The sequence below is a fragment of the Meriones unguiculatus genome, chromosome 10 (assembly GCF_030254825.1).
Source record: "Meriones unguiculatus strain TT.TT164.6M chromosome 10, Bangor_MerUng_6.1, whole genome shotgun sequence".
Classification (NCBI taxonomy): domain Eukaryota; kingdom Metazoa; phylum Chordata; class Mammalia; order Rodentia; family Muridae; genus Meriones; species Meriones unguiculatus.
In genome coordinates this window covers 89,994,571-90,066,659 of record NC_083358.1, presented here as the reverse complement: position 1 = coordinate 90,066,659, position 72,089 = coordinate 89,994,571, and the positions used below count along the sequence as shown (strand labels likewise).

Below are 72,089 nucleotides of genomic sequence, written 5' to 3'. Positions count from 1 at the left end.
GGGTTTGGGATCCCAAGAGGTTTTATTGTTGGAGTTTTAGGTGATATTTTTAAAATAAGGACATTAGACCTACCCCTGAGGGACATCCTCATGACTCAATATCATCCCAAAGACCTCAACATTTTAAAAGAATGTTTGACCCTAGTGTGCTCCCTACCTTGTTAGCATTCTCTCGGGGCTTAAATTCCAACATAAGCAGTTTAAACAGACATTCAAACCACAGCAGCGACATAGGCAAAGAACAGAAATGTCCAAGGGGTTGCAGATATTTCTGCCACAGCTGTCAAATCCCCAACTCATGGCACTATCTCAATGAAGCCTCAGTGGGAGACACTGAGTCAGAAACATGCATACAGTGGGACCACTTCCGGACTCCTCTCTCTTGGGATTGGTAGGAGATAAGTATGTGATTGTGCGTTACTAAATTTAGAAGCGGTTTGTTGTTAACCAGCCAAAAGAAACCATAATGTCACTTATCACCCTATCCCAGCTACTGCTGGCACTTTTAAGACCCTGTCTTTGTCTTAAATTTTCTGAAAGTTTACAAATATCTTTTTTTTTTTTCAGTACATTTTCCCAGGGCAGTTAGCGGACACTTCAGTTTAGAAATCCTGTTCTCTCAGGTAAGAAATAGTTATTTGGTTTGGGGGTGTGGCTGTGTACAATTGTGCCTCACTTCTGCAAATCTGGTTTGCAAAGCTTCAGTTATTAAAGGACTAAGGAATTCCCCATTCAAATGGCACGGATTTCTAGTAACTTAAATTAGCAGATAACGGAGTACTTCGCTGTGTACAGCGAATCCATAACTTTAACTCACCTGCCGTCATTCACACATTCAGTAAATGTTTACTTAAAATGTATTTTTGTTTAAATATGGAAAGAAAAACCAAGCAATCCATGTTTGTTTGTTTTTTGAAACTGAGTAGCTCTAGCTGGCCTTGAACGAACAGAAATCCCTTTAGCCTCCTGAGTTTTAGGAATAAAAGAGAAAAAAAATCTGTGTATTTTTACTTAAACAAATATTTAAATTCAACAATTCATTTTCATTTTTTTGTTGCTGTTGTCAGTATTCTATTTACAATGTTTATTTTTTTTATTTTCTTTTTCCCTGTTTGTAAAGTTTTCTTTATCCAATATTGTCTTGTTTTCTTTCAAAGTCTTTGTGTTTTTTTCAGTTTCTATCACATTAGTGGAGTTCGATGGTGGTACTTGTCTGCTGTCTGTTGAGCTTTTAGTCACACCCTAAACAAGACAGCTGTTTGCCTGAGCACGGAGTGAATACAGAGCAGTTACCACTGGAAGGTGACTGGGCTGGGCCTTTTTGTTGGAGACTCCTAGCCATAGCTATCTTTAGGCTATTTGTAGCCAGAGAAAACCCATCCATTCTTTCCAGAGAAACGAGGCTGCTTCAAGCGTTCTGGAAAGCGTGAGGCAGTGAACCTTCAGTGACCTTACCCGCTTCCACCTCAGCCTCCACCTCCACCTTGGCCTTCCGCCCTCAAGGTCATTAGCTAGTCCCTCTCCCCCAGCCTTCTGCAGTTCAGTAGACACACCTCCCATCAGGGCTGGGAGAAGGTCTTCACCTGTGGAAGATCCCAAGGAAGGATGCAAGGTTTTACTTTTGCTTTTGAGGCAAGGTTCACTGACAAGACTGTGGCTAATCTGGAACTCAGTATGCAGCCCAGGTCAGACTGGAACTCATGACACTCCTCTAACTTCACCCTCCTGAATGCTGGGTTACAGGAATATGCCACACGCCTGGCCCCACCTTAACTATCAAAGACTGTTAAGGCACCTCCATTACAATTTGGGCCTCTCTCGTGTTCTACTGAGCAAGGCCACATGCTTCCGTGTTCCTTTGCAGCCTCAGCTTTGGCATCCCTAGTTCCCCTGATTGGCATTCGTCTTTCTATTTCTCAGCTTCCAGAATTTTGTTGTTGTCATCTTTTATCTGCTACTCTTCTTTGTTTATGAAGAAAGAAATCCTATTACTATGATACCACCGAAAGTGTTAGTATGAAGGGAAGTGAAAGTGATTCAACCTTCTTTGAGCAGAGGTCATTCTGTCCTCTCTTCATCCTATGCCTTGCCCTCTCTGATGTCAAAGGGCCTCCTTAGCTAATTCAACACAGGCTGTACCCTGTGCTCCCGAGCTTCTGAGGGAGCTTCTGAGGGAGCTTCTGAGGGAGCTCGGGAGCACAGGGCATGGCTGACCACCCTCATTGAAAGCCTCCACATCACCATTCGGCAGCTGCACTCCCTCCTTTATTCTGACCCTTATCACTCTTTGCCAGTACTCCGATAAGGGTCCTTCTGTGTTACCCATGCTACCCTAACTCCAGTTACACATGGCAGTGGCACAGTTCTGTGTTAAGTGTTGTCTAAAAATGAAATTTTCAGGTAAAAATTCATCCTCCCAAAAACTCAGTGTGTGAGGTTTTACTGAGTGACACATTTTCCAGATAAAGAAGCCAGACAACGAGAGCTAAAGTAACTTGTTAAGGAGCTTTTGCTGCTGAAAATATTGCCTCAGTAAATGTTGTGTGCTTGGTTTCCCTCGTGCCCATTCATCTATCCCTAAACGTCGGCGGCACCACTGCACAGGCTGGGGTCCTACCCGGAACAAAGGACACAGGGAGGTGAGCGCCAACCTCTGTTACCCTCTGCTTCCTGTCTGTAGATGCTCCATGGCAGCTGTCACAGCCAGGAGGGCATTTTCTTGAATAATACAAGAGGCCTTAGCTTACTGGAGACAATGACAGCCCTTGTTTTTTGTATAAGAAGATGGCGGAACGAGCCATGTGAGTAGTGTATCTCCATGATTCCTGACTCCGTGTTCCAGACCTGACTTCCTGCCATGGGTTCCCTTCCCAATGAACTACAACTATAAGTGGAAACAAGATCTTTTTTCTCTCCAGATTGGCTTTGGTCATGGTCTTTGTCACAGCAATAGAAGGCAAATTAATGCATACGCCAATGTTTTGTTTATGCAGTGTGAGGAACTGATGGTCTGCTGGTATGTACGATACCAGCCTTGCTTAGGTTTTTTGAGGAAGGCTTCACTATGCAGCCTCAATATCCCGAGTGCTGGGATTATGGGTGTAAGCCTCCCCGGCCCCAAAGCACTAGTCTCCTATTCCTGTGTTTGTTTACACAGATGACAAGTTTTTATCTTGAGAAAGGAGGGAAGCTGGTGGTGGAGCAGAGGAGCAGAAGGGGAAACAGCTCAATTTTTATCTGTTCCCACACTTTAGCTAAGGATTAGCACGAAATGTGAACTGCTTTTAAACCAAAGAATTTAGTTGGTCATGTTAGCACAGGCCCATAAAATCAACACAGAGAGAGGAAGAGCACAAGTTTTAGGTCAACACGGATAACACGGTAAGTTCACTTCTAACTTGGGCTACACAGAGAAACCCTGTCTCAAAACAACAGCAACAGAGCAAACAAAACACATGGCCGGGAACTAAGACATAAAAGCCTGTAGTAGTACCACTTGGGAGGCTGAAACAGGAGGACTTCAAGCTGAGGGTCAGCTTCAGCTAAAAGAAAAGAGAAAAAAAAAACAAAAAAACTAAAACAACCCTGCATTTCTGAAGTAATAGCTAGAGAGCTGTCACAGAGGGTTTATGGGCATCTTCAAAATCTACCCAGTGTCCACAGTCTATCAGCCTTAGAAGAGGAAATTCCACTAAACTGTATCTGAATTCCTAAAATCAATCAAGTCAGTGTGAGAAATCAGTCACTGTTTGCCTTGTTGTGGAGGAAACAGTGAGTTGCTTGGTTGCACTTCACCACTTACATAACAGGTAAGAGAGCCCTGGATCTCTCACAGGAAAAAGTGCTTGGTTCCCACCCTTTCTTCTCTGACTTCCTTATTCTCCTCACATCTTCTTTCTGCACACTTCAGTGCTGAGCTGATTTTATGACATTAAGGGAGATTTTAAACTCTACTACTCAAGTATTGAATAGAGCATAGCTACTAGTCCTTAACCTCCCCACAGCATGTCAGGGATAACTGAGGAATACATAAATCATCTCAGGACCATGTGCTTATCTGGTCATTTAATGAGCCTGTAGGTCTGAGTTTGGTCCCCAACAAAGCTCTCATTCTGGGGTGTGCAGGTTCTGAGACTGGTGTCTACAGAAGCAGAGAAAGAAGAGGTGTGTTGGGGAAGTGAGGGGGCAGCTATTTGAGGTTGAGATTCCTCAAATGTTGCTTTCAGGCTATTGAAACCTCAGTGGAGACACAACGGGAGCTGCAAAAATTCATTTCAAAACCGCAAACAATGTTCTAGAGAACCTGACATTTGAATATGTCTTTGAGTCAGTTTAGTCTAGCCTTGCTGAGAAACCATTTAGGTGGGTCCTTCAGTCACACAAATGAAAAATGAAGTCCAAATCAGGAGGGCTCTCCTTCAAGAAGTTGTAGGGAGCCCACTGGTTACTACTGCTTCCTGTAGTAAACAAATACCTCAGACATCTCAACCATGATGGCTGAACTCATGATAATCCCTGGTAAGAGACCCTTGTATTTGGCAACTTTCTGTACTCCTGACTTCCAGTTTACATCACAGTGTCATCAGTCACGCTGGGTCATCTTTGATTGTCCTTCCTCTGCACCAGCAGATTCACCCTCTTAGCAACTGCTCTCATGTTGATCCCTAAAACACACATCACATCTGTTCACATGTGTCTTTCCCTACTGCCACCCAGGCCCCGTCCCTTCTTAGTCATTATGATGGCCTCTTTTCCTTCAGTGTCCAGTCGTACTCTAGTCCATCCTTGATTCAAAAGCCAGAAGAATCTTATTTTTCTCTTCTTTAAGTAGTTGAATAGTTTTATTGTTTTCAAATAATAAATTTTAATTTCTCTTTAGAACTGTTTTAACTTCACAGTAAATCAGAGTTTCTGGGAGAGGGAGGTGACTGAGGCCAGAGGATAATTCAGGGCAGTGCATTCTCTCTTTCTATTATGTGGGTCCCAGACATCAAACTCGGGTCATCTGGATGAGCAGCAGGCACCCTTACTCACTGAGCCATTTCAAGAGCCCCTCAGCAAATATCTCTAGAGTGTCATAAAATACTTGAAGGACTTTTGCAGTAGAGTCTTTCTTTCTGCCAGCCCCAAATCTCTTTTTTCTTTCTCTGTTCCTAATATCCTACTTTTTCTTTCGCAAAGCAGTGTTCTCCATCCCTGTGCCACAACTGCCAATCGAATGAAGTCTCTTTGCCAAAGGGAATATCTGTGACCCTAGACAGGTTAGTCTGATTTTCTTGGAATGTAAATCTTGAACAGGGTGACTCAAGGTCAAAACTACTTGCATCCAAAACTTTCTGGTGGCAGAACCCCAAATAAATTGTCTATTACTTCCAGCCACTAGGTTATCAGGTATAATTGAGCTATCCCACATACCAGGCCAGAAAAATTCATTTTGTTGAGCTGGATATGGTGGCACAGGACTTTAAACCTGAACTTGGGAGGCAGAGGCAGGCAGATCTCTGTGAGTTTGTGGCCAGCCTGGTCTACAAAGCAAGATCCAGAACAAACAGGGTTGTTACATAGAGAAACCCTGTCTTGAAAACAAAACTACATTTTTTTTTAAATACATCTGAAATATTTACTGTTGCTTGCAAGTAAAGAATCCTAATAGATTTACCCATGTAAGTATGTAGTTAATTCATTACTAGACTTTTTCTTCTCCTCCTCCTCCTCTTCCTCCCCAACTTCTTTCTTCTCCTTCTTCCCCTCCTCCTCCTTCTTAGGCTGGCTTTAAACTCTTGATGCTGGAATTACAAGTATGTGTCGTCGAATCCAAATTTAGACTTTTAAATGTATGCATATATCTAGGAATGTGGCTTGGCTGAAAAATGAGATCGACTTACATTCAAGGGCCCTTGAGTTTAATTCCTATGATCAAATATACCGGGCCTGGTCATGGTGTGGTGATTTGAATGAGGATTTCCCAATAGGCTCATATATTTAAATACATAGTCCCCATTTGGTGGAACTGTTTGGGAAGAATTAGAAGGAGTATCCTTATTGGAGAAGGTGTTTCTCTGGTGGTGGGCTTTGAGGTTTCAACAGCTGCTGGTGCCATTCCCTGTTAACTCTCTCTGCTTCATAGCTGTGTCTTAAGGCGTAAACTCTCAGCTACCAATACAGTATCTTACCTGCTTGCCTGCTGCCATGCGCCCCCATGGTGGTCATAGACCCTAACCCTCTGGAACCATGAGCCCCAAATTAAACCTCTTATTTTATAAGTTGTCTTGGTTTGTGATATTCTAGCATAGCAATAGAAAAGTACCTAAGATACATGGTGACCTACATTTATCATCCCAGCATTCAGTAAATGAAAGAAGAGAATCAGAAGTCCAAAGTCGTTCTTGACTAATAGCAAAGTTGAGGCCATGCTGCTGCTCCGTGAGACCATGCCTAGACAAATAAAGTATTGAAAATAGCAAACCGATTATGCTTATTAAGTTTATTATTAAGTTTTCTTCATAGAGTAAAATATTTAGGTACATGAACAGGGCCTTGACATGCAACCTAGACTCGCCTTGAACTTCAGTCCTCCCTACTTTTATATCCCAAATACTGGGACCACAAATGTATAGTTTGTATGCTTATGTCACAATAACAACGTTTTTTCTTTTTTATTTCTTTTTCTTTGTTTGTTTTTGTTTTTGTTTTTTGAGACAGAATTCCTCTGTGTAGCCTTGGCTATCCTGGACTCAGTTTGTATACCAGGCTGGCTTTGAACTCACAGAGATTTACCTGCCTCTGACTTCCAGAGTGTTGGGAGTACAGACGTGCACCATCATGCCCAGCTAACACTTTTCTTAATATGCTGAGAAAAAAAAATGTCTTCATAAAAAACATTGTTTTAAGGAGAAATTGTATATAAACTAAGACTTTCATTTTGAAAAAAAACTATAAATGTTCAAATAATCATACAATGAAAATAAATTGTACCTTCACAATGAGACACTACGAACAAGCATAAAATGAGCCACTCTAAGAGCTGTATAATAAGGAGCCACTGCCATAGTCTCTTCATGGAAAGAGTCTGAAAATGCACCTGGAGATGGTTATACAACATCTATTCAGATCTTAACAAACCCAGTTCCTACTCACTCTATGGCTGGTTACCAGTTTCCAGAGGGTGAAGAGTTAAAATGAATAGAAACCAGTCATTCTGACTGTTGTCCTGTTTTCTGACCATTTCCTAATCAATCAAGACAAAGCATGCCAGATACAGGTGAGATATTCAACATAAGCTTCATCGCTGGCCTCTCATTTTGTTTTTCCTTCTTGGGCCATCACAAATCTTAGATGTAACTGGAAAAGTTACACATTTCTGACAGTAGTTTTGATAGTGACCAAATAATAGTAGATGACACTAATTTGATGACCTATGCTCTTACAATTAATGCTTTGTAGTTTTGCATAACATACCAGCCAGGTTCTGAGAAAGAAATACAACTTGCTGGGGGGTAGGGGGTTGTCAATGATGTGATGAATGAAGGGGCTATTTACAGGGGTGGTGAGCAGGTTAAAGAGCAAAGGATGCTGAGGCACCTAAAGAGATGAGGGGTAGAAACAGTGCTAACCAGAGTCCGTGTAAAGCTAGCGTCAAGGGAAAGGGGCCAGGCCAGCCAGCTGCTGTCCGCATCTTGATACAGAAGTAGAAGGAGGTGGGGCAGAACTAGCCTCCCTCTTTTCCTACTCCGTCATGTGGAGCTAAATCAGCTAGAAGCCAGATGGCTGAGGGGTGCTGATGATGAAGCGATTAAGAGGTAGATCCTTAGGGCATGGAGCATGTGTGTGTATGGGGGTATGAGTGTGTGTGTGTGTGTGTGTGTGTGTGTGTGTGTGTGTGTGTATGTGTGAGAGAGAGAAGGTTGAGAGGGATTAAATGCCTGATTTGATTTACATACCTCATGATCTGGGACCTGGCATTTAAGCACAAGTGTCCGGGCCCTCCGAAAGTTTTTCCCTCTACACTCTAGTATGCTTTAGTTAAAGGCTTAGTTGCCAGTGACTGAATACTGAATTATGTGGCTTGTCTAAACCTAATTTGGTTTCACACTGTGGATTCCAGTGAGGATCCCTTCTGAGACTGTTTGTTTCATCTCTACCATGGGACTCAGCCCCTTAGACACACTGTCACACAAACCACATAAGTGCAGTGATGCCGACTGTCCTGGCCTCCTTTAGTCACTCCAGTGAGGTCTCTGATGTTGCCGTAGAAGCATCTCAGTGGGAAAGAACTTGACAGGAGTCAGCAAGCCTGTGCTAGAACATTTTTGACTCCCTGGCACATAGATTAGCTGAATTAAAATCATATTTGTGAAGTGGTTTGGTATGCAACTTAGTTTTAGCTTTCAGATAACAATTATAGCTTCCATCTACAGCCCTTGGCACACCGTTGTTTCCCATAAAATAAGACTTAAGGTGGACTCAGCCTCACTCACCCTACAAATATGGGAGCTGAGGGTTAGAGAATGATTTGACTGGGATCACATAATTAATGTTGATTTTGAGATTCCCATTTAAAAGTGCATGTCTGGGAACTGGAGAGATGGATCGGTGGGCAAAGAGCATGTTCTGTAAGCAGGAAACCTGTGTTTGGATCCCTAGGACTCATAAAAAGCCCAGCATGGTGGTCCCCACTTATAATATAATTCCAATGCTGGGAAACAGAAACAGGTGAAACCCTGGGGCTTCCTGGCCAGCTGATATAGCCAGTTGGTGACCTCCAAGTTCATTAAGGGACTGTCCAAAATTAAGGACAGGACGTAATAAATAAAACAAGGCACCCAATATTGACCACACACACCTACATGAAGGCACTCACATGTGCATACACACATGTACACTAACACAAAATAAATAAGAAGAAAATAAACAACCTTTTTTTTGTGGGGGGGCAGAGGCAGGAGAATCTCTGTGAGCTTGAGGGCAGCCTGGCCTGCCGAGCAGTTTCAGGTCAGCCATAGTTACATAGTGAGACTCAGAAAAGGAAGGAAGAAAAGGAAGGAAGGAAGGAAGGAAGGAAGGAAGGAAGGAAGGAAGGAAGGAAGGAAGGAAGGAAGGAAGGAAGGAAAGCCTACACTTCTGTCCCATTATTCACTACCAGGTATGACAAGGTTTCAGTTTTGCTAGTGGGAGCTCAAGTCAAACTTAAAATAAAATAACCTAAATAGATATTTCACTAAGCTTTCTCAACTTCGTGCAGTGTGTGGGATGTGAGTTCTACCCCATTTGTCTTCCTGGTTATTACTCTTGTCCTTCTGCTATGATCACTGTTGACATTTCAGGGCTAGTATCAGCAATACCACTGTTTGTGCCCATGTGTGTTTTGGTTCCTTTCTTTTTAAACAAAGCCCAGGGTGCCCTTGAAGAATATGCCTTTCACCATGGGATAATTGGTTTGGGATCCTGATGCCTTTATTTATCATCACACAGAGCTGATTTGCAAGGAATCTGGCTTTGATGCTTGAGGGTTGGCTTGATGCCAAGCAGTCATTGTTGGAGATTCTGGCTGTTTGATGTTCAGATGCAATCTGCTTCATACTGACTAGCCCTATTAATAGGAGTTCAAACACAACTTCACAAGCATCCCTGGGAGGTCCTAGGAGGACAGGCCCAAATGTCCGTTCAGACAGAGTCGGGAGGTGTCATTGGATAGGACAGGGTGCCCTTGACACTGTGTTAGGGACTTACAGAGGCATCTAAAACATGCCAGCGGTGCCCCTTCACACCCACCCTCACTTGAGCTCACTATTTTGGGAACATGATATGCCCCAATTAGGTGTCTGTGTTTCCCACAGGATAGAGCTCCTTAGAGGCAGGGATTATGTCATTAATTCAAAGAGCATTCATTGCGTGTTTCTTGCCACTGCCAGACGTTCTACAAGGAGCCGGAATCCGCATTCGTTCTTGTACTCAGCACCCAGGAAAGTGGCTAGCACATGGCAGGTGTTCAATAAGTATTCTGGGTAAAATAATACTCACTGAACAGGTGAAACGTAAGCACTATATTAGCCTGAGTAAAGAAGATTTCTCAAATGCAAAGTTTTCTCAGGGTTGCAACAATACCCAAATCTGTTGTATCAGAAAAATTGACAGTTTATCTTGGGCAAATACAATAGACATCTAAATACATTTCTATTTATTTTGTGGTCCATCCAATATTTGGGTTCTTTGAGGGTTAAACCTACATTTGGTACTATCAATTTAAAACACACACACACACACACACACACACACACTACCCAAACAAAACATAAATCATTCCTTGATGATCAAAAGACAATGTGAGCCTCTCGCAACTGTCATTAGGGAACCATTTGTCATTGGCTGGGCTCTAGCTGTACGTGGGGTTAAGAGTCTAGATTAATAAATGCTTACTCTGTTACTGTGATTTATTTTTTATGCACAGTTAATGATACATAATTATGAGACCCCCCAGGCTACAGTCAATCATTTAAAAGATCATTTGAAGAAAAGGAAAGTGGTACCAAGGAAGGCTACTCCTTAAAGCAACAAAAACGAAATTCATTTAAAAGATAATAGGTAGACAGCTCTTTCTCAGAAGAGAAGGCTGGAAGCAGGGGCTCAGAACAAAAATGACAGGAATCAAGGGAGGCCATGGAGCAGGAAACCTAGCTAAGATGCTCTGTGGATATAAGGTCCCAGACCTTCTGTGCCACCTTGCCAAAACCAGAAATAGGGTCTTAGTGACACGGAGGTGGAGTCCACACAGTCAAGATAGTGAGAGTATGGCCCACCTTGCCAAGGCAGAGGAAGAAGCACAATTTGACCCCTTGAACTTCTGAATTGAGAATCTGAGCCCTTAGTTCAGCAGACTCAGACTAAAGCAATTGTTGTTCCGTAAGTACTGATTTTAAAGGAAATCCAAATTATATTGCTTGTTATGACAACTAGTGACAAGAATAAATGTCTTTAATTTGCTAACAGGGGCCAGGGGGAGGGCTTAGTTGGTAAAATGCTTGTTGTACAAGTATGAAGGCCTGCATTTTATCCACAGGATCCATGTTAAAAAAAAAAAAAAGCCAAGTATATTCACGCTTGTATTGCTGGTGACAGAGGTAGAGACAGGGGGCATCCCTGGGACTCCGGGGCCAGCCATCCTGGCTTAATTGGCAAGCTCTAGATAAAATGACAGGCTGTCTAAAAAAGCAAGTTGGTGAGTTACTAAAGAAAACACCTGAGGTTGACCTTGGGCTTCTGTACACGTATGTACGTGTGCAGATGCACACACATGCACCCATGTATTCCTGAATACATTTTTACAAGCACGAAACAAATTCATACATGTAAAATAAAACTCAATAAGAGTGTAGTAGACTGAGAAAAGCATCTGCTCCCTGCAGAAAGATCTTACGCTTAATCACATGTGCTTAAGACAAGGGAAACGGGCGCTAGCCAGTAGCTTTGCTATGCAGTACTGACTCCTCATGTAGGTCCACAAGCGAAGAGCATGCTCAAAGACTGCCATCCACGCCTTCAGTCCGTGTCTGTCTCCTTTCCTGGGGCTGGAGTCACGGAAGCAAGTCCTTGGCATTATCCTCAACATCACTGTTTTAGTTGCTTTGCATTCCAGGAACAATAAAACTTGGCGAGACAAAGGCTCTTCATCCCGCCCCCAGGGTGATTACTCATGAAGGTGAGGCTGCAGTCTGGAGCAGAAGCGCTCATTCCTGAGGACCACCTTATCCCTTCCAGCAATAAGGGCTTCTTTGCTCCACCTTCCTGGACCAGAGCTGAGACAACGATGGTGGAGGCCATGTCCTAGAGCAGGACTACTTAATGTCACACACTTTTTGCTTCTTGGCTCAATCTTTCTCCATTTAAGCCTGCAGTTCATAATAATTCCCCAAATTGACTTGGGAGCCACTGGACTTCTTCATTTCTACCTCTTTCCATACAGTCATTGTGTTTATGTGCACCATGTAAGGGCATGTATCCATGGAGGCCAGAAATCTTCAGATCTCCTGGAACTGGAGTTATAGGAGGTCATGGGTGCTATGAGCCAACGTGAAGTGCTCTTAAATGCTGAGCCATCTCTCCAGCATGAGAGCCAAAGTTATGTTTTAAGTGTTAATTACAGAGCCTAAGAGATCCAAAGAACAAAAATACCTTTAACTGGTAAGCCCATTGTCCAAGGACAGATAGTCCCTGACACGCTGAAGGCTGTTGTTTATGTAAGGTAACGAGCCACATATTTTCTCTCCTCTAAACAAGTTTGTTTGACCCAACTGCAAGGATGTGCTTGATCGCTCGTAGGTAGGAGGCACCTAGACAGAAAGTACATCAGGATGTATCATTGCCCCTATATATGATAGGAAATATGGTAGTCTTATGGTTCTGCCTTTATAAGCCTCTGCAAAATGTGGCTCGTGGCCATTTTCTGGGGACCCCAGAATGCCCCTGGCCAGAGTCCATCATCCGGGCCAGTGCTTAATTAAACCTTGCTTCAAATTTGACTCAAGATTGTAATAGTGGCCTTATTCTTGGGTTTCACACCAGCCCCTCAACCTCCTCCCTGACTCTTCTTGAAACATAGTCTCACATGTAAACCAGGCTGACCTGAAACTCACAGAAATCCATCTGCCTGTGTTTCTCAAATGATGGAAATGCCGCTGTGCCCAGCTGTCACATGAAATAATTCAGTAAGTCTTGAAACTAAGTAGAGAGGAGGAATAATTATCCCTTTAATGAGATAATGTAAATCTTCTTCCCAGAGAGTCCTGGGAAGTCCTCCTGAAGTCACAAACTGAACTGCAGCCATGCATTTTCATGAAGTCTGCTCACTTTTCTGAATTAAGTAGACCTTTTGCTTTTCTTCTTTCTATTCCTTTCCTAAACAATATTCCAGCTTCACTCAAAGGATATCATTTTCTCCTTTTTTCCATCCTCTTTCTCTTGGTAGCTGCTGAAATTTACATCTTGCCTGTCTAGGGATTTTACTTTAAATTTTAATAAAATTTTCTTTACACTTTCTTTTGAGTCCATTCTTAAATTATTTTATTAATGAGACTAAGAACCTGAGAGAGGACCCCAATCTTCCCAGGAGTTTGTGTTACCCTAGATGGGACTTCCCAAACTTCCCAGTCACACGAACAGTGAAAGTGATTTTTAGGAAACACATAGACATCTTTCACAATTTGTTTTAAAATATATGTATTGTGCAAAGAAAGTTCCAATCAGTAAGCTAGTTTGAAATGCTTCTACAATAAATGTCTTCCAATTGTCTCTCTTCACAATTATCATTTCCACCAAAAGTGTTTTAGACTTTTTACTATTATTTTTTCTTTCTTACTCCTACCCTACTCTCTGAAAGAGATACTGCAGGCATTCTTCACTATGCTCCATCCCCAATACCTACTTAAGTTGCATTTGATACAGTAAACCCCATAAAACTTACAGACGTACATAGGTATTCTGTTTGTGTGTTGGTATAAGAGAGGTTCCCCAAACCAGGCTGGCTTGGTATTCACTAAGTAGCTCAAGCTGGTCTGGAATTTGTGGTGATTGTGTCTCAGATTCCCAAGTGCTGGGATTATGGGTATGAGCCAACACACCTAATTTACACAATGGTTTTTCTCTGTATTTTTTTTTTTTTAATTTTTACCCCCCAAGACAAGACAGGTAACGCTAGCTGTCCTCGAACCCAATACGTAGGCCAGGCTGGTCTTATATTCACAGAGATCCTCCTGACTCCTCTTCCCAAGTCCTGGGATTAAAGGCATGTGCCACCACCATGAGCCTCAATGGTTTTAAAGAGTCAAACCCAGTGTTTAGCAAGCCATCATAAAATGTGCCTGTAATTTCAGGAGTGCAAGGCCAAAGTTCAAGGTCAGCTTGAACTATGTGTGTGAGGAAAGAAAAAGTAAAGTCTAGTGCTCCATTTTCTCTCAAATGAATGTCTGGAATGCACATAATCACAGAACTAATGAAGATTTTGTACAAAGAATAAAGCAATCATCCACTCTTCCTTGAACAAAACTTTGCTTCTTGTATACTGTTTGCATTTTTAGCAGATCCAGCTTACATTTGCACTGTCTTACTCCTCGGCCTCAATACCCCAGTTTCGTAAAGTAGAACAGTAGTATGGAGAAGAGCAGTGTGACTTCATGCAATTTGTTTCCTAAGCTGAGTGTTGTGGACTGTATTGTGCTGCCACAAAATTAAAATGTTGGAGGCCTGACCACCAGCACTTCAGAATGTCACTGAACTTGGAAAAAAACACCATTAAAACTGAACCAGGGGTACTGATGTGGCCCAGAAGGTACAGGGACTCACTGCCAAGCCTCATGACCAGAGTTCAGTAATGGGAACCCATGTCACAGAAGGCCAAACCAACCCCTGCCAGTTGTTCTTGAACTCCATACCCACACACCAGCATATACATGTATACATATGCACAGGGAGAATAAATATGTAAATAAAAATATTTTCAAAAGTTAATTTAAAATCAGACCAATAGGGTGGGGCCTTAATCCAGTCTTACCATTGCCCCTCTAGGAAGAGGAAGGAACAGCAGGGCTACTCATGCTCACAGAGAAGGTAAGTTGAGGATATGACAAGAACGTGGCTAGGTTGTCTGCAATCCCAAGAAGGAAGCCTCGGAGAAAAGCAGAAGTTTCTGGTCTCTGGAAATGTGAGAAAATACATTTTTATGTTTTTGGTTTTTTTTCATCTACCTCTTGGTGCTATGTCACAGCCACTCTAGCAAATAGCACCTCATTCGTGTAGCTTGCCAAGCGGTCTACTGTTAAACTTACTGAGATTACAGGTCATATGGCAAGTGGAAAAACCAGGGCAGATGATACTTAAGTCAATCGGGTTCTAAGGCAGGAGGCACCGGGAGAGAACAAACAGAAGGCATCTGAGCATCGTAGGCTGTGGAAGGAGCCTCTAATAACCAGGATAGAGTTAAGAAATCTAGGATTTGGGCTTTTGAAAGGCCACTCCGGTGGCACATGGTGGAGAGGCTGTTGATGCAACCTGGGGGTCAAGTAGGGAATCTATCACAAAAACCTTAGAGAAGGGGAAGGGGCTGCTTTCGTGGACAAAATTACAGGGGGTTACGATAGTAGACAGACGTCAAGGAAAGGCAAGCACAGGAACCGTTCACAGAGCACACTCGCCCTCCACGCAGCAGGTTCAAGCCCCTGCGGTACAGTAGTCATCTGCTACAGAGACAAAACAGTTGGAAGAAAATGTGATGAGGCTCTGTAGACATTTCCATTCTCACTGTTTATGTAGCACTTAGAGTGACATGGTCAACCAGCTCTCTGCTGGGTATTAAGGGACATGCTGGGAGGGAAGGAGAAAGCAAATAAATAGGTTTGGGTTTGGGTTTCCTAGTCAATGTAAATGCCAGTTTACTGCAACTGAAAACAGAGACAAAGATCAGGCTGGTAAAAACAAAAACAAAAAAACACCCACATTCCCTTTCTAAAGTAGGCACTAGCAGGCCTGTTATATGTTAGGTCCAACCCAGAGACTTGAATTAAAGTATTTTTGTTACACAGCTAGGTTTTCCTGTGTAGCCCAGGCTGGCCTAGAACTCATAATCCTCCTGTTTCATCCTCCTGAGTACTGGAATTATGGGCATCTGACACCAGCCTCGCTACTGAAATTAGTATTTTAAAATAGTTGTCGAGAATAGAATGTTTCTAGCAGTCCTTTGGAAAGATCAGTTAGGGTAAATAATCAGTAATAATGCTCCCACTATAATTTATATTACTCTAAGCTGCTTCTGAACAGGAGTGTTGAGCTTACATTGACTTACCTCTTACCTAGAAATGGGACAATTTCTTTTACAAAGTGCATAGGCTAACCCACTCTTGGAACAGCTTGGCAACCTCAAGTTTTGGCAGGAAGACTTGGCCGATCAACCTTGAAAGCGGTTGTTTATTCGATTTTTGGATCAGTCATTAATCACCATCTTTTCCTGACACAGCAGCTTCTGGTTCACTTTATCAACAGGAGCTTTTCATTGATCCAGTCAGTAAACAGACGCAACAAGCCAGTGTGACGCCGGGAAGTCACTAGTAGGTATAGGGGATATTTAAGAAGATACCAAACTACTGTCCTCATGTTGCTTCGCCTTCCCTGAAGGAACCGGAGCCCGTCAGCCACAGCAGTGATGTCTGTTCTTATAGCTAATACCTCACTGAATTCCCAGATAAAAGTTTCACATTTATTAGAAGGATGGTAATGGTTATATCTTAAATTCATTAATGAAGGACAACACTATAACATACTGTTTAAAATGAGTTAGCTACTAGAAGTATTAAAAATATTTGGGTTTGGTAGTGTACACCTTTAATCCCAGCACTCGGAGGCAGAGGCTGGTGGATCTCTGTGAGTTTGAGACCAGCTGATCCAGCAAGTTCCAGGACAGCCAGAGCTGTTACACAGAGAAACCCTGTCTCAACAAAAAAACAAAAACAAAAACAAAAAACAATAAAAAATGAAGTATTAAAAATAGAGAAGCCACAAATAATGGTGTCTGGGACAGGGACTGACTATGAGGAGGGATGAGGCAAGGATTTCTGCTTTTTATTAGGAACCTTTCTACTCTAACCTTAGTAAACACAAGAAAAATAGAAAGGTGATTAGCTTTTTACCTTTTGTTTGTTCTTCCTTTATGGCTTCCATCACCATCTCTCAACTCTTGGAATGAATAACAGACTGACCCTACAGCTTCCTTGTCAACTGCACACTTTCACTTCAGGCTGTGTTTCTGTTTCCTGTGTGCCAGGCACAGCAAATTGAGCAATAGGCAAGAGGGACACCATCCCTGCCCTCAGGGAAGAATGGACACAACCCAGTAGATGCTTGCTTTCAGGTTTGTTTTTCTGTCAGCTCAGTCCCTCCCTCATTTCTGGCTACTACGACTTGAATTTGACAACATCTAGGGAGATGGGTCTGGTTTTGGTTGGAGTAGATAACCATGATGGACAGAGTAAGGAAAACAGGACAGGACAGGAAAGTGTAGGGAAAATGGGGTGGGGGGGAGGCGAGGGCTATGCATGGGAAGTAATAGGTAGGAGCCAATGTTAATTTCATAGAAAAAGATCAAAAGACTGACAAGGACTTGATGTGACGGTGTGTAGCTGTAATCCCGGTGCGTAGAAGGTGGAGGTTTGGTGTTGGCTGCAAGCTTGAGGCTAGTCTAGTCTAAGTCATAAATTCCAGGCAGCTGGGATTACATATTACATAGCAAGATGAGAGAAAGCGAGAAAGAGAAAGAGAGGGAAAGAAAGAGATGCAGACAAAGACTTTAGAAAGGAGAGAGAAGGAGGAGGAGACAGACAAACATAAGCAAAAGGAGGCGTGGTGGAAGCTGGTAAAGTGGCTGAGCAGCCTGGCAACCCAAAGTTGATTCTTGGAACTTACATAAAGGTGGAGGAGAAGCAACTCCCCAAAGTCATCTTTTGGCCTTCACACATGCTTCGTAGGGCACACCACCCTCATGCGCACCGCACACACACAAGTACACAGTAATAACAAATGAATAAAGGAAAGGAAAATAACAGAAGCTGGAGTATGAAGAAAAGGACAAGTGTAGACAAAAGGATTTACTGACCATTTCAATGGTTTTCAAAAGTCAACTTTTAGAAAATACCGATGTGACATTTTGAGGTCATAAAGAAAATTTACTTGGCAAAGATAACAGATTTGTTTCAAGATAATGCATTTGATTTTAGGACTGAATTTCTAGGCAGGCATCTGAACAAGACAAATTTAAGTCTTTTCAAGATTCATTGTTCAGAGTCATCTGTGCTGAGAAGAACATTAAAAATGTACCTGTGGATATGGTTGCCTGGTAGGAAATCAAGAAGCAAAGGAGATAGATGTCTTGAGGGTGGCTTGTTTTGAGGATACTGGAAGGTTAGAAAAGCTAGTGAGAGACAGAGAAAGAAACATGGAAAAAACAAGAGGAGAGCCAGGATCCTGCCTAAATTTAAAGGACCCAAGGGAAGCTGGAAGTGAGGGTGCATGCCTGTAATCTCAGCATTTGGGAGGCAGAGATAGGAAGATTGACATGAGTTTGAAGGTGGCCTGGGCTGCATAGTACGTGCCAGGCCAGCTAGGGCTGGATGGTAGGACCCTGCCTTAAATCAATAGGTAGGTAGGTAGGTAGATAGATAGATAATAGGAAGATAGATTGATGGATGGATAGATAGACAGATAAATAACCAGCGGGAGAGGAACACTTTAATTGAAAAAGAAAAGAAAGAAAAGAAAAAAAAGCCATAATAATCAAAAGAGCAGAGTTAAGGAAAAGAGACTAAAGGTAGCTGATCAATTATGTCACCAAAATTATCACTTTTTTTTTTTAAAGTAAGGTCTCTTAATTCATTTTAAATGTTTTTATGTCTTTAATGGAAGTATCTGCGTGCAGTTTGACGAGTGTTGGAAAAGCATACATCTGGGCGGCCTCTGTATTAAACAAGACTGTGACCTGCAGGGTTTCACATACACACAGTATCTGGACAGGCTTTCGGCTTTTCCCAGGTTGCTGCAGGGCTGAGGTAGTTAGGCAGAAATAGGGAAGCTACTCCTAGGTTGAGGCCTGCAGAAAGGGTCTTGTTGCCTGAGGTCAGATGAAGTAAAACATCAGATACTGAAGTCAGGGTCACCAGGGGCCAAAGGACACTATTTTGTAAGTGAGGCTAGATCTGAGGTTGTGCAATCCTGTGTGGTTTGCAAGTAAAAGCAGGTGACTGGACAGCAGGGGGTTGACATCAAAGTCGGCTGTCATTCTGTGGAGAGCTGAGGGCTGTAGGTACATGGAGGCTCCTGCCTGCAGTCTGAGGTGGCTACACTTCTGGAAGCCTCTGTAAAGAGTTCGCTCGCTGACCGACTCCTGATCAAAGTGAGATCTTGGCTGATCCTCAGATACATGATTATTGCTACATTGCCAGATTGAAACCACATTTAGCTAATACTGTGTTAAAAGGCAGACACGATAGGCTGATCCCAGGCAGATACCTGTTTGATGTGAACCAGGGCTTTCACTTTATTTTCAGAGCTGTCCACTGTGAGATCTCAGGGGACCTAGTGTGTCTGCCTGGGTCCCCTCTAGATTACGAAGAGAGCTGGCCTTTACCAACTTACCCTACTTTTCCTTTTGGTTTTGATGGTGCGTTCAGCTGCCAATATGAACTCTTAAAAATCGTAGGCAGGGTCAAGCCATTCTTCTGTTTAAATTCCACCATTACCTTCCTTATTGTAAAGCAAACCTGAAAGTCTTACTCCGGCAACAAGCCCAGGCAAGTCTGCTTGTCATGGCGACTCTCCTGAAACATCTCTATGCTTTTCACCGGTTTTCTTCATTTTCCCTTCCCACCACTTTCTAGACAGGCTAAGCCATTCCTGGTCCATGCCTCTGTGCTAACTGGTCATCTCCCCAGGAATGCTCTACAGCAAAAACCCTTTACACTAAGCATCCTTCCTCTGACTCTCCCATGGATACAGAAAGGAATCTACTCAAATTACCGTATTTTCTCCCACCCACCCACAGTATTTTCTGTAATAATCTTTATCAGCCCCAAACTCACTATGAACTAAATTGTTTACTTGCTTATTACAATCTGTTTCCATCGCTATGACAACTGCTTTCACAGACTGGCTCATCATCGTACCCCTGTGACTAAAACAGTAACTGAACATCACGGGAACTCCTTGTGCGTTGCAGAGATGAATGAATGAGTTAATTTTCATGCCTTCCCGTAGTCTTTGCCCAGCATTTTTTACTCATCATTTAGCTCAATACCCTCATTTCGTAGGAGAATGAGCATCTTCATAAGGATGAAGGTTTCCTTGAGACTACCTCTCCCTCTCATAACTGCTCCAGGCTCTCTTATTTCGTTCTCTCTCGCTGCAATGAGATAATGATGTCAGTGACAGAGACTGTCTAGATCAGTGGTTCTCAGCCTCACTAACGCTGTGACCCTGAGATGCAGTTCCACACGTCATGGTGACCCCCTAACCATAACATTATTGTCATCTCTCTCTCTCTCTCTCTCTCTCTCTCTCTCTGCTTTGTACTTGTGATTCAAAATGTGACCTTTCAACTTTCTGCTCCTGCCATCGTGCCGGCCACTTGCTGCTGCCTTGTCCCGTACATTATCAGCTCTAACTCTGATTCTCTAACTCATCCTGTCATTCACATTCTGTTGAACCCCCCAGTGCTATTGACAATATGTCAATATAAAACCTAGTAGCTAAAGACATTTTTTTTTCCCAAAATATCTTCTCTTCAATTTTACTCCTTCTGGAGTAATCTTTTCTCCCTCTTCTCTTTCTGCCATTGTTGGGGTTCCATTCTGTTTGTTTGCTTTGTGCATGTGTGTGTGTGTTCGTGTGCACGTGTTGATGGATGTGTTCCATGGCCTGTGTGTGGTGGTCAGAAGCAACTTTCAGCAGCTGGTTCTCTCCTTCCACCTTATGGATCCTGGGAGTTGAACTCTGCTCATGACCGTCGGTAGCAATCACCTCTACCCACTGACCCATCTTGTAGGCCCTGGGGTTCCACTCTTGACCCACCTTCTCCATTGCTCCCCAACAAGCTCATCTATTATCATGACCTTAGCTGAAATCTACATTCTTATAGAACTGAACCACGAGACCAGATTACTGATCCCAACTCATACTTACAAACACCTCTATTCCCATGTATCAGAGCGATGCACACTTTCCATTCTCAGGGTAGACTCCACTGTCCATCAGTACCTCTCTTTCTTCAGTATTCCCGGTGAATGGTAACTGGTTAGTCAAGCAGGAAACATCTTTGCTCGCTTGCCTTCCAGCCATCTCAGGGATAAGCTGAGTCTACTTCCCAGACAGTAATTACCTGTTTATCCCAGCTCCATGGCTCCTCCTTTAGTTACATAGACATGCTATCCTCCTTTACTTGGATAACTATCACAGTCTCTCGAGTTAGTATCATTCCAAATGTGGTCATGACATCTTTAGTAGGGTGCCAAATTAATGTAGCTCACTAGAAGCATTTCAAAGCAGCCCACAGCTTAGCAGAGCCATTGTCAGTAGCCACACAGAGGCTTTTCTTTTCTTTTCTTTTTCTTTTTTTTTGGCAGCTTTTTCTTTTTGCTGAAGGTCAAAGGAGTTGGAATATTTTCAGTGACTCAAGGGGATATCTGCCTCCCAGTGGAGAAATTCTTCTGTGAACAACACAAAGGTAAAATGCATTGCTCATTCCATCCTAGTGCTGTTTACCTATGCACCATAATTGTGGAAGGACATTAGGGCCAGCAAGATAGCTCAGTAGGCAAAGGTGCTTGCTGCCGAGTCTAATGACCTATGTTCAGTGCTTGGGACCCACATGGTGAAAGAAGAAAACTGCTACAATCTGTGCTCTGACACCCCTAGGCACACACTGGCAAGCGCACACACACACACACACACACACACACACACACACACAGACACATGCCTGTGCAATAGTAAATGTCCCATGTACTCCAAACACCCACCTAGCCCCATCCCTGAGATAGCTATGATCAGAACTTTAACACGAACTGGAATGGCAGGTAATGTGTCTGGCAGCAGCGTGTGCAGTGAACTCACCTATTTTGCATCGTTTATACATTCGGGGTTTATTGGGGGCAGCGTCACACTACTTTGACTTTGCTTCACCCCTACCCCAGCCCATTTGCATCTGTTTTTTAAAAAAAGATACTGGGGAGGGGGCTGTGCACTTGGGGATGCAGGTGCCCCCAAAGTACAGAAAAGGGCTTTGAGTCACCTGGAACTGGAGTTAAACGGGTAAGTGGCCCAACATGGGTGGTGCTAGGAACCAAACTAAACTCAGATCTCTCTCTCTTTTCTGAAACTGGCTCTCACTGTCATGCTGGCTGGCCTGGAACTCTCTATGTAGACCAAGTTGACAGTTTCTGAGACAGAATCTCATTATGTAACCCAGGTTGACTTGCAAAACCTTGTTATGTAGCTCAGGCTGGCCTTGAGCTCGTGATCTTGCCACTGAGATTATGGGCATTAACACAATTGTCTTGGACTTGGTGTTTGTAAAGGTAAGAAAGGTAAAAAGTTGTCAGCCATTAGAGATGACAACTTTCAGGGCATTGTGGCTCACAACTTTAATCTCAGCACTGGGGAGGCAGAGGCTGGTGGGTCTCTGTGAGTTTCAGGCCAGCCTGGGCTACATAAAGAGTTCCAGGACATCCAGGGCTAAACAGTGAAACATTGCCTCAACAAACAAACAAACAAGCAAGCAAATAAATAACTAAATAAAATTTAAAAAGTGAAATTACATTATCTCCCATCTTTCCAAGAATATAAGGTACTTATTCACTTTCTGTTTAGAAAATAAAGTCAAAACAGGGGCTTTAGTTCAATGTTTTCTCAGTTCTTTGCATTGAGTATGATTTTTTTTTTACTTTTTTTACTTTTATTAATTTTTTGTGAATTTTACATCATGCACCCTAACCCCACTCATCTTCCAGTCCCTCTATAGCTGCTCTAAACCCCTGACACTTCCACCAACCCCCTCCAAAACCAAAACGTAACAAACAAAGCAACACAAAGCAAAACAAAATCTTGCCATGGAACCTGTGGTGTGTCCCACAGTATATCCATTTGTCCACACATCTTTACTTGCAAATGTTCATTGCAATGAGTCATTGGTCTGGTTCAAGGCCACTGGCTTCTGCTACATCATCAATACTGGATCTCTGAGATATTCTGTTGTTGCCTTATGTCATGAAGATCCTGCAGCTTCAGTTTTCCAGGACCAACCGTTTCATAAGCTCCAGCAGTTTATAGATGGGGTAGATTTTGGGGTGAGCCAACTCAAAGCCCTGGATTGGGCCTGGGTCATAGCTGAATTGGTCAGTCCACCTTGTACACCTGTCACTAGGGCCAGCTCTCCTGCTTTGCCCAAGTGAAGGGTGGGGCCAGCTCTCTCACCTAAACAGGCATCTAGGGGCAAGGCCAGTTCTCACAACCTAAGCTCTCACAACCAGGGCCAGCTCTCCCTTGCTGCCCAGGCCAAGTACAGGTTCAACTCTCCTTAGAGTTGATAATAAATTTTTTGTGAATATAAAGTCTGCAGTTTGTCAGCCCATGACCTCTCACACATTCCCCTAACTCAGTCAAGAGTAAGTCAAGCATCCATTTGCGTCTAGCACTAATTCAGGGACCACAGGGGAAAGAGAAAAGAGAAACTGTGCTCTCTTCTCAAAAAATGTTCCTGAAACTTAGAAAACACTGGTGGTTATAGATCAGGAACAGGTCTTTCAGCGGGTGCTTGGATGTTAAGTGTGTTAGATAGCTTAACATGGCTCAGATATTCGTCTAGGACAAACTTGAGTTATAATTAATGAAAGAAATTAATTTGTATGTTATTCAGTGGTTTAATGAGCTAATTTATAAATGAGAAGTCTGTATTTATGTGAAAGAACCTAAGTTGCTTACTTTAATTTTCTTCAGAGATGCTCCAATTCAGAGTCTATAATGATAGAATAACATAGTTTTGTTTTCATTTTAAAAATAAACCACACATCCTCATTTTTTTTACTTAATTATCAGCTTCTTCGCCAATCAAATTGGCCTAATTTTCAGTTTAAGAACCAGAAATAATTACAAATATGTATCAATTCAGAATAAAATATATTTTAAAAATATGATTTGCCTACGGCCCCCTAACAATGATGAAAGCAAGTCTCTTGGCACCCAGTTTAAATGTCACATATGTATAAGCAGTAGGGAGAGGAATTTGACATTAACCAGTTCTTCAGCCTATTTTCTAAGAGAGACGGGAGCCTCAGCTAAAAATAATCACAGGCACAGTTGTGTTTCTGATATCATAAGCTAATAAAGTCTGGCAGAAGATCTACTCCTCTTTTCAGCTGGTTTTAGAGGAAGGAAGGAGTTGAGACAGGATCTCTCTGAGTAGCCCTGGCTGTCCTGGAACTTTGTATATAGACCAGGCTAGCCTCTAACTCACAGAGGTTCATCAGCCTCTATTCTACCTGCTATTCTCCTCTGTTCTGGGATTAAAAGCATTTGCCACCACACCAGGGTCATTGAAGCTCTTCTAACCTTTACTCTCATTCTAATGCCGAAGAAGTCAAACTAGAAGTTTTAAACTTTATGTTTGCTGCTTTGTCATCTTGAGTTATAGTGGGTGGTCCCTAGAGGTTCAGTTCAGGTTGAAAAATGGCTATAATAGCCACAGGTGGTGGTGTAGACCCATAACGCAGCACTTACAGATGCTGAGACAGGAGCATCTTGGTGAGGCCAGGTTAGATTACAGGAGGCCCTGTTTGAAAACAAACAAAACATTTAAAATAAGTTGTATAGTATTGATAAAATGGCTCAGATGAGGACTTGAGTTAGATCCCCAGGCCCAACACAGTGGCAGGAAATAGACTCCCACAAGTTTTCCTCTGTCCTCCACAATTGGCACGTGCACTCATATAATACTCTCTTTACACACAGACACACACACACACACACACTCAAAAAATAAATAATGAAATAATTTTTATTCCACTTATGGATTATTATTATTTATTTATCATCATCATCATTCTTGTTATTTTGTTTTTTCAAAACAGGGTTTGTCTGTGTCCAAAACAGTCTTGGCTGTTTTGGAATTCACTTTTTAGACCAGGCTGGCCTTGAACACACAGAGATCTGCCTGCCTCTGCCTCCTTAATACTGGAAATAAAGGGGTGCACCAGTACTGCCTGACATTTTGATTTATAATTACGTCTTTTATTTCTTTTTTTTTTCTTTCTTCTTTTTTGTTTCTGAGACAGGGTTTCTCTGTGTAGCCCCAGCTATCCTGGACTCTTTGTAGACCAGACTGGCCTTGAACTCCTACCTTTGCCTTCCTGAGTGTTCACAACTGTGCCAGGTTTACTTACATCTTTTTTTCATGAGTTTCTGCTGTTGTTGTTTTGTTTCTGTAAATGTGTAAAGATACATATGTAATGAATTGTGGAAAAAGCCAGCTGAGTAGGGAAGAACATTGTTCAAAAATTCTTTCTTTAAAGCACTCACAGGAAGGAAGCTGTCTCATCAGAACAAGCCTCACCCTTCCAGGTTTTGTTTACTCCTGCTTTCCCTGTTATTCCTCCATTGAGCACTAAGTCCCAAGCAACACTAAGAAATTCAGAAATACACAAACTGCTGGGTCGCCAGTTTTTCTATGAGAAATTGTTTAGTATATGTAAGGCACGAGGTGGGGTGGAAAAGAACTCAGTGGAAGCTATAAGGGCTGGGCTCCTGGATGGGTGACAGGTCAGGAAGGGCGCAGGTCCCCGGTGGCCCTCCTTTGCCGAGTGAGTAAGAACCAGCAGCATTGTGTCCCTGGACCTTTGTGATAGTTGGTGTTTATCTCTTTGAAGCACTAAAAAGAAAAAAAAAAATAGCTGACACTAACTATGTCATTATCTTGTTCAGCTGTTATCAACCCATGATACTAAACTCTTTTGTCCCTTAACTACAACCTGTGAGGGAATCCTGAGAGGCAATCTCAGGAAGAATTCACTTCCAAATTTTTTTTCTTTTAAATCTCTGCATTTGAAAATAAAATTGATATTAACATTTCTAGAAAAAAAAAGCAGTATTACTCATATCCTGTTTTATAAGCCAAGGACAGGTACAGATATTGATCGGCAAATTAAATCTATTTCACGATAGCTGTTTTCCACATTCAAGTCTCGAAGGATTCTGCACATCTCTCCAGTAGATAAGAACTTCTGCACATCACACAAATTCAGGGGTACGCCAAAAATTGTTCTGGGGCTTAGATATTTTTAATTCTCTGGGAAAAAATATTAGATACAAGATAATACACACACAAAAAAAACATTAAAAACATTGTTCTAAGTATGAAAACAAGACAGAACATTTAACAAGAGAAAGAAAACTTGAGCTAAAACCCACACAAAACTCCCAGTTGCCACAAGATTCCTGGCCAGCCCAAGAGCAAGATGAAGGGATTTTGTTTTTTCTATGTGATACCCGGGACTTAATATGTATGAGAGCATTATGGTTAGTGAAGGCAAGGGGTGAAAGTTTGCACATTGTATCATCACTAGCAGACAAATAGCTGAGGGTTTCATCCATTGTTAAATTAACCATATGATACATTGTACTACATCCTATGGGACCAAGAGATGTCAATGTCCCCGCCTAGACTGTTGGTTAACTGGGCTAACAAGTTTATCAGAAGTTAAGTGTTACAAAAAACAAAACAGCAACAACAAACTCCACAAACTCTAAAAGAAAAGTTCTACATTATATCAAATAAAATAATCTAATATATGCATTAAAGATGTAGTAGTAAACTTTGCAAAAATTGCTATCAGTCTAAAAGTACGCTGACTTGGAAATGATAGTATTATGTGGCAGGAGTCTTGGGAAATGCTGTCAAAAGCAGAAAGTTCAATCTCAATTCACTTTAGAAATGTAGCGATCATCTCTCACGTTTTTATCCAGGGCCTTATGCAAGCTTTGAAAGTTTATGAGATGGAAGGGGGCAGGAGAGATGGATCAGCTGTCGTTGATAGATAGGGCTTCTCTACCCCAGCTCCTTCCCAAATAATCAAGACAGAGAGCTTTTAGATTAATAAAAGCTTTAAGGCACCATAACTGGGCAGATATCAACCCTCTACGCTATTCTGCTATTTCCCAGCTACACACCCCAAGTCACTTGCCATTATTGTTCCTGCCTGGGCTGTTTCCATTCCATCAGGCCAGCCCTCAAGGCCATGTTCACGGTCCTTACTGACCCATGGTGACTTCTTTCTCTCTGGCTTCCTCTGCCGCTTCTCCATGTTCTGCTTCCTCTCTTCTCTTATCCCAGCCTCATGTTCCATCTGAGACCCTCACCCCTACCCCCGGGCCCAGTTACAGGCTTCAGCAACTTTCTTAAGCAATCACCTTTAAGTTAGGTAGAGCAAGGTTTACACAACAAAGATTGTGTACTGGAGGATGTACTCATCTAGACGGCAGCCAGATCTTGGGGGCCAGTAACTTTAGAATATGTAGCACCAGCCGAACCTCCAATACTGAGCAGTTAAGATGGACCTAGGTTCTAGTTCCAATACCTTTAAGGTTGCTCACAACCGTTCATAATGCCAGTTTCAGCACATCTGACATCATCTTCTGGCCTTTGCAGGCACACACACACACACACATATAGGTTGTAAGACATTTGCTTCTTTCTTTCTATCTTTTTTTTCTTTCCTTTTCTTCTCCCCTTCTACTTTCAGTGTTAGGGATCGAATCCAAGGCATTAAGCACGTATGCAGGACAAATACTCTGTAACCGACTTGCATTTCCAGGCCCCAGGTTTGCATGTTTGCAGGCATAATTGAGTAGTGACATTCTTGAAACCATCTTTTGTTTCCATTCTTTCTAGAGAGAAGATGGTAATGTTGGAGCAATTTCTGTGAATCTTTATCAGCCAAAAGTAATTAGGAAGTGGGGGGAGAGTAGTGTGTATGTGTGTGTGTGAGAGAGAGAGAGAGAGAGAGAGAGAGAGAGAGAGAGAGAGAAAATGTGTATAGCCACATGTGTGTGATGAGGATTAGCATCCATGTTAGCTGGTTATTTCAGAGCACTGAGAAGATTACTTCTTGTTCTCTAACATCTATGCTTTTTACAATTAAATTGTTTTGAGAAAGGATTTTGCTCTATACCTCAGGCCAGCCTTAAACACACAACCCTCCCACCTCAAGCCTTGCTAGTGCTGGGCTCGCAAGTGTATGTCACCACATCCAGCTCTGACTTTTGTACATCTATTTTGCTACTATTTAGCACTCAGTTCCTAGGTTATTTAGGCACAGGTTTTGGTGAGAGGAGAGTCTCCTATCAAATGTTCTGTGTTCCCTTAAAAATAGATCACTTTTTTATCAAGGTAATTTTAAATAATTTTGTAATTATATCAAGGATTCATAAAGAAAGAGTTGTGCTTTGTTTTTGTTTTTGTTGTTATTGTTGGAAAGTCAGGTTCAGTCTGAGACACAATGAATCATTACACTTGAAAAGTTGAGGAGCAGTGACTTTCGGGAAGATGCCTCAGTGGTTAAGGGCACATACTATTCTTGCAGGGGAACCAGATTCAGTTCCTAGCACCCACCTATGTGGCAGCCTCCTTGTCACTTCAGTTCCAACAGCTCCAACACCTCCTCTGGCCTCTACAGGCTCCTGCGTGCACATGGAATGCACAAACTAACCAGGGTGCACACACACACACACACACATATAAATAAATAGACCTTCGTTTAACAGTAGAGGAACACTTTAGTATTTGCATTCGCGTAATATAGAATATGTAATACAAACAAGATTTCTCATGTAATGTAATGTAATGTTTGATAACATATAAGATATTACACAACGGAACACTTTACATTCAGTTTTTAAAGTATAATGCTGGAAGGAAGACCTTGCTATAGAACAGGACACTTTGTGTGATTACATTCGTATAAAATTCTAGGCAGTGTAAAGCCATCTACACAGACAGAAAGTGGGTGAGGTGTTTTTGGTTTTGGTTTTGTGTTTGTTTGCTTGTTCGTTTTTGCCAGGGGAGAAAAGAGGGATGCATGAGACAAAAGTGTGACAAGCGGTCACAAAATCCCTGGGGTGCTGGAACTGTGTCATCATGACTTTTGCCGATGCTTTCAAAGATGCCTGCACACATTAAAGCTGACCAAAAGCGTACATTTTGAATTTGAACAGGTTGTAAGATTACGATCCAACTCAATAAACCCTTACAGAGTTCTAGACTTGATGGGGACATGATTCTTGTTCAGAGGAAATGTGCTAATGTAATTACCATGCTCACATCTATCTTGGGGATTGAGGTGACACAGAGAAATAAGAACCAGAACCACAGCCATGATTGGTGGGAGGACAGGTCCTTCAAAAGCCCTGGTGACTTATCTTAATCTTTTCCACTAGCACTCATCACTTCACTTTTATCATCACGGAAAGCCACTTTCAGAACTCTCACTCCTGGAGTATCTTGAAAAGCTCATGCTACATATGTAGCTCTAGAAAATATGTCATAGGACTGTAGCTGCATCAGCCATGGTGTGGTTTAGTAGCTGTCATTGATGAGGCAGAAAGAACGAGAAGCAATGATTCAGGGACGTGAAAAAGTTGGGTGTGTTTATTTAAACATTAATATCTAAAAGAAAAAAAATCACTTGTTGGAACTGCTAATTGTATAAAACAGGTTTTCCTGCGACATTTTCATATGTGCACTATAATTACTCTAACAAGGGGCTTTTGAAATGTTTTGGGTTTAGAGCTTATAGCACTCCCTCAGTTAGTTCTGTCCACATTATAGCCCCATGCTGTGGCTTCCTTCTGGCCACTGCTTTAATACAGATCCTTTCCCCTTACTGTGGTCTGCCCATGCTTCTCAGCTCCACCACTGTCTACTTCTCTATCATCACTCAGTCCTCAGTCACTCAGTACCTTTCGTATCTGACTCATGGATGCTGTAAAGCTCTTGGGTTCTCCAGGAAGCAGATTCAGGCAGAGTTTAGAGTTCCGGATGTTTACCAGGGAGTGGTGCTTGAGTCAACACCCATGCAAAGGAGGGGGCCAGAGGCAGGATTGGGAAGAGGGAGAAACCCAGCTGAGATCCAAGCCAGACAGTGCCAGCCAACAGCAAGGGATGCATAGACACTTGAAACAGCAAACAGAGGTAACCTGCCTGTGGTGGGGGAAGGGTGTGACCTTGGCTTCCATGTGGGAAGGGTGTGACCTTGATCTGGAAGTGTGTGTGTGTGGGGGGGTTGTAACTAGAGTGAGGCTTCTGAGCTGCTGGGTTTCTATCTGAGGGTGCTGGTGGTACTGCAGTTACTGGGAGCAGCAAGGCCCCTGAGAGATTCTTCAACTCGGCTGGCCTCTCCAGCAGTTCAAGCTCCCCATATGCCATTATTCCATTCTGCCATAGTCTTCGTTATACTTCATAGCGATTTGTTGCTTATGTGTGTTCTTTATTTTTCCTTTTCTGTGGTATGCAAACAAACAAACAACAAACAAACAAATAATACTATGCAGAGTTTAGTAAGCTGGAAGTCGAACATTCTTGTTCCCCTTTTATTTTAGATTAAAATGTAATGCCCAATTTTTTTTAAATGCCTTCACATATTATTAGTGTCCTAGTCAATGAGCACCACAGAATGAACACTTGAAGCCATCCAGGCTGTGAGTTAGAACAATGTCCTCTGAGGTACCCATTATTCTGTATAGCAGAAAATGTATCTGAGCCCTCAGTGGCTTTTCTTCCTAGAAATTGGGTGTCACTCTGGTTTCTTTATAGGTTGCCATGGCAGTTGCCTGCCAGTCATGCCCACCCTTTCAATAGCATGTGTTTTAAAACTCTGTCATCTTTGTAAAGACTCTCTCTCTCTCTCTCTCACACACACACACCTCTATGGCTTACTTTGGTGGGGCCCCACTTCTTCCTTTGTCTCTCTTTACTGTGTTATTTTTGTCCCATATTCTTCCTAGTTGAAACAGTTTGCCCACTTCCTGCCAATTGTTTGATCTCTTTTCTCATTTTAACTCCTTTGCTATACATCCATATACACACATATATATGTATATTCCAAAAGGAATTGAAGCCTTGATATGTACCTTAAGTAAGACCCACATGTGAATTCTTCATTTAATCCAGACTTCAGAGATTCAATTGTATCTATGAGGTTGACTAGAGAGGATGATACATTTAGAGAAAATGGTTTAGTTTTCTGGGTGACAGTTACAAGACTATGAAGAAACTGAAACTGCCTGAGGACCTCAAAGGGTTAATAGTAAGAGTTCTAGCCAGGAGATGCATGTCAGAATACTTGTTAATAGCACTGCTACAGAAACTTTAGAAAAAACACCTAACTGAAAACACCGTTCGTTAGTCAGAGTCAGTCTAGAAGGGAGAGAATTAATAATCACAGAACTGACAGCTCCTTTGGAAATGTCTCATCTCTGCATACATGCGCATAAGTTAGCCTTTTCAGTTTTTTTTTTTTTTTCTAAATGCTTCACTGTTTCTCCATTTCTTGTCAATCTCTCATCATTTGAAGAATCAATGTCTGTTGAGATTCTTGATTAAAAGGCATAACACTTTCCTCTTAACTCAGCATGAGACTCTCCTAATTCTATTTTGAACTTAGATATTTACTGGTAGATAGATTTGAACTGGGCTGTGTAAGGGCTGAAAGACTGCTGTGAGGAGTAAGTGTTAAGAATCATGGTGAAGATAATAAGAATGAAGGCAGGAGTCCACACCCACAGGGGTGGGCGGGGTCGGGGGAGACAGCCTGGGCTGCAAAACAACAAAGTGAGACCTCATCTTAACACAGGGACTATAGAGATGGCTCAACAGTTGCTGCTCTTCCAGAGGACACAGGTTCGGTTCCCAGCCCTACATTGGGCTGCTCACAACCATCTATAAATTCAGCTACAGGAGAACTGACACCCTCTTCTGCCCGCTATGGGCACTGCACAGAGATGTATATACCCACACAGAGATAAACACACATACACATAAATAAAAATAAATCTCTAAATAAAAGGCAGAAGCTAGGATCTGGTGGCACTCACATAAGCTAGCAACTTCACTGTAAAATAATTTCGCCATTTGAAAAAGATACCAAAGATAATGCCCAAAACCCCACCAGGATATTGTTCTTTATAATGGGTCTATTTGTGGAAGTGCCTAATTTCTTAGGAGGTTTGGAGGAATTCAAGGGAGAAAGGGTGTCTAATTCATCCACAATTCTGAATATAATGTCTAAAAAACACTATGTTTCCAAGTTTCTAATCTGAAGGCATGTGTCAACCTCCATTTTTGCCCTTTATGAACTTCTTGCAAGAGTCACAGAATGGAGTCGTCTTTTAAATTCAGTCTTTCTTTATCTCCAAAGTCCACATCATGGCCTCCTTACCACGTAGAGTTTTTCTCACTCTGTCTTCCACGCGGACTCATAGAGATACATTCTTATGTAGCAGGGAGGAGAAGATGCTGTTAGTATATTAACCACACGCTGCACATTTAAAGTGCTAGTCAAGTGCAAAACCACAAAGAATTATGAATTAAGAATTGAATTAAGTAGCCCCTACCTACTTACAGAGCAATGCACAAACTCACAATGTGTGCTTATAGACACCTGCAATCTTGGTATGTAAGAATCAGAGAGCAGAGGCAGGAGGATCATGTCAGTGCCCTCCAGGCTAAGTTTTCAAGGTGAGACCCTTTCTTAAAATTAACTAATGAGCCAAAAAGCAAACAAATGATACAGACAAAAGTAGGGAGCTGTCCTCCCATTTATAAATGTGTGTGTGTGTGTGTATGTGTGTGTGTGTGTGTGCATTAAATGTGACTATAAGTCTCCTGTTGTGAGCCTGGGAACTGAACTCAGGTCCACTGCAAGAGCAGCAAACCTTCTCAATTTGAGTTATCCCTCCAGGCCATCTCCTCACTTTCCAAAAATTTTTGCTTTTATTGGAGACAGGATTTCATGTAGCCTCCGACTCTCTGTGCTAGGATGACTTTGAATTCCTGATCCACATCCCCAGCTTAACATGTCTCTGCCTTCCCTTCCTCTCTTGGTGGGGACATGTCAACTCCAGTCTTCTGGAGTTATCACCATTCCTCAAACTTCAGTCATTCCATGATTGTTTGTTTGTTTGTTTGTTTTTTGTTGATACAAATTTCTGTCTGAATTGATTTTTTTTTCCAAGCACATTCCTCTTTCATTTTCAGGACTCAGCTCCTGTCAAAACAGACTGTTCCAAGGTAATGCTGGCGTTCCCAGCCTGGTTGCTTGATCCTCTGGTCACCTTAGTACACACCACATCACATTATAACCCCTACTGCAACATGACTTGAATTTATGACTCACTGTATGATTTTCAAGACTATGGTCTATGTGTCTATGAAAATATTTCACATTGTATCTATATTTGGGGGGGGGGGTTGAGACAGTGTTTCTCTGTGTAGACCGGGATGTCCTGGATTCATTTTGTAGATCAGGCTGGCTTCGAACTCACAGAGATCCTCCTGCCTCTGTCTCCCTGAGTACTGGCATTGCAGGAATGCACCACCATGCCAGGCTACATTCTATAAATTTTAATTGGAGAAAATTTAAAGGATTAAGTGTTGATACTGGAAAAATTATTATTATTTTTAACTCAGCAGAGATTAGAGATAGGATTACTACTGAAACATACCCATTTACACACATCTCAAAATGTGGTTTATTTAACAGGCTTCAATAAAACAATCGAAAAGATATAATGATCAAAAACATGAAAACTATTTTGCATAAATAAACAAAGCAGCAATCATAACCGGTAACATGCACTGCTTAATTACCAAATACTAAGAACTCTTATTGTTTGTTTTAATAAGCAAGTTCGTTAATCCACATAACACTAGTGGGTGGTTATTATTATTGAGTCCCCTATTGAAATCAAGGAAACTGAGGCACAGAACCTCTCTCCACAAATACACGCAGTTCATAATAGCAAAAGTGGGACTGAGCTCAAGTAGTCTGCTTCTAGAGCCAAGTTTTTAACCCTCTATTAACAAAAGTTGTGACAAATCAAATGACAGAAGCAGGGGAGAGGAGAGTGGGAGGAGAATATGAGATTTCAAAGAAGATGTCTGGAAACATAAAAAAAAAACCCTCATATCTCTTCTATTTCATAGGAACAGTTTCAAATCAGAAATGCTTTATACACAGCCTTCAAGCTACTGAAGGCTCAAGCCATTAGAAAGGCTGTAATGTTACAGAGAGCAACATTGAAACTATAAGAATTAAATTTGAAAGTTTACAAACCTGAATATCCATTTGTCAAGTAAGCATCAACAGGCTATCAATCCAAGGCAAGAGTTCTTGAGGATGGTGTATGAGTTAGTTGGCAAGTGTCTGTCTGTCTAGCATACACAAGACCCCAAGCTCTAGTGCCAGCACTGCAATCAATAATCAATTCACTATTATTAATAACAAATTATAATTAATAATCAATATTTTAAAAATAATCAATTAATCAAATCTGAGTACAAGCTTTGTGAATGAAAGACAACTGTGATGTACATTTCTTGTTACAAAATGTGAACATAGCCATTGCAGAATATATGACCATTCCAGGAGGGGCCTATGAAAGAAGGAAGAGAAGGAAACAATGGTGCAATTATAATCTCAAAAATAAAAGATTTTTAAAAGCATATGGCTCATAATTAGAATAGTTGATAGAGAGTAAAACTTTAGCTATAGAGTGCAGTCATTAAGTGCATAACAAAAAAGTTAAATGTTCAAGTTATTCATTTTAAAAAATAAGCTTGAACTTTTTTTTCCCCCTTCAGAATCATATCCCACAGGAGAAGTTTTATAAAATAAAATTGTGGCTTCTCTAAAATCCTGTAAAAGCCAAGTTTAAGAAAGAGGGAGCAAGGCTGGAGCAGAACATTCTAGACTGAATTTTTGACTAAAAAGAAGCGGCGGCAAATGAGCAGGCTTCTTTTTGTGATCTGGCTGATGTGGAATGGCTTAGGAAAACTACCTCAGGAAGTCAGAAGACAATATGAGCCAGTAAGACTTTCCATACCTCGCTAGTCACAGGAAATCTTAAAATACCAGTCCATTCTGCCTGTGTCTGCACAGCTTGTGCGGCATTTGTGATAGCGTACCAGGCAGAGGTTATACATGTGCCTTATCTAACTAAAGTAACATTTTACATATTAATCTACTTACACGGCCATGTCAAAAAAAAAAAAAAAGAGTATATGGCAATAGACTATCTTATCGGGGCTGAATGAAAGAAGAGAGTATCAGAGATGAGATGGAATCAAGGAAGGAGTTTAAAGCCAACAAGGTCTTTTCTGGGGACTAGGTGGGAAAGGGTTTCAGGCTTTGAGACTGTCCGGGTATTTATAAAACCCGGACAGCACGCGGAAGTGGAGCAGCAGTTGTGTCACTGCAGGCAGTCAAGCCAGTGCTCTTTCAGCCGCGTGGAGAGAAAACTGACGTCGATTGGGACCAACCTGCCACTGGTCTAACTATCCCAGCCCAGGAGCTGACTCCCGTTAGCCCAGCTTTCAGACGGCCTGGTGCATGGCTGTCACCTCTGTGCAGACCTTCAATGGACCCTACATCATTAACGCTACGAAAGAGGAGCTAGCCAAATAAATAAATACGTGTTCATTCTTTTGTTGGTTTTGGGGGACAGGATTTCATGGAGTTCGGGCTGGCCTCTGGACTGGAATTTTCTATGGAGCTGAAGATGGAATTGATTCCTGACCCTCCTGCTTGGATTAAACCTCTTGAGTGTTTGGATTAAGGATGTGTGCCACCACCCCATTTTCCACAGTGCTGGGGTTTGAACCCAGGGCTTTGAGAATCCTGGGCATGTTCTCTACCAGCCCAGCTTTAGGATATCTGTTTACGGTGACTAACTTTGGGGATTGTGTATTATGCACAGCAATAAATGAAATAAATGCTGAGAAATGTCATCTGAAGATCTATCTAGTTAATATTTCTTAATTCAGCCATAACACTTAACAATAAAAATTTAACACTACAATATTGTCCCAGAAATGTAGCTAACTTTATATACATATGAACATACGCATATACATATATTAAATATCATATATTTAAGTACATATTGTATTTTTTTTACTGAGCACAAAAGTAAGTTAATAAACCTTCAAATTTTTAAGAACTATCAAAAAAAAAAGCAATACATGATTGGGTTAGTTGTCTCTGTTGGTCTTCTTGTGAAGTTCCTGTCCCCTCCAGGTCCTTCCATCTTTCCCCCAACACTTCCACAGGACCCCTGGAGCTCTGCCCAGTGCTTGGCTGCAAGTCCCAGCATCTGTCTTGGTCTGCTGCTGGTTGGAGCCTCCCAGAGGACAGTCAAGTTAGGCTCCTGTCTGCAAGCATAGTAGAGTATTGTCAATAGTGTCAGGGGCTAGCTCTCTACCACGGGGTGGGTCTCAGGTTGGGCCAATTATTGGTTGTACTTTCCCTCAATCTTTGTTCTCTCTTTATCCCTGCACTTCTTGTAGGCAGAGCAGTTTTTGGATCAAAGGTTTTGTTGGTGGGTTGTGGTTCCCCTCCTTCCACTAGCCAAGTTCCATGGGTGCTTACAGAGACTTGAGACATCAACTAAGGAGCATGCATGGTCTGAAACTAGGCCCCCTGCACATATGTGGCCAATGGGCAGCTTGGTCTTCCTATGGGTTGCCTGGCAAGTTAGGAGCGGGTTCTAACATGGACTTTATTGCCTGCTTTTAGATCACTTCCCCCTGGAAGCGCTGCCTTGCCTAGCCTCAGGGGATGAGAATATGCTCAGTCCTGATGTGATTTGATGTGCTGGGGAGGGTTGATACAGGGGGAGGGAGCTCCTCTTTTCTGGGGGGAAGGGCAGAGGAGAAGGAGAAAGGAGAGGAAGTGAGTTCTGAAAGGAGAGAGGGAGGGGGCACCTTTGGGATGTAAAGTAAATAAACTGAAAAAAAAAAGTACTACATGAATATATTAATGGAGTATGAATATGTATCTAATAGATTTTCTGGAGCATCTTTAATAAGAATGATAATAGCATAGCAGCTTAAGTTCACAGCAATATGGAGTATAGATGCTCATTGGCCTTCATCTCTACTTATGCACATCTTCTTTGTCTACATCACACACTGTTGGTATAATGTTCTTTTAAAATGTATACTCCTCACCCTTGTTCATTTAAATGCTGATTTCTCCCCCCCCCCTGCAACTCTCTGGTTTCAAACTGGATATTGCATTGTGATACTCATTCTAATCATCACCTGTCTCAACACTTGTGTAAACAGACCAAAATAAAGCAACTAGATGCAATGTTGAGCTGGGAGGAGCCAGAGGACAGGAAAGAGGGGAGGAGCTAGAGGGCAGGAAATGGGTGGGAGGAGAAAGGGAAAGAAAGAGAGAAAGAGAAAGGGAGGAGAGATCTTGGAGGACTTGGAGCGTGAACCAGACCTAAGATTTCACAAAAAGCAAGTATAATGTGGGAAATCTAAATGTTAGGAAACTATGAGGGCTTGGAGGTTTGGGATGGAGTAACTATTGCCCAGCATTGTGTTCTAGGTTAACTAAATAAACCCAGTCTCTGTGTGATGATTTGGGTACATAGCTGTTTAGGACTAACAGCAGCATTACTAAAAGATAATTATTAGTAAATATTAATCACCGTTCACAACAACACACATTTGTAACAACTGGTGAGCCTATATTTAAGTACCATAGCCACCCACGGTCCACAGTTCACATGAGGACTGACGCTCAGTAGTGAACATTCTTATGATTTGATTGTAAACTGCTCCCACGGGGTCATGTGTGGGAACACCTGATATCCAACTGGTGCTATCATTTGGGAAGCTTTGAGAAGATGGGACCTACCTAGAGAAAGTGATGTGTAGTGAAGCCTGGGGCATTGAGGATTATAGCTTGACCCTGCTTTTGGCTCTTTCTCTCTCTCTCCACTTCCCATTCCATAGAGACGTGTTCCTTTGTTTCTTGATCCTTACATTTTATTTCTGTCCTCACTCCTCCATGGAAATGTATGTTCATTTTTTGGTTCATTAATTGGGGTAGGTCTTGGTATACAGCCTGGCTACCTTGAGTTCATAATCCTCACGTCTCTGCTGGGCTTACAAGGTGCCACCTTGTCTGGCCTCAAATACTCTGTTGTTGTCATTCTCCTCCTCCTCTTTCTTCTTCTCCTCCTCCTCCTCCTCTTTCTTCTCCTCCTCCTCCTCCTCTTTCTTCTTCTTCTCCTCCTCCTCCTCCACCTCCTCCTCCTGCTCCTCCTCTTTCTTCTTCTCCTCCTCCTTCTTTTTGAGACAGGGTTTCTCCGTGAAGCCCTGGCTGCCCCAGACTCACTTTGTGGACCAGCCTGGCCTTGAACTCACAGAGCTGCTTCTGCTTCCCCCGAGTGCTGGGGTTATAGGCATGCCGGCACTACGCCCAGCTGAATACTCTGTTCTTAAAGGTCCCAAAAGACCTTTAAGAACACATAGCTGTGATTAAGAACCAGGGATAAGCCATGTGTATAAGAACCTTATACACATGTGTATAAGAACCTTATACACATAGCTGTGATTAAGAACCAGGGATAAGCCATCAGCCAGCACAAATTTAGGTAGGAAGGACTCCAAATACAAGCAGCCATAAATACATGTATTTTGAATGTTTGATGCTTCTCTAATTATTTTGTCATTTCTTTACTCATAATTTTTTCATAGTGTCTCAAATACATAATAACTATATGTATTGCACATGAGCTTGAAACTCACACTAACTTTTGAGGATATTTTAAGGACATAAACTGTGCCTTATAAAACGTTCCTTCATTGTGTGAGCAATTATTAAGTAGATCCTTCAAAAGGCAATATCCATGGCTAAAATTAAATAGGATTAGAATGAGTTTACTGAAGTTATGCACGTCAGCACACAAATACTGCTGCAAAGATTAGAGTTACATAAACCCCAAACGTTATGCTGCCTTGTAGCTGGTTTGTTTATGTGTGCGGTGTGCATGTTGAAGTCACACATACATGAAGGATGTCACCATCCTGCTCTGTCACTCATCTGTACATGCACGGCCATGTCCTCCTACGTACATGGGCGCTGGGACTTGAACTTAGGTCCTTATGTGTATGCACCAAGCACTCTTATCCCTGAGCCAATCCTCCAAATCTAATCTTTATTTTTATTTTAAAATGTTAAAAAAGGCAAATTAAAGAAGATACATTACTCATACTGTTTCTGAATAAGACATTTTCTGTATTTTATTTTTATAGTTTTCAACTGTCCACTTCCATGTTATTAAAAACTAAGTACTATTATGAAAAAGAAGAGTCGGGATTAATGAACTTCTTAAAAACTAGAACATAAATGTTTGGTCAGATTTAAAAAAAATCATTAATAAAAGCAAGAATAATGCTTCCTGGCTCTTACAGTAACAATTCATTATTAATCACTCTGGCATTTATACTGTTAAAACAACAGTATACACTTGTGGCTTAAATGACATTAAAGTGGGTATTTTTAGTTTTTCTGCCCTGTTTCATATTCCTGCCTGATGCCCCGTTTGCCTTTAGCTTTGCAAAATTCTCCTCTCCTTCTCATCTACCATGCACTGCAGAGTCATCCCAGAGTCACTCCCTGGTCAAAATAAGTGCTTTCTAAAACCTATCAACCTTCCCCAACCTCTTCCCCACCGTTCAGCATCTCTATGTCATCACCTACCTGGAAGAGCTAAGACTCATCTTTGATAATCTCTCTTGCTTTTTTGTATTATTATTATTATTATTATTATTATTATTATTATTATTATTTAACTTCTATGGTCATAAGATGGCTCAAAGGGCTAAAGGCATTTGTACATAAGCCTCTTCAGAACCCACCTAAAGGTGGAAGGAGAAAACTGACTTTAAAATGTGGTTATCAACCTCCACATATGTGCTATGGTACACCTACCACCTGCCATGTCTACACGCACAATAATAAAACAGTGAATTAAGTTTTCTCTGAGTTGTTTTTCTAATGGCATAAAACATAATGGCTTTCACTGTGGCATTTGCATCATTATGTGTTGTCCTTACCCATCTCTTCCTTTTACTGGTCCCCAAAGGGTCCCTCCTACTGAATTTATGTTGCACATGTTCTAGTTTGTCTTACAGTCAACTGTTATCAAAGCCTGTCAGTGCTTCCTCCCTATTGAGGCTTGCCTGTGTCTCTTTTCCACTTCTTTTTCTTGGCTGACAACCTCACGAACTCTTGTGTAGATAATCGCCATTTTGTTTTGGCCAATTCTATGTCTTAAGCCCATTATTTTTCTCCTTCCATTAACTCATTCCCACCAGATTAGTTTTGTTGGGTTATCTGGCTGATTAATACCCAGTTTAACATCATTTAATGTCATATCTATTATTTTAGCAGCATAAATGCTAGAATAATTAGTGATGATTGAGTAATCTAAGGGCTGGGAAACATGATATGATATTTTTAAATCTGACCAAATATTTATGTTTTACTTTTTAAAAGAGGTTCATTAACCCTAACTCTTCCTTCTCATAGTAGTTAACACTTAGTTATTAATAATTTGGACGTAGATAAGCAGTTAAATAAATGAGCCATGCCAGTCAACAGGTATGCTGAAGGTGCTCTGGAACCGAAGTGTCTGTTAAGTAAACGTGTCACGTTTTAATATAAAGCAAAAGGGTACACAGTAATCACAGTCTGGAGGTTTTGTTTTGTACCTAGTTCCACCCTTGAAAGGTGGGAGAACATTCGAGTAAATGGTGTTCCTCCTGTGGCTATGGACCTTCAAAACAGCGCTTGTATTTTAAAACTAACCCGACGGCCATCTCCGATATCTTCGGAAACAGTGGAACTTAAAGGCTATCCTCGGGCGAGAGTGGGGAGAGGGATCCTGAAAACAAGTGTCTGCCGGGGTTATTTTGTCAGATGTGTAAGCTTGTGTGAGGAAGCAAAATGAAACTGTTATGAGAGATTGAAACAACAGATCAGAGCCCAGGCTGGAGGAGGCACCTGAGGACTGCGTGTGCAGAGCCCTCTGACATAGGGCTTCCTCCCCCTCCGTGTCCCACACCCACCCCTCCTTTCTAAAACAGGATTCCCAATGCTTCTGAAACAGCCACTCTCTAAAAACAAAACTGTTTCTCATACAAAGCATTTTTTTTCTAGTTAGCTATATAATAGAAACTTAAACTTCAGTGCATTCAAAATACACAATGAACTGTGGACAAAAAAAAATTTTTTTTTTTCAAAATATGCATGCAGGTTACTTGGGGCTACACAGCCAAAACAATAGACTAATTGAATTTTTCTCTTTTTAACTGATTATTTTTGGTCACTGAAAAGCATAAGCTTGGCTGCAAACCAATTCTTAAATGGGAGAGGGGGGGAGACAGGTTTCTTCCTACAGATTTTAGAAGGTTCTTGGGGTTGCGCAAGGGCAGAGGCTAGCTTTGAGTGGTTGCAGGCCTGAGGAGAGCCTGGCCTGAACTACCTTATCTTTCTGGTGTGGGGTGGTAGGCCAAGGAAACTGAATATTGGCCCGTGGTGTACTCAGGTTGGAATTTCAATGGCATTGCTGGGAGTCTGGCTCAAGAAGACTCCTGTAGGTTGTGTATTCGCTTGAGTCCTGGGCTGAACATGCACAAAGAAATGTCTAACAGCTGCTTAAGATCTAGCATTGTAACTCGTTCCTCAGACCTGGATAGATGATTCATCAGAAGCAGTCTTTCCTGAATCCTTTCTTTTGGGAAAGATAATTTTAATAAATTATTAATTACTGGATTTTTTAAATTGGGGAGGTTTTTTTTAATATAAATGATTCCCAGTGAAAGCAGGAAGTTAAAAGGGATCATGAAACCTACATTTAAAAATTACTTAACTGGACTGGGGAAATGGCACAGTGAGAATGTCGGCTGCCAAGACTGAGAATCTGAGTTCCACCCCTGAGTCTGCATGGTGGGTGGAAAGAATTGATTCCCTCAAGTTGTTCTAAATCTCCCTGCAGCCCCTTTACATAAATAAACATAATCTAAACATATTAACAAGTAAAGTTTTAAAATTTAGTTGAAATACTTTTAATTTTTGTAAACTTCATTTTTTAAAAGCCTTGCAAACAAATGAGGTGATCACATACCAAAATCAGAGACTCAAACTCTATACAAATTAATGAACTTATATATACTATACACTTAGAATTGGCATTAAATCTTTATAGTTAAAAAGTCTTTATAAAGAATTAGAAACATTAAAAGATAACGATCGTGTTCACTGGTGATGACCTTTCTCCCCTTAAACATGAAATGTTTCTCAGAGGCAAACATTTTGTCTTGACTATTGTTAATTTTTTTAATTTAAAAATAAATTCTATTCACAATAGTTAAAAAAAAAAAACTCACCCTGTACAGAGAGTGCCAGAACTTCTATTAAGAAATTCACAATGACATTAGAAATAACACTGTGATAACATTTTACTAAATAAAAGAATTCTCAGAATCTGTAAATCTGGAGGAAACAAGCCACTGGAAAATGGGACGACTGGAGCCTATCGGACATGTGAGCTACACTTTAAAAAGACGTGGGCGGTAGTGGCACAGGCCTACAGCATCAGCACTTGGGAGGTGGAGGCAGGAAAATCTGGAGTTCAAGGTCATCCTCTGATTCAGTGTGAGGTTGAGGCCATCTTCTTAAGAGAAATGAGTAAGGGAAAAAAGACTTGATCATACATGCATTAGACTTGAATATATGCTTCCACATGCTTGCAAAGGGTAAACATCACACTGAAGTGGGCCAGAGAGCTGAAGGAGAAGCCGCCTCTGAAGTGGGCCAGAGAGCTGAAGGAGAAGCCGCCTCTGCTGTGTTCAGTATTGCTGTTTCTTTTACGAGGTTGACCTCACAGCTTTTTACTTCCTAACAACAACAGTAACAACAACAACCACCCCCTCCACCCCATTTGTGTGGGGTTTTTTTTCCCCACTCTCATCTCATTCCTAGACACAGTCTAAGCCTTGGATTGAAGCCTTAACTTCCGTGAGTACAGCATTTCTAACAACTCTTCTCTGATACCAATGAGAATGGGATCAAAGTGAAAAGATGCGGAGAACAGCAACCCTAAGTATTTCAAGAACACCGAATTAACAGCCAGCCTCCCCGACATCATTTGCCGCTAAGGAAGTAGAGCACGGCCTCCAAACAGAACAGAATAGGCCGAGTGAGTGTGGCCGCTGAGGATGGGAGGCAAACAATCCTATGTGAAATAAATTAAGGGTGCTCCGAAGAAAATTAAAACTAACAAGCGCAAACGTAGACGCTTGGTGCACACAAACCAAGCTAATGAAAAGGACTCCCTCAAGCCTGATGTAAAGCTCCACTTTGTCAGCCATTGGGGTTCTACTCTTCTCAAAAGGGAATAAAAAGCTAGGTGATATGCCTGGGGTAGTAAAGACAATTGTTGGTGAGGGGGTAGGGTGGGGGGTTGTGTTGAAATAATTACATCAGCATGTGGACGCTGGAAAATTTGTTCTCCCATAATCAGATCAGATGGGTGCTTCCTGTTTCACATTTCTAGTACACGCTGTCTTGTACACAATAGTAGCGGGAAACAATAGTTTGGCACGAGTTCAGCGCATACTAAGAAACACGCTGGCCCTTGAAAGGCTCAGATGAGTCAGCCACAAATGGCCAAGATTTCAATGACGACAAGCCAGCCTGTGATGGTGGCTAGGGAGCGGTGGCCCAGAGAACGAGCTGCAGGAAGCAGATACATCTCCGACTTCTTTCTTTTTCCAGCCTCCAAGTCCTTGACCACTGCTGCTGTGTCTAATATTTATTTGCATCTACACGGACGTACGTGCTTGTGTCTGACTGACCTGGCTTGTTTGGTTATGGGAATTCGTTTGTTTGCAAGAGCAAAACTGCAAGACTGTGTCAACAGTCCCACTTGAGTTGTTTCTATTATCTCACATCCTTCCGTAGCTCCAAACCGTCTAAACAGACAAGAAGAGTGCCGGCTGGTGTTCCGCTGGAAATCGTCCCCCTACCTACAACCTCACAGCTCCTCGGAATGCCCAAGGGATGGACCCATTCAGTCCTGAGTGCATCTCCCACCCTCTCTGGTGCCACAGCGGGAATTCCAGCACATGCAGGCATCCAGCCACGCTCTGCCTGGGTAAGAATGTTTGTGCAGGTCATCTGCAGTGGCTTCTCCTGTTATCTTCTTTCTGCCACTTGGCTCAAGAGTACACATGAAAAGAACATTCTGAAGCAGGCTAAAAGAGAAGCTGTCCTCCACAGCGCTATGGCGGATGCGCCTACCAGTTCAGGGAATATTTCAAGAGAGTGTAAGGACAGAGTCAGGAGGGGCGGAGTCTGGGATGAGAAGCTGTTTCACAGAAAGGGAAACAAAGGGCAAGGATGCCATGGGAGAGGAAGCAGCGCAAAGGATGTAGGATTGAGAGCGGGGTTCTGCCCCAACAATTTCTACCCCTCCCCTTTTTTTTAAATGAAAAACAAAACAAACTGGCCACCACGTCCACATATTTGTTAAAAGTAATAAAGCTTTATTCACTTGAAAAATTCTACAAATAATATATTTTGTAATCCCAAACAAAATTGGGAGAATACAGAGCGAATAGAAAAGCCATCTCCAATTCTCCCCAGAAAGAAGCGCTGTTTCGATAATTCATTAAAGCCTTCTGAATGCCTCTGTCTAAAAGCGTGCATATTCTGGCACATATATGTAATTTCACTAAAATAGACATATATACACACAAAGTCCAGTAGCCTGCTTTTTTTTTTTTTTTTTGCCCCGACCATCTATCTCAATAAATGTATACCTACAAAACAAATATTTAAAGATTGACTTTATTTTTTAATTATACACGTGTGTTTTTGAATGTGGGTGTGTGCTCACGGCCTCAGTCCAGGGGCCTGGAGTCACAAGTTGGTGCAGAGAATTAAACTCCAGTCTTCTGGAAAAGCAATAAAGATGTTTAAGTGTTGTCCCATCTCTCTAGCTTCCTACAAAATGATTTTTAAAGGCTGTGTGAAATTCTATTGTGATGACCATGTTTATTTAACAAATCAGCCACTGAAGAATTTTTTCAGTTTTGATTGCTGTTAATAGCACTGAAGAGATAACTTTATGCACATATTTAGCTATTATGTGATCTTTACTAAACAAGATAATAAGAATTAACACCTGAACTTTTATTTCTGATTTTAATCTTTCCTGGGACTTTAAGATTCTGTAAATCTGCCTGGCGAGGTGGCTCATGCCTGTAATGCCAGCTCTCGGAGAGGCAGAGGTAGGAAGATCTCTATGAGTTCCAGGTCAGCTTGGTCTACAAAGCAAATTCAAGACAGCCCAGGCTACACAGAGAAACCCTGTCCTAAAATACAAAACAAAAACCAAACCAAACAAAAAGGTTCTGTAAATCTTTCATGTTCTTTCACAAACTGCTGTACTGTTCTTTTAGAACTTTTTTTTGTGATTTTATATGAGCTCTTTATATTTCAGAAATAATAGCCCATCTTTCCTGTCATTCATGTGTTTCTTCTTATTTCTTCTTACCACCCTTTGTCTGTGTGTTGGGTCAGTGGGTGATTACTCAGGAGTAGTTTGCCTACAAGCCCCAAGTATCCTCCCATTTCATCCCTCCACCCCCCCCACCCCACCCCCCGCCCCAGCACTGGGATTTCTAACCCACATCTGGATTTTTTATGACAGCTCTCGGCACTGAAGTCAGACCCATCCTCATGTTTGCACAGTAGGCAGTTTATAGACTGAGTTGTCTATTCAGCCCTGTTTCTCAATTTTATATTTTTCTGCAACACACCCTTTTTAATTTTTTTTTATAAAATCAACTCTATCAATGCTTTAACTCCACCTTTTTCAATCTCAAAATATTCCTACTGCCAGTAATTTGAATCAGGTTTTTAGTGATTTTTTTTTTTAAATCCAAGTAGTTACAATGGTCTGATTCGGCTTCCCCTTCAGCCTCTGCCTCCTGGTCCCTATGTGCCATGCAGTGGTCAGAATGTTCTAGTCACAGTGAAAATCCGGCCAAAGCGTTCTTCTGCTGAAGACCGTTGAGGGGTGTATTCCCCTGCTTGTGTTCTTAGATCATCATGGCTATATACTATGGCTTTTCCTACAAAATAAAATCAAATAAACGACGTGACATAGATATATTAGTCAGAGATCCCTGGAGGAGCAGAACCAGTAGAACCTATGCTGCAAGGAGCATTTATTAGATCGGCTTACACAATATGGCCTGAACTGTCCAACAAGGGCTATCTCCATAATGGAGAGGCTGAGAGCCCACAAGCCTGGATGCCTCCGCAGTCCTGATCTGGCACTGAGAGCCTGGAGGAGTGCTGGTGGACTGCTGGTCTTCCATCTACAGCGGAAGGCCAAAGAGGCTGGGTTCTGGAGGATTGCTGCAGAAACGTGATTGGTGTGCTAATCAGTCAAACTTGAAGGCAGGCCAGAGAGCAGAGTTCTTGCGCCCTTAACGGCTGGGCCATGCAGGAAGGTGGTGTCCACTCTGAGGGTGGTTCTTCCCTCCTTAGTCCTTCTGGAAATACTGTCCCACACCCACTCAGAGGTGTGTCTCTTAGCTGCTCTCAGACCTACTCCAGTTAATAGCTCAACCATCACAATAGCTCCTGTTCCTGAATTATTTTTCAAGAGTCTTGGAGAAAATCCATTGTTTTTAATAAAAATGCACTAATTATGAAATTGATGTAAAATTTCAGATGACTTTAAAAATCAAGTAGGAAGCATTGTGATAGTGAATGTTCTTTGTAAACCTGACAGGCTCTGGAATCACCTAGGGGCACACCTCTAAGCACACCTGTGATGGCTGATTTAATCTCTGTGCATGACTGTGATGGATTAAGTTAATTGAGGTGGGAAGACCCAGGTTATAAGTGGGCAGCATCATTCCCTGGGCTTAGGTCCTGGGCAGCATAAAAAGAAGAGCAATAGCTCAGCACCAGTACTCATCAATCTCTGCTTTCTGATTGTGAATGTGATATGATCTGCAGCCTTGACTTCCCCACCATGGTGGACTGTGCCATCAAGCCATGAACCAAACAAACCCTTCCTTCCTTTCTTAAGTCGCTTTTCTCAGAATATCACAGCAACAGGAGAATAAACTAAGACTAGCAGCAAAGGAATATTTGCACTTAAATCTTTAAAGGTCAATGGATATGGAGGATCCAGGTTTATGTCTTGGTATGAGACCTGGGGTTTCTGGCATGACCTCTCCCCCACTCTTTGGTCCTGCCTTCCATATGCCCTGAGGTCCACTGAACTGAGTCGCTCACACATTGTGAAGTACAGTCAACTGTCTTACATGCTCCACATGCACAGGTTAAATTAACCATAAATCAAAGGCGTTCAGAGAAAAATGCATCTTTACCGAACATGTACAGATATTATCATCATTCACTAAGCAGTATCGGACTGAAATTATATCTGGTATAATAAACAATCTAGGGCAAAATTTTAAAGCATGAGAGAGGTGCACATAGCTTATATGAACATACTAAAGTACTATGTCATTTACATAAAGAACGTGAACACTTTCAGATTGCAGTATCTATCGTATAAAATCAGTTTCCACAAACACCAAGGGACAACTGTACTCATTTACAGTTTTTTTTCCTACTAGCCAACAAGCTCTTAGATAGCAAAATTATCTTCATTATCTCTGTAGTATTCCCTACTTGATATGTAATAGGTCTCATAACTATCTGTTAAATAAAGGAGCCTTAAGCCAAGAAAAAAGTCAATTTTTCAACAGTGAATCTTTATTTTTAGAACTAAAAAAAAAAAAAAAAAGTCAGCATTACACACTACAAAACAGGTCTTATATCTGAAAAAAAAATGTTGAAATCAATGCATAGGGATACGAGCCACACATTTCAACGGTTTGAGAACCCAAGCACAGAAACAGTCTTGCTGTTGACTCTCCATGTTCCTTCAGTTTCACCTCCTTTTCACTCCATTTACACACACACTCACACACACACACACACACACCACACATTTGCTCATTTCCTGGGGGAATATTTGACTTAATTGACAGTAGTAGAATAACTTTGACAGAATGAAAAGGAATTAAGATTCCAAGTTCAGCTCCTAATGCTAGCCAATAATCCCCCCATGAGGTGCTTGTGCTCAGCAGTGGGATTTACTCCACCCGTTTCCCAAGATGATTAAGAGTTGATGTGTAATTGACAGTGATGTACACTGGAGCATGTTATCAACTTAAGAAAGGAGTTGTGCCTGCATGATTCTCATTAGCATGGCTAGCGGTTAAGCCGCATACACTGCGCATTATGTCCTCTTTGCTCTATGAAGAGGAAGCTTTCATTGCCTAGATTATGAGATATTGATTAATTCATGTGTGCTCAGATACCCATCTAAAACGTGAACCATTCAATCTGTCATCTCTCCTGCATCCACCTAGAAGAAAAATACAATGGTGTTCCCAAAGAGAACAAAAGGAGTGATGAGGGGCTGGAAATGAGAAAGGGGGGTAAACACGGAGGGGAAAAAAGAGGCTGCAAATGAAACCTGACAAACTTACCCTGTAGACCCACACAGCACCCACCCGCAATCAGACACACACAACAGCCCTCTTTTAATTAATGCAGCTTTGCTTTCATGCCAGATATTAGGGAAACATTAATGAGAGAAAAATCTTGTTAATCCATTTCCCACTTCATTAATTATGCATCAATGCCAAGTTTGTGTTGGACTGCCCTAAGACAAGCTGTGCCAATACGGACCAAGGCTGCATGTCATGCAGCAGCTACCGGACCTTCCTGATTCCCTGTGACTGTTTTGAGCTTCTACTAAACGCTTCTTCTGCGTGTATTTGTGTTCAGTAGTAAGTATTCTGTGATAAGAATATGAAATGTCCTTTATGCTGACTACAATTGTTTCTTAGCAAATTCTTTGTTTCTGTCTCAGGCACAGGGAAGATTCTCTTTAGTTAGAGAAAAAGGCAATCAAACATCGTGAAAGTATTTAATGTCATTGAATTATACACATAAAATGATGGCGCAATGATAAATTTCATGTGATACATTTTTATCACAATAAATTAGGAAAACACTTTTTAAAGAAATTAATTTTCTAGAGACCTTAAAAATCTGAATTATATTAGAATTATAAAAGTGGGGAAGATCTTCCATAGGGTATCAATTTGCTCCTGCACGAGGTCAATCCTCTGATTGAACACCATCAAGTCTCCTTTTAGTTGAGCATTAATTCTTTTTTGTACATCAAAAGCATGAGCTACATTGGCTAAAAGATTATTTAGGGTCTGAGCAGTCTACACAGTATGACTCATGGCTAATGCCGTGGTGGTAGCTCCAACAGCCGCCAATGAGATGGCAGTAACAATGGCAGCTGTAATTCCAAGATGCCTTTTCTGTCTGAAGAGAGTCATAGCGTGAGGGGCGCCAATGGGCACAGGCACCCAGCGAGGCATGCGAGTAACCAGGGCATACCTAAATTCACTAGAATCGCTCAACTTGGCTGTCAATGGAAGTATGCTGGACTTTGTGTCACTAGCATACAATATGAGAGTTTTTCCCGTGCTGCAAATTTGTCTAAACAATTGTCTAGCTATATTTTAGGTAATTGGACTGGAGAATTCGATACTATGATGGAGCAGCTGAGAGTGGCCATTGTTACGGTAAATTCTACCAGAGTGGACACAGGACTAGTCACAGGATTATCATCATGGATTGCTGCAACCATGAATCATCTGAAGGAATGGGCGGGCATGGGAGCGTTAGCAGGCCTTCTGGTGTTGGTCTCCTTGGTTTGCCTGTGGTGTATATGCAAGATTAGAGTCTCACAACAGTGTAATGCAGCCATGATCATTCAGGCCTTTACAGCCATTGAAGCAGGACAGTCTCCCCAAGCATGGTTGGCTACCATAAAAAGCTAAAATGTTATGCTCAGGATGTGAGGCTAAGCACTGCACTCAGGGTCAGCCCCTTTCGACCCAGAGAAGAGCATGTCTGATTACATGCGGGTTGATGCCCCAGGTCCCGCCTCTGAGAAAAAGGTATCAGACGGGTCTGATGCTCTTTGGGTGGATGACACCTAAATGAACATTCGTACAAAGTCCCAATTTATTTCTAATATCAGAGATCAGACCTCTACTCTTGCCTGATGTGTCTAAAACAAAAAGGGGGAACTGTAGAGAGCTGCGTAATGCCGCGCCTTAAAGATGGAGCTGGTTTCTGCCTTCCACCTTCCCGATGGTGAGTGCTCTCTGTCACAAACAACTCCATATTTGGCTAAGGCTGAGGATCTGGCTTGCTTCCGTGTATGTGGACCTATCTACATTGCCCACGTGGCACGCTGGGGTTGGCTACCCAGAGGCTATTTAAGCTGTGGGCTGGCTTTCCCCAGGGTCAGAAGATTGTTCAAGGTTCCTGAATAAACTGCATTGAGAAAAAAAAAAAAGTGGGGAAGATCTTTGAAAGTTCTTCTCAAAGTATCTTGAGGTAAGGCTAGGAGGATGGTCCAAAAGGTGGGATTCTTGCTGCAGAAGCCAGTTTGATCCTCAGAACCCCTGATGGGAGGACAGAACTGACTCCTGAAAGTTTGTTCTGTGATCTCCACAGAAGTGCCATGGCATAGGTGTGTCCCAAAACATGTAACACATATTAACGAGAAGAAGAAAGAGGAGGAGGAGGAGAACAACAAAAACAAAAACAAGAAGAACAAGAAGAATAAGAACATGAACAAGATCGTTTCAGGATGTATTTTTTTGTTTTTTAATATAGAAAAAAATGAGATAAATTTCAGAGCTGCCAACTTCTATTGTGCTCTCTGGGGTATTTGAATGGCTTCAACCGATTTATATTACCTGAGCATCTAAAAAAGTCTGCTACTGTTTTAGTTAATTCAAAGTATTATTAGTTAATTCCAGCCCCTACCACCCCCCTCCCCACATCTGCCATTCTCTGTGCACCTGGATGATTATTTATCGTTGACTGGACAAGGCATTCACCAAGTTTCACCAGCAAACATATAAACATCGCTCCCTTTTGCCTACTAGGATCACTTTTCTGCACTCATAGACTCCCACTTTTGAGGAGTCTTTCAGAGCCACAAAGCACCTCATACTCTCAGAGTGAAAGGGTTAGACTAACTTTGTAACCTATATGTCTTCTAAAGCCTATAGTTTTGAGTTTTAGGTTCAGGTTAAGCTAAAGCCTCTTAGTACCTTTCCAGAGAGTGAAGGAATGTGACCCTATCTGTGAGGACAGATATAAAAAAAAAAGGGCAAGCAAGCAATGACCTTCACTCAGCAAAAGAAGGACCAGACCCTTGTCCTTGAGATAGCGTTTCTTAGCAACGAACCTAGACTTCTTCTGAGTAGCTTTTGACCTCCAGCCAAAAGTCTGTAGCCCCTAATCTTCAAGGATGAGCTAACCACCCCCACCTTCAATTGCAGCTGCATCCACACTTGGTAGGACTGGCCAAGCTTGAACACCTAAGACTAACCAATTATCTTACTTTATAACTTCCTCATCCAATCCTAAATTGCCAAAACTGCAACTTCAAATTTCCCGCAATTTTTCTTTTAAAAACCTAAAGGCCTTTGTCTCCCGGTGCCACTCTTTGCTGATCGGCAGGGGTGACCCCATTGTACAATGGTTAATAAACCTCTTGTTTTTGCAACGAGTCTTGGTCTGGGGGAGTTTCTGGGAAGGGCGCGATTGAACTCCTGAGCTGTGAGACCCCAGGTCTTACAAGAGGACACAGAGTAAATGTCAACAAATCCAGCAATATTTTCTCAACCTTTCTGTGAAGAAACTTGGTATTAAAATGTCACCAGAGCTTATCTTTAAGGTACAAATGGATTGACCCTATGCTTGGTAAGGATTTTTCATGAATTAATGAAGAACTGAAATTATTTTTACCAGTGATATAGATCGACTAGAGACAAAATTTTGATGAGTCTATCAAGATGGAATTTTAAATAAGAAAAAATACAGTAAAGTCTCTAAGAAATATTTTCTTTTGTGCCAAAAATTTTCCCATGTAAGTATTGCTAATTTCTACTTTTAACTAAAAATAAACCATCAATATACCAAACAGAGCTGAATACTGTTTATTAAATTCTTGTAACAATTTTCTTCAAATATCCTCATTTAAAAATCTTTAACTTTATCTAGACTTATTCATTAAACAGGTTGAAATTTTCTGATTCCTTTCTTGTCATGCAGTTCCCGTCTCCAGTAACAATTTGTCTGGGATCCGTCTGGCCAGCAGACACACCAAGAAGAAGGTATGAGTGTCTGCCACTTAGCTCCTCAAAATACGTAGCCAAGGGCGAACGCTCCGAAGGGTTTCTAAAAGTGACACTGCCAAGGGAAGTGCCTTTCCAGGTGCTTCTCCAAACAAGGAGGACTCAAAACAACAATGAGGGCTCCTGTCAACGAGATCCTTTCTAGAGAACAAGTACAGAGGTCCTTGAGGGCGGGCTGTGCTTTTGCATGCCTCCTTACACCTCATTGTGGGCACACTCAGTCCGGCTCACGGCAAGATCGTATCTTGGGAAAGACCATGTCAAAATTCCCTTAACAGGAAACAACTCATGTCTATGTAAACATTATTCAAGTTCCGCAGTATCTCAACCGAGCTTTGGCTCAGCACCGAGGGTGGATAGCTATTAATATTATAGACATTTTCGGTATTGTTTTAGATTATTTTTATCTTTGTATAACATACACACTCCTGTGAGAAGGCATCGCAGGGCCACATTGGGCGTTGGTCTTGCCTCTCACTTTATTTGAGACAGAATCCCTTTGCGGTTTTTTCTGCTGTGGGTGCCAGGTCAGATGGTACCCTCATGAACTCCCCGGGATCATCTTGTCCCTGCCTTCCATCTCCCCTAGGGACCCTGGGGTTACAGACACTCAGGCTGCAGCACCTGGCTTTTATGTGGGTTCTGGGGATTCAAACTAGGCTCCTCACACTTGCATGCAAGCACTTTTGTCCACTAAACAATCTCCACAGTCCATTATCCATATGTAACAGAAGTTGGGACAGAGGACAGTGGCATCACCAGAGACAACACCTGGGTGGGTCATCTGGTTCCTTGGAGGGAGTGCTGGCTCCACCCTGGAGCAGAGGCACCTCGCAGTCAGAATAACCACTCTGGAGGTAACTGCTTGTGGTCTGCCTGCTGACTGACCATCAAGAAGAGGTACAGCGATGACGAGGACTGCACTCAAGCTGAGAAGGGGCTGGGATATGCCAGGGCTTAGTGAAACACTGTGACCTCAGCTTCTCACTGAGGAGCTCTCAGCAGAAGGACTGTAGGAAGAGGAAGAACAAAGTTTCACTCCTCATAGTTGGACACTGACACACTTCCAAAGTATCTTTTGATGAAAGATAACTGAGTGGTTCTGTAGCTGTGACACAGAAGCAATTTAAATAATTCAAGAAAAGTTTTATTTAAAAACTGGTAAACATTGGTAGGCCATTTGCCTATCATGTGCAATCCTTGAGTTCAGCAACATACACAGTCACACACACACACACACACACACACACACACACACACCCCATGACACTTTTCAGTACCATCTCCTTAATCACATGAATAAGACTTTTCAGGATCTGCATCAATAAAAATAAAAGCCAGGGCTGTATACACCTATCATCCTAGCACTTGAGAGGCTGAGGCAGGAGGGTTACAAATTGGAGACCAACAGGACTATATAGGAAGACCCAAAAATAAATGAAAAGAGTAAAAGTTTTTTACTTTATTGATGCTGAACCTGCCTCCTTCCAGCCATGAGCAATAAATATTTATGAATAGATGATAGAGACACAAAAAATATAAGTCAAAACAAAAGGGGAAACCAAAAAGTTCAATCCACTGCACATTTTCTTCATTAAGACACACTTTTATAAAGTGGTAATGCATGCCTTTAAGCACTTGGGAGGAAGAGGCAGGGAATCTCTGTGAGTTCAAGGCCTGCCTAGTCTACAAAGAGAGTCCAGGAGAGCCAAGGCTACACACAGAGAAACAAACAAACAAACAAACAAAAAGACACTTTTACAGAAAATTCTACTTCGCCATTTACCTCGAGAGCTGTTAAATACATAGATTTTTGTCCTTTGTGTGTTTTGGGGTAACCTTTATATTAATAATAATGGTAGTCGTAACTGATTCCAAAATAATTTTGAGTATCACGATTACAGGAAATTCTTATAATTTGAAGTTTTAATTTGTGTAAATATTTTTGTTGAAGGGAAGAGTGATGGGATTGTCAAACTGTTCAAAGATAAGCACAGAATAGAATTCCATGGGAAAAAGAGATGAAAACAAAGAAGAAATGTAAATATCTATTAAATAGAGCTTAGCACTTGCCTTTTAAATTACACTTACTTTTCTAACTTTGAAATGGGCGACAGGAGTACCACATTGCTGTGGTATTTAGACTATATGTCAGCATATAAAAAGTGATAGAGCCACTTTGTTAAGTGAATATAACATGAAAGAAGTCGCATCCTTCTGTCTGAATTTACAGTTCAAAGGCTTGACAATTTGTAAGGAGTATTCACAAAAAATTTTCAAATTTCCATTGAGTGAATGAGAGTAAAACTGTTTAAAGATCACTATGCAGGCTAAAGAGAGGTGTCTTGACAGCTAAGAGTATTTATAGCCACACTGGTTTACCCCATATTGCCTGTAACGTTAGCTCCAGGAGATCTGGAGCTTCTGGCCTCCTCCAGAAAGCACTGCACAGGTGCTCACACATAATTAAATATGAAACAAAACCTTTAAAGATCATTGATCAGTATGCTCTGGAAACACATCACTGAGCATATTATTTGTGTAAGAAATGCATATAGTTGGGGGCCGGAAAATGCACACATTCAATGGAAGAGTGCTTATATAGTATTCCCTGAAATGAAGAGTACTGGGATAAAGAGAGAGCCATAAAATGATCTCTAAAACTTCCCAAAGGCAGCAGAAAGCAAATCATGAGCAAAAAAAATCATGGCAAATGATCAGTTAACTCAAGTAAAACCACCTGGATTACTTGTTCCTCACTCAAGATCTCTACAGTCATAATTCCCTACTCTAGCTCCATGGTAGAGCCTACCTTCCTGCCCCTGTGAACATCAGGCAAGAGAAAATAATGTGAGAATCAATAGTGAACTAATTCCACGGTTTTGTGTGACTAATTGTGATAATTTTCTTTCACTGAAAGAGCTAGCACATACACATGACCTGACCACAGAATCCTTGACCCCGAATATAACTCACCTAGCTGATGTGCGATTGACATCACAGTGTTCCAGGAATTGTTATTAAAGACTAATTAGGAAGTCAGTTACCCTGATGGAATCACATAGACCTAAATAACAAAACAAAAACTAAAAACAACTTGACATCACACACAGGAATACCACCATACCAAACAGGATGTTTCAATTTATCTTTGGGGCAAAGAGACAAGAACCCATCAAGATGAAAATGGGATTAAATCTTAATAAACACTGAGACGGGTAAGTATTAAATATAACTTTGCTCAAACCATGAGAACACAGAGTTCTCCGACTAAAAGTGTGTGGAAAAAAAATATAGTCTACACACATTGTAACTCCCTGGTGTAAAACATCAGGCTGGATTATGGGAAAAGCCTACGCCCTGTGAGCCCCAATCAACATGCACAGGGATGAAAAGAAGGAAATGTTGTCCTGAGCAGCTTGCCAAGGCTAGGGAAAAGTAGAGCACTTGCTGAAAGCAAGTTTGCTGTGATTGACATAGACAAAGGGAGGTATCCTAAATTACCTTTGCCACTTAAAAATTGAAACTGGTTGCTATCTCCAAACTGAAAGAAGGGGGGAAGGTGGCTCCCCTTGTCTGAGGAATAGGGGAGAAGGGATGGGGGAAGAGGGAGGGAGAGTGGGACCAGGAATAGAAGCGGGAGGGGGCTACGAGCAGGATTTAAAGTGAATAAATAATTAAGAAAAATACAGGGAAAATAGTTGGGAAGAGAAGAGCTGAGTGAAAGGGTTGAACAGGCAACTTTAGAAATGCATTGTGATTTTTAGATTCTTGTCAAGCAGTACCTTTGCTTTAGTGGATGTTTCTCACAACCTCGAGATGGGTTCCTAAGGCAAGAAACTTTAAGCCTAAGATTACTTGTCATTTAAGAAAAAAATTAGAGCTGGATTCAAACCCAGGACTACACATCTGCTAAGTATATGCTCTAGTAAGCTGCATTCTCAACCCTTCACACTTTGACAAATAGCAGTGGTTGACAAATGCTGTGAGTATAAACCGTGAGTTTATCAGGGAAACGGTCATAACATATATGGCCAGAGAAGACTGTAATAAATCTCCCACATCTACCACCCAGCCTTAATACCCACCAGCTCTCAATCCATCTTATTTCACCCGAGATTTATCTATCCACCCCATACCATACTATTGCAGAGCAAATCCAAGAAACAAAATCACTTATTTCAGTTCTTCTTATAAAATATTTGGGGCCTCTTTCCTATTACAATATAGCCTTTCCCTCTTTAATAATATCTGGTAGGAAAACCCATGAGGCCACGTGACTGTGGTCCCCACCACTATCCTTTGATGTGAACCTGTGCCACACTCCACTATCAACCAAGAGGTTTCAGCTCTGTCTCCGGGAGACCTCACGGCAAAACAAAATATCTCCCAAAACCACTCAGAAATATGCTTGCTTACTAGCCTGTTTGTACAAGTCATGCACAAAAAACACTGCTGCTTCTATCGCGTATTTCTTGGGAAGATATTTGTGATTCCAGACTGAGAAGCAGATGAAGAAAGACAGCCGAGTGTTAGAATTCTCAGCATAATGTTTCTTCCCTCGACTCCAGCAGTTTCTCTGCTAATGTGAAAAGCTCACACAGGCCGTTGTTGTCTAGAAACTATTGCCGCCTAACAGCTGCTGAGAAGGCGCTATGATATTACCGTCACTCGGGAAGAAAGTCCAGGCCCTTGTGGGCTGGGCATCATTGTATCTTGAGAGCTGGCATGCTTGTTGGCAGTGCCCCCAAAAACCTAAGGAACAAATAAGCCAAGGCTGTGTTCACACAGTTGGAAATGACAATGCCAGGACAGAGGCACAGGCCTGAGAAAAATCTGTCTTGGTCCTCCCATTGCATTTCCTGATAAACAAGGATCTCTTCATTATGAAATTCACTCTTTTTGGGAAGAAGGGAAAGAAAGGCATATCTCTTCACCCCAGTCAGGTCCCTTTTCTAGTTTTCTTGGTGAAAGAGAATGGGGAAAAAACATTCCTTCCTGTTTTCTTCTTGGTGTTCCTGAAGCACGCTGATTAATGCTAATGAAATTCATGCATTCAGACAGGAGTGTACTCAGCTTCGGGATTCAGAAAGTTTGTGATTGGCATTGATCGGGATGCATTTAATCCAGGTCGAGTTTACCCTTTTATATTTAGGTGAACAGAAATCCCCATTGAATGTATTTGCCACGGTAGTATTGTTTGTGCTTGGTAAGAAAGAAACAAATCACCTATGAATAAAATCTTTCTCTCTTTTTTTCTAGTTCATAGAATATTTTCTTTAGTAAATTTTGAAAAAAAAAATGTTATTACTTGAAGATTCCAATTTTGATCTTTTTATTTATTTTTTAAACATGCCTGTTATGGGGGCACTGAGCAAACAGAACCTAGAAGATAATGACATTTTTCTTACAGGAGGCAATGTTTTGCTAAGCCTTAGTTCAAACACAAAATAAGACAAGCTAGTTTTCCACCAGGGAAATTATTATCTGTTTCGTATGTACTATATTAATTAGATTAGGCCTAAATCCTCGTAGTTTGCATAATTGTATTTAATTTGCCAGAAGGGGTCAGATGTAGTATTGGACCTCTTCTGAGAGGTGATGTTGTTGAATTGGCAAAAGCGTATATCCCAGTCTACAGAGTGGAAAAGCAACTTTAGAATAAGTGTACAGTTCTCTTTGGAGGCACAAATTCTACTGTTTGAGTAAGAAAAGACCTAGAGGTGTACCTAGTTAAAGATGTATAAGGGCAGAGATGGTAAATGCTGGAGTCCTTAAATGGCTTTTCTGAGTATTTAGCTAACATGCCACTAAATTGTAAACTTTCATGCACCAACCCTTGGACTTTTACATTTTTCTTATCATGGTTACTCTCAAGGTTAATGTGTTTTTCTTTACAGTAAATAAACTTTTTTTTCTTTTTCTTTGTCCCTCATAATCAAAGGAATGAGGAATGAAAGAATGTCCCTTTTTTTTTTTTTTTTTGGTTTGGAAAAATGAAACAATAGCTTCTAGTTTAATATCACCTGCAGACTTTTCCTTATCTTATTTTTCCAAAAGTATTTATGTTCTGAATACTCTTAAAACAAACAAACAAAAGGAAAGGGTCTTGCTATATAGCCTAGATTGACCTCAAATTTGTAATTTTGCCGAAGCCTCAGCCCTGGGATTACAGATGTGTGTGCACTATCACACTTAGCTATATCCTGAGTACTCTGATTTAGGAAATTTCTTCTCACGTAGATAAAGATGTTATAGTATACACACACACATAATCCTAGTTGACATGTACTAATCCTATATATTCTAGATAGTATATTTAGACATTTTTGGTTTTTCGACACAGGGTTTCTATGTGTAGCTTTTTGTTGTCTTGAACTAACTTTATAGACCAGGCTGACTTCAAACTCTCAGAGGTCCACCTGCTTTTGCCTCCCAGAGTGCTGTGATTACAGGTGTGCGCCACCATGCCCGGCTTTGATAATATATTTTATAAATATCAATATGAGGGGTTTCCCCAATAGCCTTACCTGGTCAGCCAAGGTATTTGATACTTAAGTGTTGTCCAAAATCTTGATCCTAGTCACAGTACAAACAGTGGAAACCAAGCTTCTTAACCATGACACTGTATAATTTCTCCTTCATTATTGATACTGTAGTGGGAAAGACACCGTTCATGAGCTACGGAGTGAGGGTTCTCGACTGTCACTGTGCTTTCAGTAATGACAGATGAAATCCTCTTTCTCTAGTCAAAGGGATGAATAAGAAAGCTCGGAAAAGGCTCTCCCAGTCTAGCTGCTTTCGGCTGCCTCTCTTCCAGAGTCGTCTCTTTCCATCACTGTGCATGGCACTGGCACCAAGCTTCCATTTTCATTTTAACACGAGGTAGCGTGAGAATTCCAGCATCATTTCTTGTTTGTACGCTGTCCTGTTTGCCCGCAGAACTGCCACCACGTGCTGCTGGGAAACCCCTGCTCTTTCTCTGGGCCAGCGCCAAAAGGTCCTCTCCTGTGGGAATTCCTTTCCTTTTGCAAAGTCCAGCCCTAGCTCCTTCCTTTTTGTTCCTGAAGTAACTGCACACTGAACAGCATCACACCTTGAAACAGTGTTCAAACACCAAACAAAAACGGGAAAGAAAAAACCAAACCAAAACAAAACCCAGCAAGACCCAGGAGAAATGGAGGATTCTGTGCTTCACACCCTGATTTTTCAAAGCACCCTTGTCTCTTTGCTTCTTATTTGGTTTATCTTGTTTGTTTGTTTGCTTTTCTTTTTTTTTTTCTTTTTTGGGTGTTTTTTTTTTGTTGTTGTTGTTGTTGTTGTTGCTGTTTTTAAGATTTGTTGTTATTTGTAATCATCTGTAGGTGTGTGTGCTTGCTTGGGGATGTGGGCATGTGAGCACAAGTGCTCAAGGAGGCCAGAACTAGAGGTGTGGATGGTGGTGAGCCAGCTAACATGGGTGCTAGGAACCAAGAGCTGCAAGGGCTCCTAATCACCGAGCCTTCCTTCTCTCCAGCCCTTGCTTATTTTCTTTTCAGCAAGTTTTTGTCTTGGTTTTCTGAGGCAGGTTCTCTCAATGTAGCCCAGGCTAGATGGAAATATGATGCTTCAGAATCACAGAGATGCATCACCATGGCTAGTTTCCCTTGACAGGAGAAAAACAAGATCTGAAAACCTTGGTGTCACAGAAGAAGAGCCTGGAAGACAGGCCAGCGAGTGAATCCCTGTCACACACTGCTTCACCCTGCCCCAGCTGTACAGGATGAAGGACACAGTGCAGGTCACCAAAGGTTTAATCACTTCTTTCTGTGACTTACCAGAACTAGTCTTTTATTCCCCTGTCCCCTGTAAGGTGATGCAGGGTCTTCATAGCCATTCTTCATAGCATACGGCCTGAGTTGAGCAAGAAAACCTGGTGGGTTACTGCAATACTTAGAATCCTTCCTAAGATTGTACACATGGATTAAAGTTTTGAATGATAAACTAAACTCTAAAAGTTTTTTTCTAATTTTAATTTTTTTTCACAATTTATTTATTGTATATCCCGATTGAAGCTCCCTCTTCAAATCCTCCCACTCCCCCCTCCCTCTCTCTTCCCCACCTTCCCCTTCCCCTAGTCCACTGAAAGTGGAGTTCTCCACTATTGCCATCTGCCCATAGCTTATCAAGTCTCATCAAGACTACTTGAATCCTCTTCCTCAGTGGCCTGGCAAGGGCATACCACCAGGGGGAAGTGATCAAAAAGCTGGCAACCGAGTTCATGACAGCCCCCATGACGGTTCGAGGCAGCCCCTGCTCCCCTTACTCAGAAATTCCACACGGAGACTGAGCTGCCAATTGACTCCATCAAGGAAATCATGAAATTTGCAGGCAAATGGATGGAACTAGAAAAGATCATCATGAGTGAGGTAACCCAGAAACTGAAAAACTTTAAAAGTTTTAACAGAGATAGAGCAAATGCATTCATAGTTCATTCTAGACTTTTAATGACAGAATGTGCTAAAGCGTAGTTTAGTTTGGCTTCATGATTAATGGAGAACCTGAACTCATATCAGAGCTCTGCCATTTACTCGCTATATAGCTACAGGAAAGTCACGTCACCTTGTTTTTTTCATCTGCTAACTGGTTTCATTACAGCATCCACAGACATCAACCGAGCTAACATACGCTCAGAGCACAGGACTTAGAAAGCCACATGTTTTGGAGTGATGATAAATGGCTTCTTGTTGTTATGATCAACTGCCTTTTACAGCTTATAAAGCAGGATCCCAGGCTCATTTAGCTATATCACACCGAGTCTCCTGGCCTGAACTGCACCACATCTAGCCACCACTGCCAGTGGAGGTGCAGTGGATCCTTAGCTTGTGACAACTGAAGAGTTGGGGGTCTCCAAACTCTGTGTCCTGGTGACATAGATTATGGATTATGGGTTAGAGCTCAAAGCAGGAGATGAGTTGGAGTTTCACAGCTGTCCAGCAGTGAAACCAATGGGGCAGTCCTAAGAACAATAGCTACCAGCAGTGACGTGTAAGTTAGACACACCCGCATGAAATCCAGCCTTCACTGGAGCCTATTTAAAAGTCACTTTGAAGTTGGCAAGACAGCTCACTATATAGGCCCAGTGATCTGAGTTTGCTCTCCAGGACTCAAATCTATCTTTCTGAGCACTACATATACAAAGTATCATGTCCCTTCATACACGCACCCCACATTAAATCAATAAATGAATGTAAAATAGAAAGAAAGAAAGAAAGAAAGAAAGAAAGAAAGAAAGAAAGAAAGAAAAGAAAAGAAAAGAAAGAAAGAAGGAAAGAGGACCTGAGTTAGAATTCCAGTAAGGACATTTTAAAACCAGGCATGGTTGTATGTGTGTGTGTGTGTGTATGTGCCTGTAACCCAAACACTGAGTGGACTGGAGGAGGACACCTGAGGTTTGCTGGCCACCAACCTAGCTCCAGGCCTAGTAAAAAAACCCTGTATCAAAAGAATATGGCAAAGAATGATAGAGTTGGACATTCGACATCTTCTTCTGGTCCCTGCATGCATGCACATACCCACACTCACAGCATAAATACACACATACCAAAAGTAATTAATTGCTTAATTAATTAATTAAAAGTGTAGCTTTACTCTTCTAGCAGGCCTATGACTAATGGTATGCACTGCATGGTATAGGCTTCACTAAGATTTGGGGCAGAGTCTCTAGTCAGGCTACATACCTACTTGTGGATTTGATGCAGTTCAATTCAATAATCCAGGGCCATTTGTAACTTTCACACATCAGATCATGGGGTCAGGAAGCCAGGAGGTCCTCTCTGGCTGGTGGAAAGCCCTAATTAGGAGAGGCCAATAGAACTTTGGACAACAGAAACCTTTACTAACAGGCTGTACTTTGTACCATTTCTTCAGTTTGCCTTGGCTATGTACCATATACCAGTAAGCAGGCCATTTCACTATTTATAAAGAAACCAGTTTTAGGAGTAAGGCTTGCTGAAAACCCCACACATGAGCGGAGTTGTAGCCCATCATTCTCCCTTTACCTAATCCCACATACTTTGTGACATAGGCGGAAGGACCCTCAAAGACATCCATGCCCTGAACTTGAAATATGACTAAGGTCATGTGCCTTGAGATGGGAGATCGTTCCCATCCAGATGATCTGTATCACTAAATCCTGCCCAGCCAAGCCGCATGAGTCTTCAAAGGCAAGAATTGCCTCTTCTCATATAGCCAGAAGCAACAAGGATTCAGCTCGTCATCTCTAGCTTTTAAGACACAGCAGGATGGCCTTAGCGAAGGATGCTCTGTCTTCTAAAGGCCACGAGTGGCTTTCAAGATATAGTCAAGAAATAAAAGGGGCTGACAGGAGGAACCTCATTCCTTCAACCACATAAAACTCAATGTTGTCAACATGTGGGTGTGGAAACAAGTCCGTTATCTGCTCCAGCCCACAGAGAGGACTACACTGTGATTTTTAACCCAGCGAGACCCATTTTGTCTGCGTTTGTCCACACCATATATACACATGCATGTGCTACCACTGATTTGGAACCATTAAGTTGGTGGTGACTTTTAATAGGAAAAGTGGAAAATGAGTATTTCATGATGCTAAAGTATTAGAATAAAAGTGATTTTCAATAGCCTATGGAAATGTAGGAAATGCACTCTAAAGCCAGTTACTTTAAATTAAATATTAATTTCTAATGCTACTGTATAATTCCAAATCATTTTAATTCAGTTATGGGACAGTGGGGACCTTTTAAATCTTGTGAAATGTTTTTTTTTTTTCTATTCTGTAGAAGGCATTCAAAGTAGTCATGTGTTCTTTCCCCAAATGTTTGGCTAGCTAAATTTAACGAAAGTTAATCATATACTCAAGTGAGTAAGATGTAGGCTGCATGTAAATAAATCCCTATTTAGTGAGGCAGGCTCAACATACACAGGCTTGAGCAACAGCCTAAATTACTGACCTCATTAACAATGACAAGGAACATGGAATACAGACAGGGTTTGCATCAGGGCTGGGGAGATGGCTCAGCAGTTAGGAGACTTAGTTGCCTTTATGGAGGCTCTGGACTTGGGTCCCAGCCAGGTATCTCACCATTCCCTTTACTCCAGCTCCAGGGGATCTGATGCCCTCCTCTGACCCCTGCATGTAAGTACACACACACACACACACACACACACACACACACGTGAATACTTACCCACAGACACATACACATAAATAACAATGAAATGAATATTTTCAAAGTTAATGCATACAGAGAAATGGATTTTTTTTAATGCAGTTTATTCAGGAACCTTGAACAATCATCGGACCCTGGGGAAAGCCAGCCCACAGCTTAAATAGCCTCTGGGTAGCCAACCTCAGCGTGCCACGTGGGCAATGCAGATAGGTCCACATACAAGGAAGCAAGCCAGATCCTCAGCCTTAGCCAAATGTGGAGTTGTTCGTGACAGAGAGCACTCACCATCGGGAATGTGGAAGGCAGAAACCAGCTCCTTCTTTAAGGCGCGACATTACGCAGCTCTCTACAGTTCCCCCTTTTTGTTTTAGACGCATCAGGCAAGAGTAGAGGTCTGATCTCTGATATTAGAAATAAATTGGGACTTTGTACGGATGTTCATTTAGGTGTCATCCACCCAAAGAGCATCAGACCCGTCTGATACCTTTTTCTCAGAGGCGGGACCTGGGGCATCAACCCGCATGCAATCAGACATGCTCTTTTCTGGGTCCAAAGCGGCTGACCCTGAGTGCAGTGCTTAGCCTCACATCCTGAGCATAACATTTTAGCTTTTTATGGTAGCCAACTATGCTTGGGGAGACTGTCCTGCTTCAATGGCTGTAAAGGCCTGAATGATCATGGCTGCATTACGCTGTTGTGAGACTCTAATCTTGCATATATACCACAGGCAAACCAAGGAGACCAACACCAGAAGGCCTGCTAACGCTCCCATGCCCACCCATTCCTTCAGATGATTCATGGCTGCAGCAATCCATGATGATAATCCTGTGGCTAGTCCTGCGTCCACTCTGGTAGAATTTACTGTGACAATGGCCACTCTCAGCTGCTCCATCATAGTATCGAATTCTCCAGTCCAATTACCTAAAATATAGTTAGACAATTGTTTAGACAGATTTGCAGCACGGGAAAAATTCTCATGTTTTATGCTAGTGACTCAAATTTTTTTTTCTTTTTTTTTTAAATTATAATAATTTTTATTTATTTATTTATTTATTTTTTATTTTTTTTATCAGTTACATTTTATTAACTCTGTATCCCAGCCGTGTCCCGATCCCTCATTCCCTCCCAGTCCCTCCCTCCCTCCCTCATCTCCACCATGCCCCTTTCCAAGTCCACTGATAGGGGGGACCTCCTCCCCATTCATCTGATCCTGTTTTATCAGGTATCGTCAGGACTGGCTGCAAAGCCCTCCTCTGTGGCCTAACAGGACTGCTCCTCCCTTCGGGGGTGGGGAGACCAAAGAGCCAGTCATTGAGTTCCTGTTAGAAATAGTCCCTGTTCCCCTCACTTTGGGAAACCAATTGGTTACTGAGCTACCACAGGCTACATCTGAGTGGAGGTTCTAGGTTATATCCATACATGGTCCTTGGTTGAATGTCAGTCTCAGAAAAGACCCTGTGCCCAGATATATTTGGTCCTTGTGGAGCTCCTATCCTTTTCCCATCAGACTAACTCCCCTTCTTTCTTATGATTCCCTGTACTCTGCCAAAGGTTTGGTCATGAGTCTTTGCTTTGAAAACACTGCTAGTTAGAGTCTTTCAGATGCGCTCAGTAGACTCCTGTCATACGTTCAATGCACATCCCATCTGTCTTTCTAAATAAGGATTGATCATCTTACCCCATGTCCGCTCAATTGATTATCTTTTTTAGGTGTATAGATTTCATTATGTTTATCATATCTTATAGGTCTATATAAGTGAGTATATCCCATGTTTGTCTTTCTCCTTCTGGGATATTTCACTCAGAATGATCTTTTCTAGATCTCACCATTTGCCTGCAAATTTCATGATTTCCTCCTTTTTGATTGCTGAGTAGTATTCCATTGTATAAAAATACCACAATTTCTGTACCCATTCCACCGTTGATGGACATCTGGGTTGTTTCCAGGTTCTGGCTATTACAAATAGAGCTGCTATAAACATGGTTGAGCAAGTGTCCTTTTTGTGTACTTGAACAGACTTTGGGTATATACCTAGCAGTGGTATAGCTGGGTCTGGAGGAAGTGACTCAAATTTTTAAAAGCTATGCTTGAGCATTTGGTAAGACCGTGAGCTTTTGAATCAAGGCTTCCCAATTCCTTCTGACCCTCCTCACTAGTGATCCATGTACCTACAGACTGTATGTCATAAAGTGGATTCTATAGATACATTTCTTGCTGTGTTAATTGCAGTAAAGTTTGAGTTATAGTACTCCAATTTCTAATGCTCTGAATCTGGTCATAATCCTCTAGTTTAAAACAGCTGACATGCAGTGCGCAACAGAGAGAGTTGTATGTCCATGCTTACTGCAGTTCTATACACAGTTAGCACGATGTGAAACCAGCCTGGGTATCCAACAGCAGAGAGGTGGTATGTGTGTACAATGGAGTTTTCTTTGGCCACAGTGAAGAATAAAGTTATGTCATTTGCAGAAATGGAAGGAACTGAAGATTATCATGTTAAATAAAATAAGCCAGACTCGGAAAGACAAATATCACATGTGTGTATTTTCTTTCTTTCTTTTTTTTTTTTTTTTTTTTTTTTGTTGTTGTTGTTTTTGCTTTTCAAGACAGGGTTTCTCTGTGTAGCTTTGGTTACCCTGGACTCACTTTGTAGACCAGCTGGCCTTGAATTCACAGAGATCTGCCTGCCTCTGCCTCCCTGACTGCTGGGATTACAGGTGTGTGACACCATGCCTGGCTCAGGTATTTTTTCTATGTACAGATTTTAGATTCACAATGATAGATAGATAGGTATATAGATAAGTAGATAGATAGATAGATAGATAGATAGATAGATAGATAGATAGAACTTGAAATCAGAAGGGAAAGTGTGTGGGGACTCTAAAGGGAGGAGATAGAGGAACAAGAAAGGGTGTTATAAGAGAAAAACAAATGTCAGGCTGGTGAATGGATCAGTTGTTACTAGTTCTTACTATGCAGTTGTGAGGGCCAGATTTCAGATTCCGGCCTTACTATGCAGTTGTGAGGGCCAGATTTCAGATTCCGGCACCCATGTAGCAAACAGAGCATCCCATAAAGTCTGTTCTTTTTTTTTTTTTTTTTTTAATGTTTTTTTTTTTTTCAATGCAGTTTATTCAGGAACCTTGAACAATCCTCGGACCCTGGGGAAAGCCAGCCCACAGCTTAAATAGCCTCTGGGTAGCCAACCCAGGCGTGCCACGTGTGCAATGCAGATAGGTCCACATACATGGAAGCAAGCCAGATCCTCAGCCTTAGCCAAATGTGGAATTGTTCGTGACAGAGAGCACTCACCATCGGGAAGGTGGAAGGCAGAAACCAGCTCCATCTTTAAGGCATAGCATTCCGCAGCTCTCTACAGTTCCCCCTTTTTGTTTTAAACGCATCAGGCAAGAGTAGAGGTCTGATCTCTGATATTAGAAATAAACTGGGACTTTGTACTGATGTTCATTTAGGTGTCATCCACCCAAAGAGCATCAGACCCGTCCGATACCTTTTTCTCAGAGGCGGGACCTGGGGCATCAACCCGCATGCAATCAGACATGCTCTTTTCTGGGTCCAAAGCGGCTGACCCTGAGTGCAGTGCTTAGCCTCGCATCCTGAGCGTATCATTTTAGCTTTTTATGGTATCCAACCATGCTTGGGGAGAATGTCCTGCTTCAATGGCTGTAAAGGCCTGAATGATCATGGCTGCATCACACTGTTGTGAGACTCTAATCTTGCATATATACCACAGGCAAACCAAGGAGACCAACACCAGAAGGCCTGCTAACGCTCCCATGCCCGCCCATTCCTTCAGATGATTCATGGCTGCAGCAATCCATGTTGATAATCCTGTGGCTAGTCCTGCGTCCACGCTGGTAGAATTTACTGTGACAATGGCCACTCTCAGTTGCTCCATCGTAGTATCGAATTCTCCAGTCCAATTACCTAAAATATAGCTCGACAATTGTTTAGACAGATTTGCAGCACAGGAAAAATTCTCATGTTGTATGCTAGTGACACAAAGTCCAGCATACTTTCATTGACAGCCAGGTTGAGCGATTTGCCATAGGGTATCACCATAATGTCTGTTCTTAGAGAGGGATCCAATGCCCTTTCCTACCCTCCACTCATGCGTGGGCACACACACACTGCACAAAGACACAGACTCTCAGAAAAAAAAATGTTGATACTAAAACATTCACAGATTTACCTGTTATGAATCTAGACTTAAAAATAAACATACACAACATACATAGATACATAAGAAAGTCAAAGGGGAGCTACTTGGGAGGAGAATGGGGATCTTCCATAGGAAGAAAAAGGTCAAGGAACAGTAATGGGTAGGAGAAATGAGCACAGTAAAATGATAAATATGTAGGAAAATGTCAAGGTGAAACTCAATATTTGTGAGCTAACTAAAAAGAAAGGGAGAAAAATGCCTCAGTTGACATTCCATAGAGAATTCTGTCCAATTTAAATAAATATCCTACCCTGGGTTAGATTTCTCTCTAAGCTTATTATGCAGACACAAGTTCCTTTCTGATTTGCTGGCCATGCCTAGCTTTTTGTGCTTGTTCACAGATGAAAATGAAGAGTGAAGAAATAGGAAGGAACCATGTGCATGGGTTAGCATCTTCCCTAACTCCAGACCGCTCTTACCTCTGCAAAGGACCCTGTACTTTCCTGTTCACCAATTCTCCTTCTCCATCAAAACAGGAAAGAGTCTGATATCATTATTCACTCCTACAACATATTCATCTGTTTGTGCTTTTAAGCTCTTTATCACAGAAGTTGAGGAATGAAACCATTTGTCTACAAAGTGCTTTTGTTTGGGTTTGTTGGCAAAACACAAATAGTGGAAGGAAATGCTGGGTTAGATGCCGGCTGATCACAACACTGTTGTAGTTATATTGGGGTACTGTGTGCTGGAGGGGAGGAAGTTGAGGTCAGAGATTGTGTGGAGAGAAGTGGGTGGTGAGATGGGAGCTTGTTGCCAGTTCTTGTGACCTGAACTCAATCAGGAAAGTGACCTCTGAGCTCAGCACATAGTGGCAGACAGGCACACATATAAACACACACATGCATACACACAGACACACACACATACATACAAATACACATGCAAGAGCATACACACAATAATACACTTAGGGTAATGAAAAAAGAATCAATTACCTTCTTTTACAATTAGTGTTTCTGCGGTTTATGCTTTCACTCACTTGTAGTGAAATTTTGGACTCAGGAGTCCATTTTCTTTGATTCTCTGCCCTCACTAATTTTCTATGAAATTATTTTAAAACTAGTAATTAAGAGCCACGGCTTTGGTAAAACACGAATCTAACTCCTGTTGATTAGGCTGTGTGACTTTAGATCGGTATTTAGCTGTATTACATTTGGAGAGTCTCACCTCTGCATGTACAAAGTGAGTATGGTTGCAGAGGTGTGTATATGTGTCTGTACCCATGCACCTATGTGCTGATCTGAGAGTGAACTCAGATCACCAGATTGAGAATCGTGCCGCCCTGGCTTAAAGTTCTTCATGATCTCTTCTCTCCACACAAACTCTCACCTGGGCATGGTGGTGCAAACCTGTGATTTTTAGGACTCAAGAGGCCAAAGAAGGTAGGTTTGTAGTTCAAGGCCAGCCTGGGTTACTTGGTGAGAACTTCTCTCAAAAGCAAACCAAATCAGAAAAGCCATAATACACGCAGCAAATCTCCCGGGACCATGACCATGGGAGCAAGTAGCAGATGAGGATAACAATTCTCAGAATGACTCAAGGTGCAAAGGAGTTCATTTCTTCCATATTTATGGTGTGTGTGTGTGTGTGTGTGTGTTTGCGCACACATGGGCATGTGCATGTGGAGGCTAAGGGGCTAAGGAACAACATTGTATAACTCAGGCACTGACCACCTTGTTGACTGAGGCAGAATCCCTTGATTGGAACTCCACAAGTAGGCTAGGCCAGTGAGTTCAGGATCCACCTGCCTCTACCTCCCCTGTGCTATGTGTGATTCTAAGCATACAGCACCACACTTGGATTTTTTTTTCTTTTCATTTTTAAACCTGTGTTTGGGGTCTAAATTTGGGCATTTATGCTTGAAAAGGAAGCACTTTACCTTTTGGATTATCTCTCCAGCCCCAACTTCTTTTTGATAGTACCTCCTAAAGCACATCCAACACCAAACTCTACTAAAGCTGTATTAAAGACACAAATATATCTGTTCACATTTATGTTAGCCTGAGTTCCCTAGGAAGCAGGGTCTTAGGCAATGAAACAATTTAGCTGTGTGTACAAGGTGTCATCTCAGGGCAGTGGGATGGAGGGAGAAGATGAGCCACCTGTAAAGAAAGTAGCATAAGGTTGCCATGCAGCCACTGCTTCGGAATAAACCAGGGACAGACGATGACATTTAATGTGCTGCACTATTCATTTGTGGATAGTGCACACACTGGAAAAGTGTATCTGGGAGTGAGTGTGAGGGAAGAAGAGAAAGAAAGAGAGAAGGTAAGAAAGAAAAAAATAAAACAAGAAACTACTGGTTTGCACCTGCTGTCCTTGGTTTTTATTAGCTCAATTCTTTCTCCTGCAGTTCCAGATGTAATAGTTGGTTGGTGAGGTGAAGATGCTAACGCCTATACCCTGTGATGAGGTGCTTCAAGTGGGCCCATAAGAGGTACAAGCAGTCAAAGACTATAGGCATGTGGGCGGCTTCCAGGCTGGACAATGACAGCAAGGATGGATGGACAGTCTCCAGGTAGACAGTTAATACCAGAGAACAGACCATGTAGGCAAAGAGAAAGCTGGCTGCGGAAGGTCCAAAGAGTAGCTAACAGCCTAGAAGTCAGGACAGACGAGGCCAGTGGAATTCTAGGTGATGTATGAACTTATAAGTTCTTCTAGGCAGGGATATTTTGTTTTGTTTTATTGTTGTTTGTTTTGTTTTGCTTTGTTTTATTTGTTTGTTTTTTGAGACATGGTTTCTTCATGTAGCCCTGACTATCCTGAAACACTCTGTAGACCAGGCTGGCCATAAACTCACAGAGATCTGTCTGTCTCTGCCTCCTGAGTGCTGGGATTAAAGACTAAGTAGAGAATTCAAATTTGGGCTCATTCTGGTCAAATTCATCTAAAAGGAAGTTTATGTCTTTATTTCTTCTTCTTCCTCCTCCTCCTCCTCTTCTTGTTTGTTTTTGGTTTTGTTGTTTGGGGGTTTGTTTGTTATTTTTTTGAGACAGAGTTTCTCTGAAACTGGACAGCCAAGGCTACATAGCCTGTAGGCCAGGCTAACTTCAAACTCAGAGATCTGCCTGTTTCTGCTTCCCAAGTGCTGGGATTAAAGCTGTGCACCACCACTGCCCAGCAACACAATACACACTTTCAACACCACTGAAAGCATGAAATGAAATAAGGCTCACAGAATCTTTAGGTGATTTCTGGTCATGAACACTCTGGTGAGTTTAGTCAGTTGTCACAATTGGTAATAAGCTGATGAAGTCCTATTGCTAACTGTAGCAGCCAGGAGTCTTGGTTTCCAGGAGAGGGGTGATGAGGAGGACTCTGTTTTAGAGCACAGAGGCTGCAGCACAGCTGTGATGGAGAAGTTCAGGCACAGGGACATGGAATGCATTAACTAATGTAACTGGGAGGTGACACGGAAGAAGGGCTAAACCATGGACTTTGGCCTGACAGCGGCCTGTTCTCTGTTATTTACTGGCTCAACAGATGTGAGCACCCAACAGCTCACAGCTGTACCTAGCAGACTGTACTCTCTCTCCTTACTCCTACCCTTAGTTCTCCCATAACATGGCTGCTGTGTTGACTTCTAAGTACTGAGATACACTCATCCGCATGAGGAGAGCTACTTCACAGTTGGTATAATTTGTCATGCAGGTTCACCTAATGCCATGAGTGGTCCACCTGGTGAAAGACTCATATCCTGGTGGTGCTCATGAGCCTGAAGCTGTTTGGATTTAACGAGGAGAAAAACAACAAAAAACAAAACACCTCAAAGAGTTCCTATTTGTCCCCCAAATGCAGCTCAGTTTACATGGAAAAAGCTTTCATTTTGACTATTACACACTAAAATAAAGATATATATTTTTGGAGGTCATCTCCTTTACGGGTGACATTCATTGTCAATTTAAATTCTATTTCTTGGGGCTCAAAAAAATTTGTGTGTGTGTGTGTGTGTATGAGTGTGTGAGTGTTTTGGGGGTAGGGAGGATGTGACAGCCACTTCTTGCTCACTTCTCTAGAACTGAGGAAGCCTGGCAGGGGCCCCCAGCCTCTGACTTTTGTTTTTACTTCCATGGCCTTTAATGGCTCTTGGCGCAGTCAGGCCAACTCTGTATGTATATTGACACTCTGAAAACCACACAGATAAGCAGTTTTGAGCTGGTCTCCTCTGTTTACTTTGGCTCTTACCACTGATCACATATTTCCCTGCTAGAGCCCCAGAAAGCTTTGTTCTAATCTGGAGCAGTTTTTCTCTTGAATTCAGCTTTTGAATTCTGGATTCCTTTGCCTTTTCAGAGTTCCTTCTTCTTGACTGTGTGGGGTTCTGACTTGCTTCCCATCGCACTGCACTGCTTTCTTTAACACAAGCAGATGGGGCCTGTTCAAGATGGGAAGTTCACATCTCCTGCTGCGAGTATGGGGAGATACAGATGCAGAAGGCAGAGACTCCATATTCATCTTTGCAATCACTAGAGGCCAGATAGGCCACATGGATAAGGATGGCCCCTGCATCTTTCCACTGGGGAGTGTCCAAGGTGTTCCCTCTCTTTATAACTAGCCCATGCTGTCCTCCGTCTTCATCCTATTCTCACCCTTTCCAAGCATTTAAGAAAAGTAAGCTACCCTGCTGGCATCCCAAATACATTCTAACACTTTTAGGAT

General features: G+C 41.8%; 2 long non-coding RNA genes across 3 annotated transcripts; both read right to left on the bottom strand.

The window, feature by feature from the left end:
* Positions 1–10,407: 10,407 nt before the first annotated feature.
* LOC132656921 (uncharacterized) lies at positions 10,408–16,801 on the bottom strand. 2 transcript variants are annotated; one of them, XR_009594735.1, is made up of 3 exons: positions 16,671–16,801; positions 14,543–14,684; positions 10,408–12,326 (listed from the first exon to the last, which is right to left on the bottom strand). It is a non-coding gene; the product is annotated as an uncharacterized LOC132656921 (long non-coding RNA). The 2 variants fall into 2 exon arrangements; XR_009594734.1 differs by lacking the exon at positions 14,543–14,684.
* Positions 16,802–45,339: 28,538 nt separating this feature from the next.
* On the bottom strand, positions 45,340–61,810 carry LOC132657058 (uncharacterized). The gene is made up of 4 exons (XR_009594898.1): positions 61,714–61,810; positions 60,300–60,378; positions 59,812–59,887; positions 45,340–45,793 (listed from the first exon to the last, which is right to left on the bottom strand). It is a non-coding gene; the product is annotated as an uncharacterized LOC132657058 (long non-coding RNA).
* Between the last annotated feature and the right edge of the window lie 10,279 nt (positions 61,811–72,089).